This window comes from Dasypus novemcinctus, chromosome 30 (assembly GCF_030445035.2).
Source record: "Dasypus novemcinctus isolate mDasNov1 chromosome 30, mDasNov1.1.hap2, whole genome shotgun sequence".
In the NCBI taxonomy this organism is placed as follows: Eukaryota; Metazoa; Chordata; class Mammalia; order Cingulata; family Dasypodidae; genus Dasypus; species Dasypus novemcinctus.
The window spans coordinates 33,556,686-33,628,774 of NC_080702.1; the positions used below are offsets into that span (position 1 = coordinate 33,556,686).

The 72,089-nt window shown below is 37.1% G+C and overlaps 1 protein-coding gene and 1 pseudogene across 1 annotated transcript; both read right to left on the reverse strand.

The window, feature by feature from the left end:
- Positions 1-4,854: 4,854 nt before the first annotated feature.
- Positions 4,855-17,639, reverse strand: LOC131276764 (olfactory receptor 7A10-like). The gene is made up of 4 exons (XM_058290339.2): positions 16,730-17,639; positions 14,663-14,685; positions 10,518-10,683; positions 4,855-5,231 (listed from the first exon to the last, which is right to left on the reverse strand). The coding sequence occupies exons 1-4, from the start codon at positions 17,637-17,639 to the stop codon at positions 4,855-4,857; spliced, it is 1,476 nt and encodes a 491-aa protein (XP_058146322.2).
- Positions 17,640-47,370: 29,731 nt separating this feature from the next.
- Positions 47,371-52,726, reverse strand: LOC131276765 (olfactory receptor 7A17-like; annotated as a pseudogene).
- Positions 52,727-72,089: the final 19,363 nt, after the last annotated feature.

Sequence of the window (72,089 nt, forward strand, 5' to 3'; positions counted from 1 at the left end):
TTATGGCACATTCCTAGCATTTGGTGAATACATTTTGGAGCACTGCTGCACCACATGGATTATAGTTTACATTGTAGTTTATATTGCTATCACCTTGTAATAATGACATACATTTGTATTGGTTCATAGAAGAACATTCTTGTATTTGTTCTATTAACCACAATAATCATCTACCACCAGATTCACTACATTATTCAATCCCTGGATTATTCTCTAGCTTTCTATCACTTGATATTTACAATCCCTAGATTAAACTCTTCAGCCATAATCACTCTTGGAAACCATCTGTGTTTGTTATACTCCCTATAATGTATTACCATCAACTCTATACATTTCTTTATTTTAGATTCAAACTAATAAAAATTTCCATATCTTAAACATCAGTACCCTTTCTCAGTCCTCCTTCTATTTCCTAGTAACCTACATTTTAAGTTTTAATTTGATATGTTTATACTTTGTACTTAATTCATATTAGTGAGACCATGCAATATTTGTCCTTTTGTGTCTTGCTTATTTTGCTCAGCATAATGTCCTCAAGGTTCATCAAATTTTTCATATCTGTCTCAACTTTCTTTCTTCTTCCTGCAGTATAGATTTTCATCATGTGTATATACCACATTCACATTCCGTATAACTACTCAGCAGTTGATGGACACTTGTTTTTTGTTTTTCCAGCTTTTGGCAACAGTGAATAATGCTGCTATGAATAAGGGGGTATCAATGCCTGTTTGGGACCTGTATTTATTTCTTCTGGACATATTATTGTAGAAGAATTGCTGAATCATGCAGCAATTCGATATTCAGCTTCATGAGGAACAACCAAACTGTCTTCCACGGAAACAGCCCTATTCTATATTCCCTCCAACAGTGACAAATTCTTCCTTTTTCTCCACATTCTCTCCAGCACATATAGAATTCTGTTATTTTTCTTTAATGATCATTTTATGAGGTGTGATATGATATCTCATTGCAGTTTTGATTTACATTTCCCTAATGATAATGATATTATACTTTTTACACATGCTTTTTCACCATTTGTATTTCCTTTTTGGAAAAATTTCTACTTAGGTCTTATGAGCATTTTTAAATTGCACTATTTCTCCTTTTACAATTTATTTGTATGATCTCTTTGCATAGAGAGGGAATACAAAACTTTTTGGATATGTGGTTTTCAAATATCTTCTCCCATTGAGTTGGCTGCCTTTTCGCAATCTTTCTTTGAGATTATACAATGTTTATTTAAAAATATAGGGTAGCCCTATTTATGCAATCTAAGTATCCTTAAAAATAAATATATAAATGAATGAATAAATAAATAAATAAACCTATAGAGTTGTGTGGTATAAAGTGTAAACCATCATGTAATCTATAGTTTATGGGTAGTAGCAATGCTTCAGTGTATGTACATTAATCATAACAAATACACTACAGTAAAGAAAGATAAAGTAAAGTAAAGAAAGTAGGAGACTCACGTCCCATGCAGAGGGAATGTAATGCACTCAAATGCTGAGTTTAGCTTAGAGAGATGATACATTTGAGCAACAAAGAGGCTTTCAGGAGGTAACTCTTAGGCAATATATAATACTAGGATATTTCACTTTCACAAGTACAAGATTCATATGTACATCCACTAATATCAAGGGCCTAGCTTAATGGTGTGTCTTCCTTCACCAGACAATCCCTGGTACTCAGGATATGCTTGCTGTTCTATTAGAGAATGTAGGAGGACACCTCAGGATGCTAATTCAATATTCTTTCTGTTATTGTGTGAGTCTCAACCCCATAAAGACCATGAACACTTGAACTTATTTATATGCCTTAGAGGCATGTCCCACATGAACCACTCCCCACACATACCGCATCACTGACACCTCCCTCCAAAGATACTTTTCCTTCACAGTTGTGAACTTTCTGTGACTCAAAACCTCTCCAAAAATGTAGCCAACAGCTGCGGTTAGTGGATGCTCAGGAGACTTGAATGTCTGAACTATTCATGTGCAAGCTGGACCCTGAACCTCAGCAGAGTTGCAACACCTACTTCCTGGTTCATTGGACTTACCCAGGTCCATCAACCAGGAGGTGAGGATGGTCAACCATAAGATCAGGTAGCTGAGAGAATCTTCAACTGCAAGCAAAAGAATTCCATCCATCAGCCACGTGGTACCTAAGCCCCATCTCAATTTAGAGGTGGAGTGGATATCACCATCCCAGGGTCCCAGGATGAGGGAATAAAATATGGATTAGATTGTATTTGCTGGTGTTCTGCTGTAAAACTATTTCACCTCTAGCAAAAGAGGAAATTGTATTGGTGTGGAGACAGTGGCCATAGGAGTTGCTGGTGGTGGGGAGTAGGAAGAATAAGTGTCATATGCTACATTTTCAGGACTTAGAGTTGTCCTGGGTGATATTGCAGAGAGAGATGCAAGACAAGATGTTTCCGGCTGTGATTCGCTAGGTGAACTGGGCGAGAGTGTAAACTGCAATGTGGACCATGAGCCATGCAGTGTAGCAGTACTCCGGGGAGTATTCATCAAGTATACTGGATGTGCCATGCTGATGGAGAAGGTTGTTGATGTGGGAGGAGTGGGTGGTGAGGAGTGGCATGTATGGGAACCTCTTGAATTTTTTGACGTGATATTTTGCGTGATTCTATGTTTAACAAAAAAAGACAATTAAAAAATTGGCTAAAAAATGAAGCCAAGAGAAAACCAAATAAAATTAATAAGAAAATGAAATAGTAGTGATTTTTAAAGTAACAAATAAAATACAGAACAATTTAAAAATTAAATAATATAAAAGATTTTTAGACATTCTGTCATTCATTGCTCTAAGGTCTGTTGTCTTATATATATAGTAACAATTTCTTCCATATATTCTCACAATGTCTTCTTTTTCCATTTTTGCTTCAAAGAAGCTAAAATGGTTACCTTCAAAGGTTATAGGAAATATAAGGTGGGAAGCAGATGCGATTTAAAAAATTGGTTTCCTGTCTAGGAGAGGTCCATGGTTTGATTCCTGTTGAAGGCAAGCTGGCCCACATGGAAAGATGGTCTGAACAGAGTTCTGGCCCATGCAGAGTGCTGGCCTGTGTCGCAAGCTGGCCCAAATGTAGTTTTGGTCCATGAAACAGTGATGGCCTGCACAGGGGTCCTGGCATGCACAACAAGAGGGCCCAAGCAGAGAGGTGGCTCACTAAGGTGAGCCAACAAAAAGAGACACAAAAGAGAGACAATAAGAGAGGCAGCAGACCAGGGAACTGAGGTGGTACAAGAGATTGAACACCTCTTTACCAATATGTAAGGTCACAGGATTGGTTCCCAGTGCCACCTAAAGAAAAGATGAGCATACTTAAAAGAACACACAGCAAATGGACACAGAGATCAGACAACAAGGGGGGAGGGAGGAAATTAATAAATAAATATTTTAAAAAAGAAAATATAGGGGATTCCCAAATATCCCATATCCTTCCTCTTTTCCATTCTTCCTTATTAGTAGCATTTTACATGAGAATGGTATATTTGTTACAATTGGTGAACAAATACTGAAGCACTGCTGTTAACCATGGTCAAGTGTTTACATTGTGGTTTATGTTTTGGAACATATAATTTTAGATGTTTTGAAAAGATTTATAATGGTCTTTATCAATTATTGCAAGATCATGTAGAACAATTCTAATGCCCTAAGATTTCTCTATGTTACATCTATTCTATTCTTCCCTCTACTTGCCCTCAGAACTTATAGTACCCACTAGTAGCAACTTTTGAATAGTAAGGTTCATAGTTACTTGCAATAATGAGGGTTTGTCATATTAGTCTGTTTTATTTTATTGGGTACTGCCTATGTTCTTGAGGAGTTCTTGTCCCTCAAATAGAGAATACAGTAGGATTCCCCAAGATGGAAGTTTCATATTTTCTTGTTTATTGTATTGGTCTCCACCCATTGAGATACTGCAGTGTGACAAGATGAACACTTAGTTATTCCACTGAAGCATGCTCAAGGTGTGCCCTATCCCGCATACGTCCTCACACCCAGTGTCCTACACTGGTAAAGTTCCCTTGCTATATTTGCCAAAAGAACTTTCCTAACATTGTAATGTTAACCACACACATGCAAATCCCCAACAGTCACTCTCACCACAGTTCCATGGATCGGGTAAATCAACCTCCCTACTGCCTCCCTCTCAGAAATTGCACCATCAAGCCCATTAGCATTACTGCACCACTCTCATGCCCATCCACTGCACAACATCATTCGAATTTCTCACATTTCTCCAAATGCCTCAATACTGAGAGATAGCAGCACAGCCAAGGAGCTTCCACAATGTCCCCTTCATATTCCTGTTCCTCATGCTGTAGTTGAAGGGTTCAGCATGGGGTTGACTAATGCACATATGCTGAGGCCAACAGATTTTTCCTAGAGGATGGGTGTGGTTTCAAAGCTCAGGTAGACGCCAGTGCCTGTGCCATAGAACAGGGAGTCAGCTGACAGGTGAGACCCACAGGTAGAAAAGGCTCTGTATTTAACACAGCTGAGGAAATCCTTAGAATGGAGGAGACAATCTTGGAATAGGAGAAAAGGATCCCAATGACAAAAGGAATGCCACTAGCAATAGCTACAAAATACACAAGTAATTTATTGAGGAGGATGTCAGAAGAGGAGATCTTCATGACTTCAAGAAGGACATCTCTGTTAGTGCAGAAGGAGAGCCTCAAGAGGGTAAACATCTCAATCAGGGTCATCATGACAGTGAGACACCAGGACCCCAGAACCATCATGACACAGGACCAGGGTTTCATGATAACTGTTTAATGCAGGGTTGATAGATGTCCACAAAGTGGTCATAGGCCATAGCAGTCAGTTGGAAACTGTCCAGGTATCCAAATACAAAGAAAATAATATCTGGGTAAGGCAGGCTGCATGGCTGATAACTTTATTCTGTGTCTGAATGTCCAGCAGCACTGTTGGGATGGTGGTTTTGGTGAACCCAAAATCAGCCAAGGACAGGTAGGAGAGGAAGAAGTACATGGGCATGTGGAAGTAGGTGTCTGAGATGATAGCCAAGATGATGAGCAGGTTCCCAGGGAAGGTAACCAGACAAGACAAGCCCAACATAGACAAGAACAGCCCAAAGAGCAGAGGCTGCAATTCCTTCTCATCAGCAAATCTCAGGCAGAGAAAGTTTGGTAATCGTGTTTGGTTTCTTGTTTCCATGGGATGGCTAGGTTGCCCAACTTGAGGGGAAAAGAAACAAAATAATCAGTCCAAATTGACATTTCCAGCATGACAGTAATACCATAAACTCAGTAGCTCATGATGCCATGCATCTTGTCTAATAATTGGTTCTCCTTGATGACAAATGATGGTTATTTTTGCTGCCTTGCCTGGATTCCAGTGCTACAATGTATTCTTTTTTTTTTCTTTTCTTTTTTACATATTCATACTATATTTACTGGAACTAATGTACAGATACTGAGACAATAGCTTTCAAACAAGGTAACATTTGGGTTTACATTGTGGTTTATAATTTAGACTATACAATTTTCTAAAATTTTAGTTATCTTATGTTTTACATCATGACTTACATTTTAGCCTATCAGCCCCTGTACATTTTTGCTGTAATTATCATGTCTTATATCAATCCTTGTGTAATCTTTTTTTAATTTTATTTTATTTTATTTACTTTGTAATAATATTACATTAAAAATATATATATATGAGGTCCCATTGAACCCTACCTCCCCCACCCCACCTCTTCCCCCCCTCAGCAACACTCCCTCCCATCATCATGACACAGCCATTGCATTTGGCAAGTATATCTTTGGGCACCCCCGCACCCCATGGTCAACGGTTCACACCATGGCCCACACTCTCCCCCATTCCATCCAGTGGGCCCTGTGAGGATTTACAATGTCCGGTGATTGCCCCTGAAGCACCATCCAGGGCAGCTCCATGTCCCAAAGACGCCTCCACCTCTCATCACTTCCTGCCTTTCTCCATACCCATCAGCCATCATGTCGACTTTTCTCAATCCAATGCCACCTTTTCTATGTGGACATTGGATTGGTTGTGTCCATTGCACCTCTATGTCAATAGGAGGCTCAGATTCCACCTGGATGCTGGATGCAATCCTCCCACTTTCAGTTGTAATCACTCTACGCTCCATGGTGTGGTTAGCAACCTAACACCTTACAGGTCAGTGCTGTGGGATTGGAAATTCCCCAACTCAAGGACAGATATTTCAGTCATTTTCAATGTCCTTTGTTCTATCTTTCAGTCACTTGTACATGTTACATTCTCTAGTGCCTTTGCCTATCTTATGGCTAAAAAATTAACATCCACTCTAATAACTATTTATTGTTTGCATTTCATTTATGTGACAGTTTTTCTGATACAAATTCAACAGAAATGGAGACTAAATACTGTCCTCTTTTAACATAAGAGAATCTAATGAACATTTTCCAATATACTTCAATGCTCTTCAGATTAAAAATATTCTATTATGTCATATTCTGTTTATGTACCACCCATTTTCAGACCATTCTTCAATATTTTCTAAATGAAATATAATGGTTTGTTTAATTTTAATTAAACATTTTTTTACTGCAGCTGTTAGTTTAAGGAAAGATCATGCATAAAGTAAAGAGTTCCCATATACCCTCCCTTGTACAAGCAATTTCTCTATTTTGAATTAATATATTTTCTTTTATCTATCTATAAAACGCTTTTGCTAAACAAATTTCCATCGTCTCTTTAATCACTTTCTTAGAAATGATAATCTATTTCATGATCTTTATGTATCTATAGTGAGAAGCTTCAAATCTTTGGTCTTTATTTTTATTTTTATATCTTCATAATATGTTTAAATATTGAATAAATAAATTCACTTAGCATTCTATCGTAACTTCATTCCAGGAAGCACCTTATTCTACTAGATGAATTCAGAATCATTTAGCCACATGCAAAGAAAATATCAGTGGAATTTTAACGTGGATTCCATTAAAGAGATGAAATAATTTAGAAAGAGTTAACATTTTTCTTAAGTTCATGTTCTTATTGCAATAATAGAAAAAATATTTTAGATATTTAAATACCATTTCAGTAAATATTCTTGCAGTGTTTATGAATATCATGGTCATCTCTGGCTAAGAGTTGTTTAGGTTCAATATCAATAGGGTAGAGATTACTCCCTCCAATATGTCTGTGATATTTCAATTATGCTAGAAATTCTATTGATTATTTTTGGTATTGTCATTTATTTTAGCTTTCTGGGTTTTTTTAATCACTTTACCAATTTTTCTCAAATCCATTTTCTTTCACCAAATAATTTATAAATAAAACATATTCCATATAATTCCTAATAGCCATTTATTTTTAAATTATTTTACCTTAGTTTAAAATTCCCGAAAATTTCAAGAATAATGGCAAATGTGACACTAATCTTTCATTTTATGATTTTAAATGGAATAACCCTAGATTTTTAAATTTAATTTTCTGTGCACAATGATTTAGGAGATGTTAATTTATGACACATTAACTTTAATATATTTAGTTCTTATTTATATTAGACAAGTTGTTTTAACATTGTGAAAAAGTGTTTGATGACATTAACTATTTAGAAGAACATAAGGTTAGACTGTATCTCTCTACTCTCAAATAAATTTCAAACAAATTTTAAAAATGAATAAATAAAATAAAATAAAATAAAAACCAAATATAAATAAGAGAAAATACTAGCTGTTAGAAGAAAATACAGATGAACATATAGATACTTAAATTTCTGCATACTTTCAATCTTAAAAAAATAGTATTTTCTGAATTTAAAGTCTTTGGCAGAAATAGGAGAGGATAAGATGAAAAATTGGAAGAGCATGTTGAAAAACCCAAAACAAAATATCATGCAGAAAAAGTAAAATGAAAAACCCATTCACTCAAATCTCCTAATTATGAGGAGCAGAAAGATTACTAATTTTGTGAGCAAAAACAGTATTGGATATTAACAATTCATTTTGGAGATGTACATGAGGTTATAACTGGAGAAAATTTCATCATACTATTTTCCCATGAAAATGAAATTAAAAGAAGATGTCATCTTCACTGAAGGATTTAAAAATTCTTTTTTAAGAAAATATTAATGCAAAATTCTACTGGATGGTGAATACTAACAGTCATATACTGCTACATATAAATAATTGATCTTCTGATCTGGGATGGAGAATTTAAATTGGCCTACATTTCTTTTATCAGGATACCCACCCATATTTGCCAATACCCAAGGTAAAAAAAAAGTGCAACAGACTACTCTAAATTGTTAAAAGTGTTCACCTCTAAGCTGTAATGTTAACCTTGATTATTAGCGTCATTTTCTTTGAATATGTTTCTCAAAAGCAGAACACTTATGCATTCTAGTCTTAAGAAATGAAAACTTTAAATGTTTGACAATGTTATTGAAAAAAGTTCCAGAAAACAAACCTAGAATAGGGAGAGCTGAAGCCTAATAGTTAAATGACCTAATCAAACTATACTTCTTGGCCATATCTGAGGCACAATGACAGCAAAGCTGCACTCAGCTTCCAGGAACTGAACTTGATCCGGACTGACCCCTACGCCAGCTGCTCAGTAAATGGAAAATGATAGGTATGTCACTGTAAGAGCTAATTATATATTCTGATACTGGTAACATAAAGACAGCTCCCATGTAAACAGAGGAGTGGAGAACAAAGGAAGCTTAAAGGAAAATTAGAGAAAGAACAAGCAGGGAAAGGTGGAAAAGAGCATGGACTATCTCTAAATGCACAAACTCCCCATGGCTCCACATGCCTTCTTCTTTGCAAATGGCCCTGAATCCCCCACTATGACACAGGATCAAGGACCCATACATAGCCAGTAGGATATTCTTGGCAAGGTGAGTGGATCTTCAGCCCAGGTGAACCTGATTGTGCATGATGGGGGTGGCTTTTGACCCCTTCAAGACTTTGGTATTTGGTAGCAGTGATTCCCCTGTAATGAGCCGCTCAGAACACAGGGGAAATGCATGGTGCCCATAGGGTTCTGGTGTCAACTATGGAAAGGGGCAGAACCTTGCTCTTCTCTCACTGAGCAGCAGTTAGGGGTAGTGTAAGACACCTCTCAGGCCTGCGAATTGCTTACAGGATCACAATGAGTCCTAGTATGAACCTCCCTCCCTGTGGCAGGATGGTACTTTCATAGTTGAATGCCCCCAGAACTGGGGTGGCTCAGATGACCACAATGGCTACGTGGGGTTTATATCTGAAACCAGTCGATGTTGAGTACTAGCCCCCTGTCTGCAGAGTTGCAGGAAGTATTAGGACCTATAGAGTGTTGAGTTGACCCCTCAGCTAGAGGGCTTCCTTGTCCCCAGGCTTTAAAGTGTAGCCCACACAAGGATGGAATGGATGCTATACCTGCTTATGCCTGGTATACAAATGGGTCCACCAAAGGCATAGTGATATCTTGGGCCACTGTAGGTATCTGAGTGTATAAAGAAGATATCTGATTTGAAAGCAGATTTTGTCAAAGCAGCCAATGAGCTGAACTGAGAGCCGTATGGCTAGTTATAATGCATGAACCAAGACCCATTACTGTGTATATAGATATTTGGGCCATGTACAAAGGATTAACTTTATGGCTGCCCCAGTCAGATTGGCAAGAATGGATGGTTGGTAAAAGATCTTTCTGGTGACAAAATTTGTGGTAGGACTTGTGATACAAAGGACAAGAATGTAGCATAACGGTTAATCATGTTGCAGGGCATAAGCCTCTCATAAGTCCACAAAATGACTCTGCAGAATCTACAACAAGTAAGAACTTTTTTACCATCCAAAAGATGGATGAATCACCTGGTTTGCATAGACACATGGGTCATGTGGGTGCTCGAACCTTCCTGCAGATAGCCAGGTGATATAGCATCCCATTAAAAACTGCAGATGAAATGAACACATTAACAGCATGGGAGCTATATGCTAAATAATACCCATGCAGAAATTGGGTTCCCCTGAAAGAAGGAGTTGTAAAGCAAGGAGACAGACCTCCTACAGTTATGGAAGCTAGATTATAGTGGAGCTCTTCCCTCTGATAAAGTATATAATTTTCTCTTCACAACTGTGGATACTAATACAGGTTTAGTTTTTGAACTTCCATTCCATATAACCACCCAAAAAAAGTATCATTGTGGCATTGAATATTTTAAGTGCCCAGTATGGGCATTCTTTTGAAGTGCAGAGTGACAGAGGAACCAATTTCACAGGTTCCAAAGTGCAAACCTGGGCAAAAATGATGGCATTGTTTGGCATTTGCATGTCCCATATTGAGTGAAGGCTGCAGGCGTAATTGAACAGTATAATGGTTTATTAAAAGACAAATTTTCATGATGTCTCCAAAGGAGCTGACCTTGCAAGTGTGGGCTACCCACCAGTTGTGTGCAGTAGACCTTATAAATAAGCAGCTATGTTGAATGGGCCAGTAGCCTTTAGAATTGGTTGTACAGGGATGTGCTTTACCCTTGCATGTAATAATGAACACATCAGAATCTCTTGCATTTCCTAAAGTTTTAGATGGAAATTTGGTATTGCGCAGCTCTACTGCCTTGGGGTTTGGAGAATCAGTGGTGTGGTGTGGATATGGCCTTGGACTGTTGTAGATGAGGACCACACTTGGAAAGTCATCCTGTTAACATATGGAGATGATATGAAGAGGGGATTGATGATGACACCATGGGTTTCTAAATGACCATCTGAGGTATGAGTGGCACTGCCTGAAAACTCAGGGGGAACCCTTCTGAGGGGAACTTTTGACTTGAAAATGTGGCCCATACTATTGCTCCCAGTGGAGCTCTCCCCTTTGTGATCAGGTTTAGTTTGGGGAGACAAGGTATGGAAATCCAGACCAGAGCAGCCACCAGACCGTGCCACGATTCTGTTCCAGGTTGACAGCAGTCAATACCGTACTGTTGTAGACTCATATCTATGCCATGTTCACAACATAACCCAGCACTGAGCATTCACTGACCTGTCAAGAGAGGGAGCAGGCCTTGCATGGACAATTGCCATTGTGACTGAGGATACCTAGACATGTCTTCCGACAACTGGCCAATCCACAACAGAGTGGGATACAATATGAAGGCAAGCAGAGCACAACTCAGAGATATGGACAATACCCACTGCCCGGTGGGTCAAGTTATCTATACTGCGGGGGGGGGAGGGTTACAGCTGAATATGTAACCTTAAGGGAGATAGTAACCCAGTGCTTGGATCAACATGCCGATAATTCCCAGAGAATAGCGGGATGGACCGCTGGTTTCTTTGCCATCTTACTGTAATCAATAAACTGTGTATTTGTGGGAACATCTGGTATCCATTTGGAAATGGGCTGTGTTAATTGGCCTTGGTTTTGTAATTTCCTTAATTATGTTTTGTTGTGTATTATATTGTTGTAGTGGCCTTTGGGTCAGGGTGGCAGCCTTGTGGTTATGAGTTCCTAAGATGCCAGACACTTAAGGTATACCACTGTAATAGACAATCATATATTCTCCTAGTAGTGACATAAAAACAGTTTCCACGTAGACAGAAGAGTGGAAAGAACAAAGATAGCTTAAAGGAGCAGGAGCAGAAGAGAGAGCAGATGAAGTAAATGAGGATGGAATAAACTCAATGTGCATAAACTGCCCACAGCTCTGCCTGCCTTCTTTTTTGCAAATGGTACTCACTCTAACAGGTGGTCTCAGACCCAACAGTTGGTATACAAACAAGTACATCAATATGATTGCAGTGATGGCACAAATTTTCTACATTTTTGGGAGTGAATCATGTCCCCCACAAAGGATAAGTTAATCTCCTAAACTCCTGTACTCTGTACATGAAATCACTTTCAAATAGGCCCCTTGAAGTTGTTATAATTATTTTATGTAGGGTCTCATTTAAGAATATGGTCTAAACAGACTCTACATACATGAGGCCAAATTAAGTCATGGTGGACTTTAAATCATAATTTTGGTTTCTTCGTAAGCAAAGGAAAAAACACAGAGTCAATTGAATTCAGAAGTAAGAAGAAACCAGAGACGAGGCAGATGGTCATGTGAAAGAGGCAGCGATGCACACAAGGCAGTCCTATGGATTGTTGCTACAGGGTCTGGGAGGAAACCGTTCCTGCAGAGACCTTGATTTTGGACTTATAGATTTGAAGTTGAGGAGGAAAAATTCTTACTGTTTTTGACAACAAGCCTGAGGTTTCTATCATGGTCACTTGGCAAAATAAAATACCACATTTGTCAGACTCCTTCTCATTTCAGTGTGACTCTGTGGAGCTCTTCAACTAATTTTGTTTCTGGGAAGTACTTAAAGCATCTGCTTCCTTTGGTCAAGAGTATATGCTGAAAGGGAAGTGGCTCCAGAGGCCTTGGCATGATTCTGCTTCTTTATTTGGAACACTGACTCTGTCACATGAATAATTCTTCAGCTGCCTTGCTAGAGGAAGAAAGAGCATGTACATCAAAAGTGAGAGACTCAGTTGAGACCAATTGGACTTCCATAGGGCCAGGTAAGAACCCAGCATGAAAGAGAACCCAGACAAGGCCATCAGAGCCACCCCGGGTGGCATAAAACTGATGACATACTCAGGAGGTTCCTGCAACTATCACTTGGCAGCCATACACTGTAAAAGCATTATCTTAAACCATCAACTTATGAGATGGCTTGTTGTATATCAAGAGCTGATTGATACAATAATAAATGAAAACAAAACTGGGTCATTCAGAATGATCACTGATCCTCGTTTTCAGCATTCCTGCAGCTATTTAAATACAGCATTATCATATTTTGGGTCTCCCCCTAATGATATAACCCACTATGACCAAATGAGCACTCACACACTCCCTAGAAGCCTGCCATGTATCAGATGCCCCTACTTAAGCATATTAAACAGGTAACCTTCATTATTATATTTTCTAAAGAGATTTCTCAATATTATAGTTTAAACCACATACTTGACAATCTCTTATGTCCAAATGTTCCCCCCACCCTTCCCCAATTTCTTGGGCCATCTGAACTATCCTCCCGTCCCTAGCCCCGCTCAAGCTCAGAAAATTCCACAAAATGTATTCCTATGCCCCACTTTATCCCTTTCCTGTACAAATACTTAACTCTAGTTTATCATAGATTTCACCCATGTAGGTGTCAGCTTGCAACCTTCCTCCCGCCCAACTTCATTTAAGCTTATCATCCAGTCCCTAGCTCTCTGAGACAGCTTATTTTACTTACTTAATATCAGAGAGGTCATATAGTATTTAACCTTCAATGCTTGGCTTGCTTAACTCAACCTAAGGTCCTCAAGATTCATCCAAGTTATCACATATGTTCATACTGTATTTGTTCTTATAGCTGAATATTATTCCATTGTATGTCTATACCACATTTTATTTATCCACTCATCTGCTGATGGGCATTTTGGTTGATTCCAACTTTTGGCAATAGTGAATAGTGCTGCTATGAACATTGGTGGGCATATTTCAGTTTGTGTCCTTGTTTTCAGTTCTACTGGGTATATACCCAGCAGTCAAATTGCGGGGTCATATGGCAAATCTATAGTTTGTTTTTTGAGAAACTGCCAAATTGTCCTCCACTATGGCTGGATCCTTCTGCATTTCTACCTGCAGTGGATGAATGTTCCCATTCCTCCACATCCTCTCCAGCACTTGAATTCTCCTGATTTTTTGATAGCTGCCAGTCTCATGGGAATAAGATGGTATCTCATTGTAGTTTTGATTTGTATTTCCCTAATAGCTGGTGATTTTGAGCATTTTTTCATGTTCTTTTTAGTCATTTTTTTCTTCTTTGGAGAAGCATCTGTTCAAATCTTTCTCCCATTTTTTAAAATGGGTTGTTTGTCTTTTTATTTTTGAGATATAGGAATTCTTTTTTTATTATATTTTTTTGTCTTTATTTATTTTTTTAATATTAAATTCACAAAATATGAGGTCCCCATATGTCCCCCACTCCCCACGACAGCAATCCCCTCCATCATCAGGAGACACTAATCTCACCTGGTGAACACATCTCTGAGCATCACCACACCTCATGGTCAATGGTCCACATCATAGCCCACACTCTCCCACATTCCACCCAGTGGGCCATGGGAGGACACACAATGTCTGGCAACTGTCCCTGCAGCACCACCAAGGACAACTCCAAGTTCCAAAAATGCCCCCATATCTCATCTCCTCCTCCCACTCCATACCCCCAAAAAGAGCTGGGAGGTTATCAGAGGGGTTGCCCTTATGCACACCTGAACAGAGTCCCAGAGACAGATAAAGTGGTTATAACCCCATGTGTTGGTTCTCCTGAGGGCTGCAGAGACACACAAGTCCTATGGTCATGGCAGACAGAATTCAGTGCCATTTCAGTTGGCCCTACTTTGGTGTTTTTGTTTCTGTGTGATGGAGCTGGACTTAGATGTGATCTTTGTCCACAAGTCTCTTCTTTTACTTTTACAGGAGCTGTAGTTAGTGTTGGGATTTAATGTATACTGAGTCTCTGGACTGACCATTTGATAGCCAGGCCCTGAGCCTCAACCGATTGCAACTCCTATACTCTCGTTTATTGGACTTACCCCACTCAGCTAACATGGAGGTGAAGAAGGTCAACAACCACACCAGGGAGCCAAGAGTGCCTACAACTGAAAGCAGGAGAATTGCATCCAGCATCCATGTGGAACCTAAGCCCCCTCTTGATGTAGATGTGGAGTGGACACAACCATTCCAAAGTCCACAGGATGAAGGAATAGAGTATGGATTAGAGTGGACTTACTGATATTCTATTCATGAACTATTGTGATTAGTAATCGAAGAAAATGTGGCATTGGTGTGGGGAGAGAGGAATTCTTTATATATGCAGGATATAAATCTCCTATCAGGTATATGGTTACCAAATATATTCTCCCATTGTGTAGGTTCTCTTTTCACTTTCATGACACACTCCTTTGAGGTGTAAATAGCTTTAATTTTGAGGAAGGCCAATTTATCTATGTGTTCATTAGCTGCTCGTGCTTTTGGTGTGAATTTCTATAAGCCATTTCCTATTAACAGTTCCTGTAATAGGATCCTATTACAGATGCTTCCCTATATTGCTTCTCAAGGTCTTTATGGTCTTGGCTCTTATATTTAGGTCTTAGATCCATCTTGAGTTTATTTTTGTATAAGGTGTGAGTTGAATGGGGAGAGTATGGGCCATGATGTGGACCATTGACCATGAGGTGCAGAGGTGCCCAGAGATGTACTTACCAAATGCAATGGATGTGTCATGATGATGGGAATGAGGGTTGCTGGGGGGGGGGGGGGAGTGGTGGGGTGGGGGTGGTAGGGTTGAAGGGGTCCTCATATATATTTTTTTAATGTAATATTTTTACAAAATCAATTAAAAAAAACTTAAAAATAAGATAATCGTCTTTCATTCTTTTACACATGGATATCCATTTCTTCAGGCACCATTTGTTGAAGAGGCCATTCTCTCCCAGTTGAGTGAGTTTGGTGGCATTGTTGACTATCAGTTGACTGTGTATATGAGGGTCTATATCAGAACTCTCAGTTTGGTTCCATTGGACAGAAAGTCTATCCTTGTGCCAATACCATGGTGCTTTCACTACTGTAGCTTTGTAGTATGTTTTGAAGTCAGGTAGTGTGATTCCTTCAAATTCATTTTTCTTTATAAATATGTCTTTGGTTATTCAGGGCATCTCCCCTTTCCAATTAAATTTCCTGGTTAGTTTTTCTAGTTCCTTAAAGAATGCCGTGCTGATTTTTTTTTTGGAATTGCATACTACAGTGTAAACCATGATCCATGTGGAGCAGCAGTGCTCCAAAATGTATTCAATAAATGAAATGAATGTCCCACAATAATGAAGAGGTTATTGATGTGGGAAGAGTGGGGTGATGGGGATGGGGGGTATATGGGGGCCTCTTATAATTTTTAATGTAACATTTAAAAAATAAAGAGAAAAAATAAATAAATACAGCATTCATGATAACCTTGGAATTCAAGTTAATTGCAGATAACTATACTAAAAGGAAACTACATTAATGTTAGCCATCTGGTAACCAGCAGTATGTGCAAGGACATGGGTGTTTGTGGAGTAAAAAATTATGGCTTTGAATGAGAACCCTCCAATCCAAGAGGGATTATTAGGCAGATTTTTAAACTCTTCTTTATATTCATATACGAACAAATATATATAAGAAAGCACTGAACAAAAAAGAGGTAAAAATAACAATATTAAAGGAAATCACTAGATTGACAAATGCCTGCTCTTTAAAATTAATGATATAATTTTGAACAAGGGCAGATATTGTTTTCAGAGGGAGCAAAGAGTTATATTCATCAGTTGCCCTGGAAGTATTTAAGCAAAACAGAAAGGTGATATAATAAAATAATATAGAAATTGCAACACATTCCTCTACACCAGTAACTAACTTCAACATGGACATGAAGCTAGCAATGTCAAGGAGAAATTTCTCGTCATCAAAAATTTAAAGTTGATCTCATAATACACTGTTTGATTGAAATCTTTACTTCATCATATTTGAGGTCATCTGGACTCTTGGCAGGTTTACATCTATGATCTATCTAAAGAAAGCAGACATCTAGTTCTACAGGTTTGAAAGTTGCTAAAACAGCTTTTCAGCCACCACAGAACAAATGACACTTTGCAGACTTTCCTCCAAAGCATTTTTTCAGAGCTCCCTTTATGTCTTTATTCCTCAGACTGTAGATGAAAGGGTTCAGCATGGGAGTGATCACAGTGTACATCACTGAGGCTGATGCCCCTGAATGTGTGTTGTGTGAAGCAGCAGAACTTAGGTACACCCCTATGCTGGTACAATAAAATAGGAAGACCACTGAGAGGTGAGATGCACAGGTGGAAAATGCTTTATACTTCCCCTGAGCTGATGAGATGGCAAGTATGGAGGAAACAATCTTAGAGTAAGAGAAAAGGATCCAACCAAGGGGACCACCTCCCATCACTCCAGCTATTAAATACATTGCTAAGTAGTTGAAAAAAGTGTCAGAACAGGCAAGTTGGATCATCTGACGAAGTTCACAGAAAAAGTGGGGGATTTCTACATGTGTGCAAAAATACAGCCGTAACACCATTAACCCCTGTAAACAGGATTGAATAAAAGTCATGACCCAGGACCCAAAAACCATCAGGACACAGATGTGGGGGTTCATGATGACTGTGTAGTGAAGGGGGTGACAGATGGCCACAAAGCGGTCATAGGCCATCACGGCCAAAAGGAAGTCATCCAAGCCCACAAAGATCATGAAAAAATACATCTGGGTGATGCAGCCTGTGTAGGTTATGGCTCTGCTCTGTGCCTGGATGTTCAACAGCATCTTTGGGACAGTGGTGGAGGATAAACCGATGTCACAAATGGACAGGTTGGAGAGGAAGAAATACATGGGTGTGTGGAGGTGAGAATCAGTGATGATGACCAGGATTATGAGCAGGTTCCCAAAGATGGTGACCAAGTACATGGACAGGAACAGCCAAAAGAGGAGGGGCTGCACTTCTGGATCCTCTGAAAATCCCAGGAGAAGAAATTCTGAAATTTGTGTTTCATTTCCAGTTCCCATGTGGTTGATGAAACTAAGAAGAAATAGAAAAGAACTTGGGTAGTTTTTATAGAACAGATAGTACTATCCAAACAGAAATATTACATCATCTATTTCAATGAAAAATATAATATCTATATTATTTGTATGGATCTTATCCCTTTAGTGTATTTCTAGTGTCTCTTCTGATCAGGAATTCCTTCCCCCAAACTGGTCTCTTTACCAAGGATTCACACACACTACAGATTTCATGAGAAATTCATTCATTTGTGAAATATATATTGAGTTGTAACTAAGGGGCATGTAGAGTTGTGGCAATGAGTCCACAATGCTGTAATTGAAAAGTCCCAAACTTCTGTTCTTAGAGAATATATGCAATTCAAACATAATCATCTTACAAATAAGAAGATTACCCATGCTTTAAGGAAAAGAAAGCAGGCACACAAAAAAAGTGAAATGATGGTGTTATTTTTCACTTGGTGCTCAGAAAAGTCCCATGTATGATATGAAATTTAAAGCAGCACCTCAAGGGGGAGAAGGCAGAAGCCATGAGGACATTAGGGGAAGTTTGGGCCCAGTGAAGAGAACTTCCTGTGAAAAGACCTTAAAAGACACTTGTTTCAGATGTTCAGAGTGAAATAGGAGGTCTGTGTGGCAGGGACATGATTAAGAGGATAGAAAAGAGAGATGAATTCAGAGGATGTTTAAGAACAATTCAGCCTTTTTGCTGCTGAATCTTTAAATTCAGGGAGTCCTTTATCCATATAGTGAACTGCTCACACTTCATTAATTTGGTTGCAATGCTCTCCCACCAAATGCGATGGAACTAGTCCTATCGGGTTTTGTGGAATATCCCTCAGACTCTGTATTATATACGAGCTCAGATACCCCTGCTCTGAGGAATGGTCACACCCCATCAGATACACACATCACACAGACACGCATGATGCACACCTTAGCATCATTGGGCTGAGTTAACATCATGCTTTTCTTACACTCAGCCACATTGATCACCCAGGAGTAAATACAATCCATGCTTACAACACCAGTTTTTCTATCCCCCAAATTTTTAGAAATGATGCGCTGAAATTCCAGCTGACAAACCTCCTGTGCACATTAAATATGGTGCTAGCTTTTGTTATGATCACTTTGTTCACTTTATTTAAAGAAACAGAAAAATGTGCAGAGTAAAAAGAGAGGAAGGAATTAAATGACCGTCAGGTAAAGGGAAAGATATTATCTTCACATGAGAAATTGAAGCATCACATGAGAAATTGGTGTTGCTGTCATTCCAAGTCTCATTATATCTTCTTGAATCCCAGAAAAACTAAAAAATGAACAAAAAGAAATTCATCCAAAAGAAAAAGGCAGTGATATCGTTTTATAATGACAAGACAATTAATAGAATGATCACTTCAACAGGAAAACGATCTATGGGAATAAACAAATGTTTCACAATTGAAAACATATTAGTAGCAGAAAAATATTGGGAATTTTTACATGAAGCATTAGTTGTCTTTTTAAAATTATATTAAGTGCACAGTTTCGGAATCAGATATGCCTTATTTTGAATCTTAGATGCAATTTATATTATTTGGTAATAATTGAACTTTAAAACTTTCACCTGTATTGTGGGCATTATGGCATCTATCCTCTGAAAACGCTTATCAGACGTAATCAATGTGCATGAGAACCTCAGCATAACTCCATCTGTTAGTAAGGATTTGCCTATCACTGGTGATGACAGAGGTGCATTTTTCTTCTGATTCTCAAATGTCACAATTTTTCTGCATCTCTCAGACTCTATTCAACAGCCTTATTTCAGTTCCATTGGTTCCTTCCCAGCAAGAGTAGACTGAAAACTGCTCTAGGATGTGTAAAGTATAAAGGCAACCTGTGGTCCAATGGAAAGTAAAATGCCTTCCAAATGATGGCAGAAGGTGATGCGATTTCAGAAGTAGATCTAACCTCAAAAGGCCAAAAGGCACAATGAGGAAAATGGATGAGAAAGACAGGTGGTAATACACATAAAAATTGATCCTATTAACTTGATGGAAGCAGAACTTTCAAAGTTTGAAAAACAGTGGGGTGAATATTTTTTGTTATGATGATAGACATTCACACATTCCCCTAAATATGTCTATAAAGGCATAGAAGAACTAAATGTCAAAGAGGAAATTTTGAGGGGAAACAACCTGCAGATGTTTGTTTGAATGTTTACTTTAAAAATAAGAAGGACATACACCCTAATATACAGAGGTACAGAGTTGCACAACTAATTTGAAATGGGGGATGTAAAAGATCAAGGGACAACATATGTAACCTGCCCTATAAAAGTAATTGCTGAGATGCAGGGGGAGAAGGCTGTCATACAGCTTCTCCATCTCCATACTGGAAGGCTGGGACCAGAATACTAGAGCCTCTTAAACCAAAAAATGGGTCCTTCTCTCCAGCCCACAACAGCAGCATTCAAGCCAAGCCACAAACTCGGCTTGGACAGAGCCATAATTGCTCCAGGTCCCCGAGTGGGCAGGAGCCCACATTATTTTTCAATTGTGCTTTTATGAAATAATCTAGTCTAGTAAGTGGGCCTTTGGTCCTGAGGAGTGCTTTGTAATGCATTAAAGGGTGTGCACTGTGAGCTTTGTGAATAATTTTGCAGTAAAGAGCTGGTCTTAAAAAATATATATTACTGAGTAAAAGTGGTAATACATACATTCCACCTATTATATAAAAATACTATTTTACATGACAAACCAATGTGAGAATAATATCGCATGAAATGCTATTGAAAAGAAATATATACCTCCATTGGATTAGATATTTCCCATGAATAGACACTTGCTTGAAAATACCTCTTGACATAGATGTGCAATGGACACAACCAATCCAAGGTCCACAGAGAAAATGTGGCATGGGTGTGGGAAGGGTGGCCATGGTGGCTGCTGGGTGCGGGGAATGGGAGGAAGAGATGAGATGGGGAGGAGTTTTTGGGACTTGGAGTTGTGTTGGGTGGTGCTTCAAGGACAATTACGGGACATTGTAGATCCCCCCAGGGCCCACTGGATGGAACGTGGGAGAGTGTGGGCTATGATGTGGACCATTGACTATGGGGTGCAGCGATGCCCAGAGATGTACTTAACAGGTGCAATGGATTTTTCATGATGATGGGAGAGAGTGTTGCTGTGGGGGTAGTGGGGGGTGGGGGCGGTGGGGTTGAATGGGACTTCATATTTTTTGAATGTAATATTGTTTAAAAAAAGAATTTAAAAAAACCTCATCTTATATGTAAAAAAAAATCAAATAAACAAACAAACAAAAAAGCATAGCCTCAATTCTCTGCACATTCTGCCACTGCTACTAGCCCTTTCCCTTATTCCCACTTACCTGCAAAGCTCCTTGGACAGATATTTCCCTTTTACTGGAACTTCTTTATCCCTGCTCTTCCCTCTTCTAAATGGACTTCCACTCCCATTTCTTAGTCATCTGTAAAGTGCCCTGCATTACTGACTCAAGTAGTCAATCATTTTTAATGTAAAAAAAAAAAAAAATTAACTTACCAGGCATAAGAACTAGTACAATGATCATTTAACTCTAGGTCAGGCTGGAGTAGATCTGGAGTAGGTCCCAGATGAAAGCAAGTCAAAGCTCTCAACGTCCATCCACCCTGGCTCTTTGTTGCTTGACCTACTGGGCTTTCTGACTCACCTGGATGGAATCGGTAAGGTCTTACTGCAGAAGTCCACATGCGTGGTTGTTTAAGGAGACTGAGGCTGTATCCCTATAAAGACAGCAGAAGAGAGTCAGGCATTAGTCCCCAAACCAGAATTGGGACTGCAAAAGAAATATCCATATGCCATCCAGCCTGACTGTACATAAGATAACTGAATACAGCAGAGGAGATATTTACAGCTCCTCTATATTTGTTCATTAGGCATCTGTTCTTCTTGTTGATCCAAACTTGAATAATCATTTCCCTGTGGGACACTGAACTGGACAGAGAGAATGTTTTTCTTATTGATTCTCTGTTCTCCAAACACCAGATCAGGGGAATCAGGGGAATCCAGGTTTTATTCTCTTCCAAGAACTCTCCTCTCTTCTACACTTCTAAACTGGTAGCAATTTTCCTCAACCATTGAATTTAAAATGATCAAAATTAACACTGAGGGACTCATGCCCTAGGGCTCTTGACTTTCCAAAGCACTGACATGTGGTGTGTACACAGTTCGTCCTAAGAGTTACTATCAGAAAATTGCTATTCTCTTCAAGAAAGTAAAGATCTGTGTTCATTTGACATAAAATCATGGTTGCTAAAACCTTCTAATTGATAATGCTATTCAAAATCAATTAAGAATATTATGTTTGTAACACAAGTTAAGAACTGTAAAGTAGTCCTTCATCTGTAAAATAATTGCTGATTATGAGAACTGTATTGAGAGATTTTTAGATACCATATACCTTATATTGAATGTCTCAATTAGTTTCTCCCATATACTTTAAGTATGTTCAAATAATTTAATTAATAGATCAAGTACAATTTATTTCAGTAAAGACTGAAAAGAAAACTGATATATATATATTTAATTTTTTTATTATAGAAACATAGATACAACTCAAAAATTTGCATTTTATAGTTTACTGGTAAAAATGCAATTACAGTATTGCACTGTCAACAAGATAAATTACCTAGAGTTTACATCACCTCAAACACAATATCTGAAAGTTTTTTTGGAGTTATATTATATTTCATTGAAAAGAACTTCCAAAATTTTCCCACTGTTAATGTATGTTCTATCATTTCTCACTAAAATCTTTAGGAAATCCAAAGTTCTGGTATTAAAAGTAGGTTTTCTTTTTCTTGAATTATCTAAAACATGTCAGTTGGAATTAGGCTTCAGATTTTCAGGCCAAAAATATATTCAAATAATTGTATGCGGAATATATTTTAACACATTTATGAAAAGTTTGTTTGCAGTTTTGACAGAAATACCTTCAACTTTCAGACACCAAAAAATCAAACACAATTAAAGGTATGATGGGCCTAGGTACTACTGAGTGAAAGAAAGTTCTCATCAATCAATTTTCACACCAAATTCTAAAATGTATTCAAAAAGCTTTTGAATCTTCTAATTGCCAAACAGTATAGTTATATGGTTGAAGATACCACCACATTTCCTAAAATAATAAACTATTTTTATTGCTTGGAAAATATGTTTTACTTTTCATCTCATATTTATTTTAAATGCCCACACATAATTCTGTTACTTCCCTGAAATGACATGTTTCATGCAATAATTTTCAATTAATGTTGAAAAAAATACTTGATCATTTTTAATCACATTTAATGGTTTAATGATTGTTGGATTGACAATTTATTCAGTAATATAGATGGCATATGGTCCTATACGAGCAATGATCTGATAGTTGCTATGTAATTCTACCCATTAGTAATACTTAAACCAAAAATTTGACACATATTATAGGTTATAGTACAAGTTTCCCTGTGATTTGATCAACAAAAAATATTAACACAATGTAATGATTTTTTCCTTTTCCATCAATTCTTCCAACATTCCACCCTCCTTCCTTCTTTCTTTCCTTCCCTACTCTTTTTGTCTTTTTTTTACAGCAGCTTAATTATTTGGGAGTTGGTTATTATGATACAGTGAGCCTAAGGGGAAAAGTATAAAATGACAGTTATCACCAGTACACTCATCTCATATGGTTACAGCTATGAATATTACTAATTCTTGTGTTACTATTCACTTACCTATAGAATATAAATCAAAGCCATTAATTTGAATTTGATATATATATTCAATACATGCACAATCTTAGGTGAAATATTTTTCATAATATTTAAACTTTAAAAAATTGGAAACGAAATATCTGTGCTGATTTGTATTTTAACGTAGAACAAAACCAGAACATTCAACTAGGGAATGATAGATTTACCCTGCTGATAAGATGATAAGTCTCTCCATGTGAACAGTGTCGCCCCCTCATCATACTACCACAGGCTAAATCAACAATGTCTTGTGAGGGTTCAGTAGGAGAAAAATGTCAGTCACAGACTTAAGACCTTAATTTGAAAGGAACTAAGAAAACGCAAATCAGAAGTTGAGATTTCATCTCTTTTCAAATAAATGGTCTTAGTTTTTCCTCTTACTGAAAACTTTATATTACTTCATTATAAACCTATCTAAACCACTCATTTTTGCAGGTTTTTTGTAAAGTCCACACTTTTGTTTACACAATGTCTGTGAGAAGAGGTCAGTAGCCTTCATCTCATCATGACATCATCCATTCAAGTCCTTAACACAATGCCTCGCTGGTCAGAGCAGAGCATGCCTGGATATAACATTAGTGACGTTTAATAGAATTAAGTTTCAAAACCTGGGAGATTTTTGCTACAGTCATACATGCTTTAACATCTTATTTATTAACAAATGTCAGCAAACCAGCCTTTCCTTTGCCTTCATGTTCTAACATGTTATACAGTTCTTCTCTAGATACAGAAATCCTTTCTCTATGCTGTACACAAACCTATTACAAACTCTTAGCACAGTACAAATTCCAGGAAAAGTGAAGAGATTGTTGGCGACCAATATGCCACGTTAGGAAACATGTATTATTAACCACACTCTCTTCCACTTCCTATTGTAGGGGATGTATGCACAACGTCATTCCTAGAAAACTGAAAATTAGGGTAGTTTTCCCTGCACTGTCCAAGCCAACGATGTGAGCTTTGTGCTTGCAGTGACTGAACAGTCTCCAAAGCATGGTGAAGAGAATTCCATTCTTGGGTACTGACTCTCCTCCATCCAACAGGGTTGCCTGCTGTCCTGGGTTCAGGCTAAGGGACAGGACCAGCCTCTGCTTTTCTTGCTGCTGCTTCCACACTCTCCACTGGTGAGATTCCCTGGAACCCAGAAGGAGGCCGAAGTCCAGGCCGCCCTGCTTCCTTCGAGGACCTGCCTTGCTGTCGTGGCTCTCCCCTGGCTCAGACATCTCTGCACAGAGGCATGTGGCCGCCTCCTCCCCCAGTACCTCTCGGGCAGCTGCGGTGTCTGCAACCACCTGAGTTGGGAGCAAGTATAAAACTTTCCAGCAATAATTTTCCATTCCCCTTGCCTCAGTTTCTTAGTATACTCTATTATACTATTTTTTTTCTCTATGAATTTGCTTCCTCTAAGCATTTCACATCAACGGAATCATACAACATTTCTCTTTTGTGTCTGCATTATTTGAGCCAGTATGATGTCTTCGAGGTTTACCCATACAGGAGAATGTATCAGATCTTCATTCCCTTTTATTTCCAAGCAATGTTATTGTGGTAAAATACACATAACATAAAAGAACCCATTTTAAAATGAACAATTCAATGATTTTTTAGGAAATTCACAATGTTTTTCAACTACATCATTTATATAGTTCCAAAATATTATTTATCATCCTAAAAGGAAACCCTAGAGCTATTAAGCATTCAATCCCCATTCCCTCCTCCCCAGACCTGATAACTACCAGTCTGCCTTTTGACTCCATGGATTTGTTCATTTGGAATACTTTATATTTAAAGAATAATATAATATCTGGTCCTTTGTGCCTGGCTTCCTTCACTTAACATAGTGTGCCCAGGGTTCATCTACTTTCTAGCATGTATCAGTATTTCATCCTTAATGACTACTGATGTTGAGATCTTTTCATGTGCCTCTTGGCCATTTGTCTACCTTCTTTGGAGAAATACTTATTCGAGTCCTCCGCCCATTTTAAAATGATATCATTTGTCTTTTTTGAGTTCTAAGAGTTTTGTTTCTAATCTGGATATTAAACCCTTATCATTTATATGGTTTCCAAAAGAATTTTCCTTTTAAATTCATTCCAATGTATTTACATAAATTTCTGAGTATGCGTTTTATATTTATCCTCTGAATTGATAAGATGTATGCCTTTTTGATAACTCATTTACAAAGATGCATTCTGAAGTTATAAGAATGAAATCAATTCCAAGATTCCCCCTTCTTCATCTGGGTCATTTTGCTTCAGTCATATCTAATTCCCTGAATTTTACTACTCATCCCATTATATATTTCCTTTTTGAAGTCTATATATCATCAATCTTTGTAGCTGCAATGTCTACTAATTATCTTGGTATGGCATACATGTTGAGATAGTATTTGTTGAATGGAAGGATGGATGGACTGCAGGATAAGTATACAGTGGTGTCTGGACCTGAAAAATACAAATTTATTGAAATAGCGAAAGCCTATCACCTGGAAAATTACTTCAAAATCATTGGTGAAAAATGAGAACATAGCCTATTGTTAACATTGTATAAGCTTTTTATACTTATTTCTCATTTAATTTTTTGTAACTTTGATGTGGTTAGTATCATTTCTCCTTTGTTACAGTTGAGGAATTAAGGACATTCAGAAATCAGGTATCTAGCACAAATATCACCAAGATAATGAAGAGGCAGTGGAAGAATTCAAGCCAAGCCTGTCTAATGTGAGGACACTCCCTTAGGCATCATCTTGCCTTACACTAGTAGAACATAGAACATGATAGTAGTAATAGCTAAACCTCAAAGAGTCAAGGAGTTGTTTTAATTTAAACTTCTACTTCTGGACAGAAGCTCCCCAAAAAGGACAGCTTGGTCTCTGGTGGATGCAACCCAAAAACCAAACAAAAGAGTAAGGCTCATATTGGACAAGTCACTTTCTATTGGAAATTAGCAGTTTTCTTATTTTGACATATCTTCACCACCTCTGAGCATTTGTAATATATTTGTCAAAGTAATTATTGAGGAATTAGATTTCCAGGATATTTTAATTTCACTTCCATTGATTGTTAATGAAGCTGAGCATATTTTTATGCTAAGTTATTTATAGATTTGTTCTGAATCATTGGTTCACAACCTTTGATTCTTTAACTTTTCAGCACATTTTATTCTTTACAACCTTTTAATTTTTCAGTTCGCAAAGATATAGACTTACAGAAATATCATTTAAAAAATAAAGCATTTCCGTGTACCACCTGTGGTTGACACTTTAATTTACTGTGGAACCTTTGTTACAATTGATCAAAGAATGTTAAAATTGAGCTAATTATACTCCATACTTTATATTAGGCATATTTCTTACATTTTTCAACTGTACATTGTTACATTATGAATATAAAATATATTCTGAATATTTTCCTTGTCTTTCCATTTATGGAGTATTTTCTTTATAATGTTTTTACATTCAGGTCTTCATGGGCTTATCTCCATCATTTATGTGATCAAATGTATCCCTTTCTTTTACTTTCATCTCCATTTATGCTCAGAGATTTAAGCTACACTTTCCTCTATAAGTCTTAGCTATTTTAATTCTTACCTCAAATTTCAATGTATGGCAACTGAAGTTAAGATAGGAATCTAATTTTATTTCCTTCCAACAAATGATCAATTATAAAAGCACCATTTTTAAAATTTTATTAAAGTATATCATTCATACATGAACATACATAAACAATAAGTGTACATGTAAAGTTGTGGAACTTACAAAACAAACCTGCAAAACATCACACAGAGTTTGCGTACATCAACCCACCACCTACACCTCGTATAATTATGAAACATTTATCACAAGATATGAAAGAATATCGTCTCAATTTAAGTACTAATGATAGTGTGTTCCTTATATTTGGTGTCGTTTTCCCCCAACACACCATACCATCCACATGTAGATTGTTATTAATATGGGAGAGCAGAAAAGGGGTGGATCATGAGGTACATCAGAATGTACTGTATTATTTTTTAAATATATTTTTATTACAGAAGTTGTGACCTTACAAAATATAATTCACATATTACGTATTCCCAGACAAGACCCCTTGACCAACACACCATACCATGGTGGAATATTTGTTACAGATTATAGGATAAGATCATCAGACTATTAACACCAACCATAGACTTTAGAATACATTTGGCACACTTCATACATACTCTTCCATTAGCAACACAGCATGTCTTTTGCATAGATGCCTGAGTATTGCAATATTGCTGTTAACCACAGGACATAGTTCATTCCAATTGTATTTTCCCCTTGCTCCTCCACATTCCCACTGCACTGCAATAGTGATGTGTACATGCTCTTATTCACAGGACACACTTGAATTTGTACTATCAATCACCATCCTCATCTACCTCTGTGTTCACTGTTTTATTCAGTTCCTAGATTATTCTTTTTTTAAAAATTTTATTCATTTTGTAAAAATATTACATTCAAAAAATATGAGGTCCCATTCAACCCCACCGCCCCCACCCCACCACTTCCCCTCCAGCAACACTCACTCCCATCATCATGACACATCCATTGCATTTGGTAAGTACATCTCTGGACATCGCTGCACCTCATGGTCAATGGTCCACATCATAGCCCATACTCTCCCACGTTCCATCCAGTGGGCCCTGGGAGGATTTACAATGTCCAGTGATTGCCCCTGAAGCACAATCCAGGGCAACTCCAAGGCCCAAAAATGCCTCCACATCTCATCTCTTCCTGCCATTCCCCATACCCATCAGCCACCATGGCCACTTTTCCCACTCCAATGCCACCTTTTCTCTGTGGACCTTGGATTGGTTGTGTCCATTGCACATCTATGTCAACAGGGGGCTTAGATTCCACATGGATACTGGATGCAATCCTCCTGCTTTCAGTTGTCGGCACTCTAGGCTCCATGGTGTGGTGGTTGTCTTTCTTCAACTCCATCTTAGCTGAGTGGGGTGAGTCCAATAAATCAGAGTGTAGGAGCTGATGTCTGTTGAGGCTCAGGGCCTGGCTATCATATTGTCAGTCCAGAGATTCAAATCCCCTAAATATATCTTAAACCCCAGCACCAACTACAATTCCAATAAAGTAGTATGAAAGTCTTGTGAAAAGAGATCCCATCTGAGTCCAGTTTCATCATGAAGAAACACCAGCTCCAAAGAAGGGCCATCTGACATGGCAGTGAACCCCATCTGCCATGACCATAGAACCCGTGGGTCTCTTTAGTCTTCAAAGGAAACTTTAGCTTTCTTTAAATTGAAATTTATCTCCCTAGACTACCCTTTCCAGACACATTCCCACTTATAATCCAACCATTACTCACTATAATGTGTAACTGTCAAATTTATCCATTTTCATATTTTACAGTCAAATTAAACAAAACAGCTACATACATTAAGAATCAGTACACATTCTCAACCCTTCTGTTATCTCCTAATACCTTGTATTCTAGGTTTTGAATCCATGTGTTTATTCTTCTTATTTAGTTCATATAAATGACACCATATAATATTTGTATTTTGTGCCTGCCTTCCTTCACTTAGCCTAATGTCTTCAAGATTCATGCATATTATCATGTGTCCCAATATCATTTATTCTTTCTGCAGCATAATATTCCAAAATGTATAGACCTCATTTTGCTTATCCATTCACTGTTTGAATGAAATATGTTGTTTCCATCTTTTGCCAATTGTGAATAATGCGACTTAATAAATAAATAATCATGGAAGAAAAATACACTTCTCAAAAGAAGAGTATATTTAATGCCTACTTCAGGACCTTGTTTCTAAGACTCTAAATAGAGAGATTCAGCCTTGAAGTGACCTCACCGAGGCTATGTCATGTGCCCTAGAGTTTTGCATGTCAGAGGAACTAAGATATACTCCCACACCTGTACTAAGAAACAAGAAAATACTGAAGGGCAACACCCACAAGTAGAAAATGCTTTATACTTGCCCCCAGATGATGAAATTCTCAAAATGGATGAGGCAATCTTAGAGTTAGAGAAAAAAATACCATGAGTGTAATAACAGCCACCGGCACAGTTGCAGCAGGCATCACTATGTCACTGAGGAAGGTGTAAGAACAACCACGTTGCACCACCTGATTAAGTTCACAGAGAAAACGGTGCATTTCAAACTCTGTACAAAAAGACAACCTCAAAACCATTAAGCATTTTACAAAATAGAATAAAACATGAAATAACATGGATGCCATCAGCTGAAGGTCACAGATCCAGAGATTCATGAAAACCAAGTAATGCATGGGGCGAGAGATGGACATGAGGCAGACTTAGGTCATCACCATCAAAAGAGAATTATTTGTTGTCCAGATAGAATGTAAAAGAAAAACATCTGGTTGAGGCAATTTTCAAAAGTCATGATTTTTCATTCTGTGTGGATGTTTAGCAGATTGTTTAGGACAGTGGTAGAGATGAAAGTGATGTCTTTAAAAGATGGTTTGAAAAAGAGGTACAAGGCATTTGGAGGTGGGAATCTGAGAGCATGACCGAGAAGATAAGCAAGTTCCCCATGAAGATGACCAGGTTCATGGACAGGAACATCCCAAAGAACTGGGACTGCAGTTCTCGATCTTCTGAGAGGCCCGGGAGGATAAATTCTGAAATATATATTTGATTGTCTGTTTCCATGTAGATGAAGAAATTGCTGAAAAATTAACAGATCAATGCAAGTTTATCCATAAGCAAAGATAAGGAGATTCTATTAAATGCTATAGTTTGTATTGTGAACACAATAACTTAATTATTTTACTGATTTGGTTTACATCTAGTGACCTTTATCTGAACATGTCAGGAAAAACAAATGTTCCTGCTTCTACCTGAAGATTTTGCTGACTAGATACCTTATTACATAATGGAACACAATTTGCCAAGTTAATATGTCCCACTACAAATAAGACCTCTTATTACATAATGGAACACAATTTTCCAAGAAAATATTTCCCACTACAAATTATTTCAGACTTTATTTTAATCAACAAAACTTATGATCAGACATTTTATGCACTGTGATAAAAAGAAAAAAAAATTGAGATAGAATTTATAGGTGATGTATCACAGTATTTGATATCACCAAATTGTCCACTTGAAAATGATGGAAATAGGAGATTTTGAGTCATATAGGCTACTAAATAAAAGTTAAAAAAATGAATAAATAAATAAATAGATAAGTGTATAATAACTTCATGCATTGCATGACATGAATTTGCTAGGATGGCATTTCTTTCTTTTATGATTCATACATTCAACTCAACCACATATTAAATGCCAGGAAGTCATTTTCTGGACATAGTCAAATTAAATCTAAGGTGTCTATGGAAAAGTAAAGACATAGAAGAAGAACAAAGATGTAAGAACCATAATATCTGATTCAACACTTAATATGAAAGCACAAAAATTAAACAGTATCCTATTGATGAAATGGACCAGTATGTCAACATGAATGTGTTTAACTGATGTTTCACAGATGACACATGAAACTCAATGCAAAAAGTATGGTCTTCACAACAAATGGTGCTGATACAATAGGATGTATTCAAGCCAAAAAAAAAAAAAAGCAATCAGACACAGATTGTATACATTACACAAAAATTAAATCAAAATAAATCATACCACCTAAAAGCAAAGTGCACTGAAAATCTTCTAGAAAAATCACAAAGACAATCTAGAGACTCTTGGTATGGTAATGAATTTTTAGATATAGCACTCAAAACATGATCCATGAGAGAACAAAATGTTTAATTTAGTCTTTATTCAAATGTAAAACTTCTACTCTGTGAAAGACATTTATAAGGGATTGAAAAGAAAATCAAGAGATTCAGAAAAATTATTTACAAAACACATCTAGTAAATGATTTGTATCCAAATATAAAAATTACTCTTAAAATCCCAAACTAAGAAAGTAAATGCTTAATTTCAAAATGGGCAAAGATCTGAACAGAATCCCAAACTACACTTTGCAAATAAGCATACAAAAAGAAGCTCAACATCATTTGTGATTAGGGAATTGCAAATTAAAACATGAATGATATATCATCACATGTTTATTAGATTAGATACAAACTTAAAAACTGTCACTACAAATTGTGAGAATATGGAGAAATCTGACTCTCATTTATTGGCTAGTGAGAACTCAAAATGATAAACACAGAAGATAGTTATAGCAGTTGTTTATTTTTAACTAAACATATTCTTAACATAAAACTATTGTGCCCTTAGGTGTATATGTGCATGATATGAAAACTTATGTCTATGCAAAAATCCACACATGTAGATTTATAGCAACAGTATTTGTTGGATTCTGTTAAATTTGTTTCATGTTAAAGAAGTTACAATTCTTATTTTTCAGAGGGTTTTTATCATGAAAAGTTGATGGAATTTTTCACTCAAATTATCTGCCTCAATTGAGATTTTCATGGGATTTTCTCATGCATTGTGATAAGGTGTTGTATTATTAATAAATTGTTCTTATGTTCAACACACTTGCCTCCTGAGATAATTACCCTTGTTCATGGTGGGTACTTCTTTTAATATTTTGCTGGATTTGAGATGCTAGTGTTTGTTGAGGGATTTGCATCTATATTTTTTAAGGGAAATTGCTCTTTGATTTTCTTTCCTTGATATATCTTTATGTAGCTTTAATATCACAACAACTCTAGCCTCCTAGAATGAGTTTGCGTGAGATACTCTGGTTTCACTTTGGCAGAAATTTTAAAAATTGCTTTAATTTACTCTTCTTTGAATATTTCATAGGCTTCATTATGGAAGCTATATGACCTTGCGTTTCTATTTTTGGGAGGTTTTGTTACAAATTAAATTTCTTTGCTGATTACAGGTTTATTGGTTCGTTGAGATCTATTTCTTTTTAGTCATCTTAGGTAAATTTCATGTTTCTAAAGGTTGATATATTCTCTAGATTGTCTAGATTGTTAGCAGACAATTGCTCATAATATTCTTTTATAATCCCTTTAATATCAGGGATTAAACATCTACAACATCCTTTTATTTTTGTAATTTGAATCCTCTCATTTTAATTTTTCAATCAAAATAAACTTTTACAATTTTATTAATCTTTTCCAAAAACCAATTGCATTGGTACTCTCAATTTTTTCTATAATTTATTTCATTTCTCTTCACTGAGATTGTCATTCTACTAATTTTAGGTTCAGTTTGTCCTCCTTTTCCTATTTCCCAAAACACCACAGTTAGACTACTGATTTGTATTTTTTAAAATATAAGGGTTTTGCACCTAAAAATTTCCCTGAATCTATCCCTAATCTGGCTTAATTTAGTCCCAAATTAAATAATAAAATGATGCTTGATGGATCATGTGATTCAAAAGCCAGCTGCAGATTTCTGAGATTGTCATCCCTGAAGAACTTGAAATTTTCTATTAGTGAATAGGCTTCATCTGCAAAAGAAGTCCAAACTCAACCTAAGTGAAATCTCTGGTAAGAGATTCCTGTATAAAATCAGGATCCTTGGAAATACAGTTCACTGTAAAGATTAACAATGTATAAACACATGAATCAAATATGGGTATCAAGAGACACACTTGACATAATCTTGGTGCTACACGTTAGGAAAGCCCACTGAATGAGAAGCCAGTGTGCAGCCTGAAACCACAGCACTTATGTGGCCTTAAAAATTCCAAGTGCACAACTTAACATTAAATTGTTTTCACATGTTAATTGTAAGATAAATTCAAGTGTAAATCTCCTCTTTTCCATTGATGCCTGCATATATTCACGCAAATATGTCTACCACAAATGAAAAAGAACACAATTTAAAAATCAATGTAAAAAATAAGAAAACCAGTTACCATCTCTAAGAGTCAGAGGAAAAGCAGACAGTGGATCAAAGATGTTAAAAAAATATGAAACAACACTTTTTAATGAGTTTTAGAAAATTAAAAAAGAAACTTGTAATTTATAAAATGGCATAAGCATATTTCAATAATGAATGTAATAGAATCTTTAAGGATGAAAAGTGCTATGATTGAAATCTAGTTATCCATTCAGTGGAACTGGAAACTAAAGCCCACCAACTCTGAAACAGATATTAGAATATAAATTACATTTACATTTGTGGACTTTCCCTACATCTGATGCTTTCTCTGTGTCCCTGCAGTTTCTGCCTATAAACCATTTCCTCACGTGATATTTCCTACCTATAGCAAAACAGCGCTTCATTGGTAAATTTTAGTGATTATTTTGTTCCACTTGCTGTTTCTTCCTTGATTAGAAAAATAAAAAAAAAAATGTGTATTCATTCTGGAAACCCCAGAAGATGGAACATATATGTAACCACAGTTGGGATGATGTGTCCCTGGGCTATATGAGGGCTACCAATTCTTCTGAGAAGGGTGAAGTAGAAGTGAGGGTAAATGAATTGTGTATATATAGGAAAGACACTAGAAGATGAAATCCAGGACCTTCTTATCCAATACTCGTACTCTAGCATTGACCTCCCACATGGGAGGTCCTGGGTTTGATCCTGGTGCCTCCTGAAACAACAAACGGAAAACAAAACCAAAAAAATGAACCAATGTACCTGCTAGTTATATTATAAAGGAAACAAGGAAGGTTGTATGGGCATTTAAAAAAATACAATCATGCTCTCTCCTTAATTACACTCAAAGTATAAATAAGTTTGACATCTACAGTCAGGTCTACAAGATACCATGTGAAATTGTAGGGTGGGCTGGCTCTTCATAATCCACCCTATGCCTTTCTAGAAGGCTTATGTTGCCATCCTCCAGAGGATGTGGAACTAACAGTGGTAGAACCTTTTTAACCAATGCTTACTGCAAGGGTTTCCTATATATGGTTGAAGAATGTGGACACATTTATTGGGCCAATAAGTTCAGTGGAGTCTTCTAGAATATAGAATGTTATTGATGACAACAGAAGTATCAACATCTTAGCTGGCTTGTTTTTTCTATACTTCCCTTACCTGAAAGACATAAATCTAGTTTCTTCAATAAGATGAGTGGGCCTGCTTGCTGTTTTGTTTTCTCTTTTTCTCAAAATTAACAAAGAGTATTTTTATGGGAAGTGATTTGTACTTAAAGAATATAAGCCATGCAGGTAAGCTATTTGATACAGGAACTCATTATAAAAGCACAATCCTGCAAGATAGAAATCTAGGAATTGGTGGGATTCCCAAATTGTTGGAACTGAGGACACCAATGCCATCATTTCCAGTGGATAAAGGTACCTCACTAGTGTATGTACAGCTTGAAAAAAAAATGATTCACAATATATTGTTTGCAGTAACCTCTAAGGAATGCCTAGGAAAGATTTTGAGGAAATTGACTGGTTTATGTGATAAATGATTTTGCTAGGAATAATAATTCAAGGAATGCAGAAGAATGCGGGGCTTTTACTTGCAAGGGAGAAATTTCTAGAACAATATGACAGTGTTGAAGATTTTTAATTTTCAGATTATGGTGCCATCAAAACAAAGAAATTTTGTAACACTTCATGGATAAACGTCATTCCCTGAAATTACAGTTCTGATGTGTATTCCTCAAACAATGTCTTAATAGGTGGGTTACTAAAATACAAAATAAGAATGAATTCATAGCATCCACAAAGAATGTGAAGTAAAAAAAAAAATGAAACAATTTTTTCCCACAAATGGCCATTAGCTCAGAGCAATCCTAAATCCTAAAATGGCATTCTGATTTCTCAGTTGTATGGGTGTTTCTTGGATCAGGTAATGAATGAAGCATTCACCTTAGTCTTCCTCATATAAAACAAAGTAGGTCTGCACAAAAAGCTGAAATTGTGTCCTACCATCTGGGTTTTAATAGTTGAAAAAGTCCTAATTGGCAATGTGGAAAACACAGATTTTTCATAATCTGTAAATGAGGACTATTATTTAGGAAGTGCCAAGGGATTTCCATAAATGACCTTATCTAGGAAAATAATCTTAAAGGGGAACCTTATGTCACTGGAAGAATAATAGAAATTTTGAGTCCATCACTGTTTAAAGAATCAAGAATTGTGATGTCAATAACAACCTCACTTAACACATGATTTGGAATGTGCAGGATAAAGGAGCTCATTGGAGCATCTGCTAAAATTTATCTTTACAAAATTACCTGTATGAGATATTTTACTGCTCAAAAACACAGGCAGCAATTTCTGCCTTCTATGCTGATTCCAGGCACTACAATAAGTGAAATGATATGATGTAAAATAATACAGAAGAAACAGGTGCACTTGATATATGAAAGTTAAAGAAATACCATTCTGAAATTTTGTCAAATAACAGATTGTCTTTTTATACACATATAAAGTATCTAGATTTAGGCCTCCCAGTTTTTGCCCTCTGTTAATCATGAACATTTTTCTAAACTTGAGACAAAGAATCCTTTTATATAGAGAATGTTTCTCAGCTTTTTTAAGACCTTCTTTAAGTTCTTTTTTGAGAGTGTAGGTTAAGGGGTACAGTATGGGAGTGACCACCACATACATCACTGAAGCTGTCGCATTTGCCCTTGAATTTTGAGTAACAGCAGAAATAAGGTACACTCCAAGACCTGTACCATAAAACAAAGTCTCTACTGAGGGGTGAGACCCACAAGTAGAAAATGCTTTACACTTGCTCTAAAATGTTGAAATTCTCACAATGGAGGATAAATCTTAGAGAAAAGGATTTCAATAAAGGGAATAACACCCAGGAATCCAGATATTAAATACATTGCCAGTTTACTGGTGAATAATTCAAAGCAAGCAATCTGGACTACCTGATTAAGTTCACCAAATAATTCAGGCATTTCCAACTCTGTACAAAAAGTCAATCACAAAACCATTAAGTCATGTAGAAGAGAGACCAAAACACTTAATAACCAGGAGGCCAGCAGCAGAAGGCCACAGACCCGGAGATTCATGATGAGCATGTAGTAAAGGGAGTGAAAGATGACCTGATGTGTCCATAGGCCATCAGAGGAAGAGGTATTATCTAATCATCAAAAAAGCATGTGGAAGTGGACTTGGCCCAGTGGATAGAGTGTCCGTCTACAACATGGGAGTTCTGCAGTTCAAACCCCGGGCCTTCTTGACCCATGTGGAGCTGGCCCACACACAGTGCAGATGCGTGCAAGGAGTGCCATGCCATGCAGGGGTGACCCCCACGTAGGGCAGCCCCACGCACAAGCAGTGTACCCTGTTAGGAGAGCTGCCCAGCATGAAAGAAAGTGCAGCCTGCCCAGGAGTGGCACCGCACACACGGAGAGTTGACGCATCAAGATGACACAACACAAAGAAACAGATTCCCATGCCGCTGACAACAGAAGAGGACAAAAAGAAGAACATGCAGCAAATGGACACAGAGAACAAACAACTGGGTCGGGGCCGGGGGGGGGTGGGTGGAGGGAGATAAATAAATAAAATCTTTAATAAAAAACCATGATAAACTTATCTGACTGAGGCAGTTTTCATAAGTTCATGTTTTTCCCTGTGTCTGGATGTTCATTAGAATCTTTGGGACTGTGGTGTGTGTGAAACAGATATCTGGAAAAGACAGAATAGAGAGGAAAACATACAGGGTGATGTGGAGGTGGGAATCTGAGATGATGGCCAAGATAATGAGCAGATTCCAAATGAAGGTGAGCAGGCACATGGACAGGAACAGCCCTAAGAGAAGTGGCTACAATTCTGTATTTTCTGAGAGACCCAGGAGGACAAATAGTAAAATATGTTTGATTTTCTCTGTCCAGGTAGCTGATGAAAGTGCTAAGAATGAGATTAAAATAATGAGAATTTAGCCACAAGCAGTATCCAACATATTATCCTAAATTCTGTTGTTAGCAAACACATTAAATTTCCTTTTTTTTTTTAAAGATTTATTTATTTATTTAATGCCCCCCCTCCCCGTTGTCTGTTCTCTGTGTCTATTTGCTGCGTCTTGTTTCTTTGTCCGCTTCTGTTGTCGTCAGCGGCATGGGAAGTGTGGGCGGTGCCATTCCTGGGCAGGCTGCACTTTCTTTGGCGCCGGGCGGCTCTCCTTACGGGTGCACTCCTTGGGCATGGGGTTCCCCTACGCGGGGGACACCCCTGCATGGTGCGGCACTCCTTGCGCGTATCAACACTGCGCATGGGCCAGCTCCACATGGGTCAAGGAGGGCCGCGTTTGAACCGCGGACCTCCCATGTGGTAGACGGACGCCCTAACCACTGGGCCAACTCCGTTTCCCTACACATGAAATTTCTTAAATAGATGATATGGCTCTTTATCTGAAAATGTCACAGAAAACAAATGTTTCTGCTTCTCCTTGATACTTTCACCTACTTGCCATCTTTGTCCATAATTGTTAATACATTGTCATGCCAATATTTCCTACTCAAATTCTCATAGAATTTATTTTATTCAACAAAAACTTCAGCCTCTACTTTTGTAACTTGTGGTGAAAAAGTAGGGGTAATGGATATTGGTGATGATAGCACAATATCCTGAATGTACTTAGTATTAGCAAAATGCACACTTGAAAATAAATATAATGAGCAATATTATGTTGTATAAAGGTTACTAAAATTGTTTAAAATAATTAATTAATTAATTTGTGTTATTCTTTTTTATCGATACCAAAGTCTCAGTATTGTTAAGATGCCCTATCTTCCCAACATAATCTAATATTCATCTAAAACCATTTCTAAATGACAGCAGTTATTTTGAGGATATAGACAAACTAATTCTCATATTTATATGGAAAGGCAAAATATGCTGAAGAAGATAAAGTCATAGGATCCATAGAACCTTCTATTACCTAGATAGCCTAAAAAATACTGAAGAAGAAGAAATTTGTAGGACTGTACAAAATGATTTCAAGACTACTATAAAAGCACAATACTAAGACAGAGTTGTTTGTTTAAATAGAGGCATAAACTAAGGTTAGAGAACCAAGAAATAGACCCACACAAATTTGGTCAAGTAATCAAATACAAAGAAGTAAAGTCATTTGAGAAAGTGTGGTCTTTTCAAGAAATGGTTCTGGAGCAAAGGGATTCACACATGCCAAACAAAATGGAATTTATTTTATCCAACAAATATTTTGACCAGTCACTTTGTACCCTGTGGGAAAAAGTTGAAGCAATGGATGTTGGCAATGGTAGCATAACATTTGAAAGCAATTAATATTACCAAATATTATGCAAATTTTTTAAAGATATATTTATTTATTTAAACCCCCCCCCCCCCCCGTTGTTGTCTGTTCTCTGTGTCTTTTTGCTGCGTCTTGTTTCTTTGTCCGCTTCTGTTGTCATCAGCACAAGGGAAGTGTGGACGGTGCCATTCCTGGGCAGGCTGCAATTTCTTTGGCGCTGGGCGGCTCTCCTTACGGGGCGCACTCCTTGCGCTTGGGGCGCACTCCTTGCACTTGGGGCTCCCGTACGCGGGGAACACTCCTGCATGGCAGGGCACTCCTTGAGCGCATCAGCACTGCGCATGGGCCAGATCCACATGCATCAGGGAGGCCCGGGGTGTGAACCGGCAACCTCCCATGTGGTAGACAGATGCCCTAACCACTGGGCCACTTCCGTTTCCTTGTTATGCAAATATGAACTCAATTTGAATCATACACTTACAAATAAAATGCAAAGCATAAAACTTCTAGAGTAAAACATTCAAAAAAATCTAGGGAACAGTGGTTTAGTGATGAGTATTTAGATATAGTACCCAAGGAATGATTCAAGAAGAAAATATATAATTTGGGTTTCATGAAAATATGTGATGGATGTAATATGAAAGACTTGATAAGAGAATAAAAAGAAAATCAACAGGCTTTAGGAAAATATTTGAAAACCCATGTTCAATAAATTATTTGTATTAAAAAATATAAAGGCTTAACAGCCAACAATAAAGAAAATCCAATCCAATTTAAAAATGGGCAAAAGATCTGCACAGAATCCTAATCAACAAGATAGACCATTGGCATATAATTATAATCAAAAGATGCTCAATATCATTTGCCATTATGTAACTGCAAAATTAAAACTGCAAAGATATATACCCACACACTTATTAGAATAAATAAAAACCTAAACACTAACAATAACAATCACTGGTGCTGGTAATAATATGGAGAAATACAGTTTTCATTCACTGTTAGAATAAAAATTGTACATATAGAAGACAGTTTAGCATTTTCTTTTAAAACCGAACTTAGTCTTACCATGTAGCCCAGCAACTGTACTCTTAGGGATATATGTGGCTTATATGAAAATTCCACACAAAACCATTGGTGTATATTTTTGGCAGATATATAACCTCCAAAATCTGTAAACAACCAAGAAGTTCTTCAATAGACGAATAAACGGCGTGCTATATCTGCGCAAGGCAATAGAGCTTAGTGATTAAAGGAAATGTTCCATCTAGCCACACAATGATAAATCTCAAAACCTGCTGGTAATTGAAGGAAATTAATCTAAAAACACTATATATGCATGATATCATCTACATGACCTTCTGGATAGGGCAAAATAACAGACAGGTTTTAGGGAGAGGGGCAGTGGGTTGAACAGGTGAAGCACAGGGGAATTTTTAGATCGGTGAACCTATATTGCATAATATTGTAATTGCATAACATGGCATTATGCATTCATAAAACCCATTGAACCTGATAATTTAGAGTGAAATTTGATGTACACATAGAAAAAATTCATTTACAAGGTTAAGGGAATCCCAGAATGGAATGCAAACTACTCAAGAACCATCTAACTGTATTACAATGTATGACATTCCTCCTCTGAAAGGGATGGGGGATAGGATCTGAAAGAAATAATATTGAATGTAAATGGAGTCTGTAAAATGAAGTCAGGGCACACTGTTCATTAACTCTGTATTCTAGTTGATAATGTTGTATCTCTCCAGGGTATGGGTTAACAATATTGTTACTTTTGTATCTGTATGAGGCAATCAAAGTAGATGGATGGCAGTTGGGAGAACGTTTCCAACTATGGAGTGGGAGGTTGCAGATAATCAAGGCAAGCAGTCTAGACTGTTATATGTGATAATGTTTAGAGGTAGACACATCAGGATGAATTTGTGTGTAAGTTAAAGTAGATACAGAGGATAACATGAGGACAAAGAAACAAGACGCAGCAAAAAGACACAGAGAACAGACAAGGGGGGGGGGGTTAAATAAATAAATAAATCTTAAAAAAAATTTGCTCCACGTTCATCTCCTATCCCAGTGCACTCCTTCCTCCCAGGAGGATGTCACCTCATTTTAGGTGTGAGCTCTAGTATTGCAAGGTTCCCCTGAATGATTTCTCTATTGCTGAATGAGGAGAGAGATTCTGGATACACTAATATATCTTCTGTATCTGATCTGTCTCTTCTGGCATTGGATCTCATTCATGAAACTATCCTCTCTAAGCAGGATTTCCTATTTTCATTTCTTTTGTTTTCTCCCCCATATTTAGCAATTTCTGTTCAACTCACTCAACAAATATTTATTCAGAATACTGTAAGGTAAACACTCAACTATGTTCCCAGAGTGAAGAAAGGTGAAGATTTGTTCTTGTTCTCCAATATCTCCCAGTCTAAACAAGCCAAAAAAAGAAATAAATAGATCACCATAAAATCAGTCCTGGTGAAATATAATTCTATCTGAATGAAGATTGTCCTTTCTGCTTAAAAAGTCTCCTGGGAAATTGAAAGGAATAATGATGAAGCTATGGATTTCTGGGTAGTACTGGCATCTTAGTAATAGGAATTTTTCCTATCCATGGACACAGGATATTTTACCATTTCCTTATATCTTCTCTAATTTCTTGCAAAAGTATTTCCTAGTTTTCATTGTGCAAGCCCGTCACCTATTTAGTTAAAATCATTCCTAGGTGTTTTGTTCTTTTAGATGCTATGGTATATGAATTTTTTTAAATACACAGTTAACATTCTTTGAAGGTTTATAAAACACAACAAATTTTGCATATTAATTTCATACCTTAGAATGGACATGGCTCAAAAGATTGAACACCTGCCTTCCATATGGGAGATCCTAGGTTCAGTTCCCAGTGCCTTCTGAAAACAATCAAGCGAAAGACATTTAAAAAACAACACAGGAAAGCTGACATGGCTCAGTGGTTGAGCACTGGCTCCCCATGTCTGAAGTCCTGGGTTCAATCCCTGGCCCTCCATACCTCAAAAAATAATATCTCATGTGATGCTTTTTGCTGTATTAATTTATGAGCTGTAGAATTTTCTTGGGGATGCTTTGTCATGTTCTCTATAAAGGAACATGACATCACTGAAAACTGTTTTACTTATTCCTTTCTAATTTGGATGTATTTTCTTTAGTTTTCTGGACTAATTTCCTAACTTTCAGTACACTTCTGAATAGCAATAGTGAAAGCAGCCCTCCTTTTCTTATTCTAGAACTTAAAGGGATGGCTTTCATTCTTTTAGCATTGAGGATAAGATTACTTGTGTTTTTACATCTCTGCTGTTTATCATGTTGAGGAAGTTACTCTCTTTCTTATTTTTCTGAGTGTTTTTATCATGAAAGTTGGAATTTGTCATTCATATTTACTTCATGAATTGAAATTTACAAGTGATTTTTTCTCTTAGTTGTGTTAATGTGGTGCATTACACTGATTTTCTTATGTTGAACATAAGTGCATACTGAGATAAATCTCACTAGGTCAGGAATACTTTTCATATTCAGTCATATTTGATAAGACAGTTTTTGTTGAGTGATTTTGGATCTATATTATTTAAGGAACTGGTCCTTAGTTTTCTTTACTTATATCTTTATGTAGCTTTCATATCAAATTAGTTTTAGTATCATAGAAGGAGTTTGGAAGAGATAACCTGAATATAAGTTGGAATATTTTGAGTATTGTAATTATTTCTTCTTTGAATATTTCAGATTTCATTACAGAAATTCTCTTATCCTACACTTGTATTTTTTGGGAGGTTTTTGATGACTAATTAAGTCTCTTTCCTTGTTACCCTTTTGTTGAGATCTATTTCTTTTCAATTGAATTAGATAAATTGGGTGTTTCTAAGAATTGGCCCATTTTCTTCCAGTTTTTTCTAGATATTGGCAGACAAGTGTCCACAGTATTCATTCATAATCCCTTTAATATCAGCCATATCTAGCAAGGTCCCAGATTTCATTTTGGATTGTAGTGATTTCATTCCTGTCTTTTTTTTTTTTTCTTTCTCAATCTAAATAAGTCATTGACTATTTTATTGAACTTTTCCAAGAATCAATTTCATTGGTTCCTCAATTGTTATTTCATTTCTCTCCATGTAAATATTTATTATTTCCATACTTCCACTATATTTAGGTTCAGTTTGCCCTTCATTTTTATTTCCTTCAAATCTGTAGGTAGGCTACTAATTTGTGATGTTTTAAAATATGAGAATTCATACTTACACATTTCCCTGAATCTTTTAAATTCATCCCTAAACTGACCAAAGGGAATTAATTTAGCCATGAAATAAATAATAAAATGGACAATAATGGGTAGTAGAGTTCAAATGACTGCTGTCATTTTGAGAGATGGTCCTCATTGAAGAATATTATATTCTGTATTAGTGAATAGGTTTCATGTGAAAATGAAATCCAAAATTCTCATAAGTCAAAACTCTTGTAATAATTTCCTGTATAAATATGATACCTTTGGAATAACAGCAGCATTTAAAAGGTTAACAATTTCTTTCTTTTTTTTTATTATTCATTTTTTAAAAATATTACATTAAAAAAATATGAGGTCTCATTCAACCCCACCGCCTCCACCCCACCACTCCTCCCACAGCAACACTCTCTCCCATCATCATGACACATCCATTGCATTTGGTAAGTACATCTCTGGGCATCGCTGCACCTCATGGTCAATAGTCCACATCATAGCCCATACTCTCCCACGTTCCATCCAGTGGGCCCTGGGGGGATCTACAATGTCCCGTAATTGTCTGTGAAGCACCACCCAGGACAACTCCAAGTCCCGAAAACGCCTCCACAGCTCATCTCTTCCTCCCATTCCCCGCACCCAGCAGCCACCATGGCCATTTTTCCCACACCAATGCCACATTTTCTCTGTGGACCTTGGATTGGTTGTGTCCATTGCACATCTATGTCAAGAGGGGGCTTAGATTCCACATGGATACTGGATGCAATCCTCCTGCTTTCAGTTGTCGGCGCTCTAGGCTCCATGGTGTGGTGGTTGGCATTCTTCAACTCCATGTTAGCTGAGTGGGGTAAGTACAATAAATCAGAGTGTAGGAGTTGAAGTCTTTTGAGGTTCAGGGCCTGGCTATCATATTGTCAGTCCAGAGATTCAAATCCCCTAGATATATCTTAAACCCCAGCACCAACTACAATTCCAGTAAAGTAGCATAAAAGGCTTGTGAAAAGAGATCCCATCTGAGTCCAGTTCCATCACACAGAAACACCAGCTCCAAAGAAGGGCCAACTGACATAACAGTGAACCCCATCTGCCATGACCATAGAACCCGTGGATCTCTTTAGCCCTCAAAAGAACCAATACCTGGGGTTGTATCTACTTTATCTGTCTCTGAGACTGCTCAGGTGTGCATAAGGGCAATCCTTCTGACAACCTCCAGACTCTTTTTTAGAGACTCATAGCCATATAAACTCATTTCTCCTTTCTATTTCCCCCTTATATTGGGTCAAACAGCATTTTAAAGTCCTGTTATTATATGTAGACAGGGATATTCTGCTGGTCTGCGTTGAACCTTTAATTCAAGGTCATTTTCTAGTTGCATCATCAGCTGGTATTTGGTAGTGATCCCTCAGTGCCAGGGAGGCTCATCCCCGGGTGTCATGTCCCATGCTGGGGGGAATGTATTGCATTTACATGCTGAGTTTGGCTTCGAGACTGGCCACATTTTTGTAACATGAAGGCTGTCAGGAGGAAACTCCTAGGCACAGTGCTGCTCTAGGCCTTGTTCTTATTTCAGGTGTACAGGCTCACAAGCATAGTCATTAGTGTCAGGGGCTCACTGTTGGAAACTCATTCCTTCCTGGTCCTTACCGTTGCACCTGGGGGACTGCTGCTGCTCCCCTAGGAACCACGACAGAGCACCCCCAGCCAAGAATCCAGTACCCCCTAGCTGTTGTTTTTAATTTGTTTCCACTATGAGTTATCCAAACATTACCATGCACCCTGGACATATGCCCTGTATAACTCCCTGTCAACCATATATCGCCTGTCAATAAGGGTTAACAATTTCTATACACACTAAGACATTATGGATATCAAGATAGCCACTTGTGATGACACTGGTGCTAGATAATGGGAAAGCCCTCTAGATGGTGAGTCAGTGTGCAGTTTGAAATCACGCCTTTGTGCTTTAAAAGCTGTAGGTGGAAAAATTAACATTATGTGATTCTAACTTCCTAAGAGTAAAATAATTTCAAATGTAAATCCTCTCTTTTCCACCAAAACTCCAAGAATTCATACAAATATTGACTCAACAAATTAACATAACACAATCTTATAAGTAGATATACACTTAGAAAAACAAGTTACCATGACTAAGAGCCAGAAGAAAAACAGAGAGTGGAAATAAGTCTTTAACTGTTTCTGAGCTTGAAATTATGCAGACACAGTATATGAAAAAAACCTTTTTAATGAGATTGAGAAAACTAAAGAGTATTGCAAATATATAAAATGGCATAAACCTATTTCGATAATGACATAAATAGAACCTCTAAACCTGAAATATACAATGACGAAATTTATAATTTCTATGTAGATGAACTGGGAGAAATTTAGTGACAATGGAAACCAAAGTCCCTTGCAGCCTGAAACAGAAATTGGAAAATAAACCAAATTTATATCTGTGGTCCTTCCTACATCTGCACTTTTTCTGTATCCCTGCAGTTACTGACAGTAAAAAGTTCCCTCACATGATAGTTTCTTCCCACAGCAAAACAGAACTTCGGTGGTTCATTACAGTGATTTTTTTTCCACTGTGATTTCCTCCTTGGATAATGAATAAATACACAATATCATCCTTCTGGAAATTCCAGTAGATGAAACACATATGAAAAATACTTAGGATGATGTATCTCAGAGTTATTAATATGTAGGTGCTTCCAATACTTCTGAGAAGGGTGATCTTTAATTGTGGAGAAATGGGAAGAGAGGCATTGGGGAATGACACTAGGAGTTGAAGTCCAAGACGTCATTATGAAATACTGTTACTCTAGAATTTGTTTCTATTGGAAACTCAGCTTTTGGCAGTGGAGGAAGAAATCATTGCTCCTATGTTTGAAATATACTCACTTGGAGACTCGCTACATTATTATGGTGCATTATACGAGGCAAAGCCACTGTTACTGTTTTCCACTGTGTCTTAGTTTAAAAGATATTCCCTGAAACTGAGGGTTTTTATTCTCAATTCCCCGACTCTGGACAGTTGATCTTCAATTGACAGTGTTCATCTTCTCTAAATTTCTCATGGTACAGACCTAGTAAATAATTACTCTATTCACACAACATAATAAAAATTGAACAGAACAGATCTCACTCAGAATGTGTCTTCTCCTCCTTCTATAACAAATACATTTCATGCTTCCCTGGCATCAATCAAGTCTCCCATTTCTCCAGGGAATATATTAGTGTTTAACTCTTTAACCTGGCTTTTATCTCTAATTCAATTTAAGGAAGTTTTTTTTTAGTTGAATGACATATTTTAAGGCTTCTCTTCAAGGTTTCACATTAAAAGAAAACATAAAATGCACTTTAATTTCATCAATAGCATACAACATGATGGGTTTTTTATTTTTGTACCCATTTCTAGATTCTTAAGGAATAAATTAAATTTTCCATGAAAGCAAATTTATATACTAGTTTAGAGTGAATGATTATTGTTTCCACATATTTTCTGGTCTTGGAGAAGATAAAAAATATGACAAAACAAGGAATACAATTATTTGAGAGAAAAATAAAAGATGTAGGAATGGGAAAGTAAGTAAAGATCTAGGTAAGTACATAACTTTAAGGGAAATATATCAGAGTTGAAATGCTCTCTATGATTACTGATTAATGGCATGTGCTCAAAAAAATCTTATTTTTTGATTTTTTTTATGTAAACACAGTAAGTCTACATAAAAACCTGAAATTATCTCCTAATATCTGGGTATAATAGTTGAAGAAGTTATTGTAGGAAATGGGGAAAACATATACCTTGCTTTTATTGTCTGTAAATATGAACTACTATTATAGGAATTGCATAGCAAAATTTCCAGAAAATGTTCTTTACTATAAAAATAAGTTTTAAGGTGTAACTGTAGATCATGGGGAGAATCACAGAAGTCACTGAGATCATCATTGTTTGAAGGATCAAAGATAGTGTTGTTGATTACAATCTCACTTAACTTATGATTTGGAATGTGCAGAAAGTGGTATATCAGAGATATGATTTGGATTATTGTAAAGCAATCAGATGATGTCTCCAGTTCGGGATATGACCTGTTTCTGGAGCTAATGAATAAAAAACCTGATAAGTGGTACACAGCCTTTCATTAGAGGATTATTTTTCACTGAAACCATAAAATATTAGAAGTTTCTTTCATCTAGCACTGACTATAGTACACCCTCATCCCTCCAGCATCTGCTATGATTTTATATATATAAATTACATGTATGAAATATTTCATTATTGAAAATCCAGGCAGCAGTTTCTGCCTTCAATACTGATTTCAGGGAATACAATAAGAAAGATCACATGATGTAAAATAATAAAAAAGAAACAGGTGACAATTACATATAAAAAATAAAAAAAGAGCTCTGATATTAGGCAAATGACAGTTATCTTTCTATACACTTTTTAAAGAATTTTTATTTAGATCTCTCCCTTTGTGGCCTCTATTAGTCATGAGCAATTTTCTAAACTTGAGACAAGAATCCTTTTTTAGAGAGAATGCTTCTCAGCTATTTAAAACACTGCTTCATGTCCTTATTTCTAAGACTGTAGATAAAGGGTCATAGGAATGACAACCGTGTACATCCCTGAGGCTATTGCATTTGTCCTTGAGTTTTAGGAAGCAGTAGAGCTGAGCTACACTTCAACACCTATACTATAAAACAAGGACACTATTGAGAGGTGAGACCAACAAGTAGAAAATGCTTTGTACTTGCCTTCAGCTGTCTAAATTCTCAAAATGGAGGATATAATGTTTGAGTAGGAGAAAAGGATCCCAGTGAGTGGAGTAAAACCCACAAGTGCAGAAGGAAAATATAGCACTTCATCATTTTAGGAAGGCGTCAGAACAGGCAAGTTGGACTACCTGATTAAGTTCACAGAAAAAGTGGGGAATTTCCAAACCTGTAAAAAAGACAATTGCAAAACCATTAAGCACTGTAAAAGGGAATACAAAACACTCAATAACCAGCATGCCAGTAGCAGGAGGCCACAGAGCTGGGAGTTCATGATGACTGTGTAGTGCAGAGGGTGACAGATGGCCACAAAGCGGTCGTAAGCCATTGCAGTCAAAATGGCATCATCTAATTGTCCAAAAAGTATGAAAAGAAAACATCTGGATGAGGCATTCTTCAAAAGTTATGATTTTTCTTTCTGTCTGGATGTTCACCAGCATCTTTGGGACAGTGGTGGAGGTGAAACAGATATCTGTAAAAGACAAGTTAGAGAGGAAGAAGTACAGGGGTGTGTGGAGGGGGGAGTCTGAGATTTTGGCTAGGATGATGAGCAGATTGCCTGTAAAGGTGACCAGGTACATCAACAGGAACAGTCGAAAGAGGAGGGGCTGCACTCCTGTATCTTCTGACAGCCACAGGAGGACAAATTCTGAGACACATATTTGGTTTTCTCTTTCCATGTAGATGATGAAGATCCTAGAAGAGATATGAGAATAATGTAAATTTCGTCACATACAGTTACTATAAAAATATAATATATGGTATGATTTCTTTTGTAAGCAAACTAGGATTATATTTTTATAGATTTTATAAAGATTTAATTTCTTTATTTAACAATGTCAGAGAAATCAAATGCTCCTGCTTTTCCTTGATAATTTTGCTGACTAACTATACTCGTCCACAATGGAAATCACTATGCCCAGGCAATATTTTCCACTACAGATTCTCTCAGACTTTATTTTAATCAACTTAACTAATGACCATTCTTTTTCTACCTTGAGAAAAAATAGTAAAGAATATCAAAGTAGTAGGAGCCGTATTACCTAATTGCAATACTTGATATGAAAACACAATATTTAAACAGTACCCACTTGAAGAAATAGACAAGAATAATGCACCCATGCAAATGTGTTCAATGAATGTTTCACAGAGGACAAAGACAAATTCATGTAGACAGTATGGTCTTCTCAACAAACGGTACTGAAACAACAAGATGCACTCATGCCAAACAAAAAAGAACTTAAGCACAGATTGCAAATATTTCATAAAAATTAAATCGAAGTGAATCATACCTCTTAAAAGTAAAATGAATGGTAAAAGTTCTAGAATAAAGTTATAGAAAGTTTAGGGGCCCATGGTGTGGTAATAAGTTTTTAGATAAAGCATCCAAAGCATGATCTATGAGAAAAGTTTATTTATAAGCTGCTGTTATTCAAATGTAAAATTCCTCCTCTGTGCAATACATTGATAATGGATTGAAAAGAAAATCTACAGATTTGGAAAAAATATTGACAAATTACCTCTGTTAAATGACTTACACCCAAATATACAAAGAAGCCTTAACACCCCCAAAATAAGAAAGCAAATGCTGAAATAAAAAATAGTCAAAAGCTCTGAACAGAATCCTAAGCTAAGTATATATATACTCCCCAAGTAAGCATACAAAAAGAAGCTCTCATCTGCTATAGAGAATATAACTGGGAAGGAAGGTAGTTCTCCAACACCTGATGGCTGTGTTTTTATCAAAGCCTGATGAAGGAAAACACAAAGCATGAATTATTTCAATCTGTTTTTTTATTATTATTTAAATTTTTAGACATAGGGACATTTATTCTTGAAATAAAGTGAAAAACCAATGTTTGCAAGGTAAGTCTTTCAGATGACGCGTATAAATCTAAATGGTAGCATTATTGTATAGTATTTGATTATGCTTTGAAAAGGTATGGTTTGTACTTCTGAATAGAATTCTGAATGAAATATTTTTGATGTGGAAATTTTATTTAACCCAAATATATGGATGGATATATATTAAACACACAAACTGAAAAGCAAATACTTGAATGATAGTAAATAACTTAGTCAGTGTTATGAAAATGATGGCTCACTGATTTTCATTTTATCATAAAAGAAATAATTGATTGATTTCTATGCTAAAAATATACTGCTGTTACTATTCACTCTGTTTTCCTTGCTTCTGTAGAGTAAATTTGTGACAAGGCTTAAATATTTTTAATATTCATTTTGATTCAGAGACAGGGTTTTGTTATATATGGAATCTTTTAAAGTCCAGTCAAAATTGAATGCAAATGTGAAAATTCTGAAGTTTCTTTTAATATTGATTTGTGCTTAAGATTTTGGCTTTAAAAAATCTTTTATTTTTAAAAAGCATAGATTAATTTTATTTTTTAATTAATTTTTAATTCATTTTTTAAAATATTACATTAAAAAAATATGAGGTCCCCAGGTACCCCCCACCCTCCTCACCCCACTATTCCCCCCACAGCAACATTGTGCTCCATCATCATAATATATTCATTGCATTTGGTGAATCACTGCACCACATGGTGAATGGTCCACATCATAGCACACTCTCTCACGTTATATCCAGTGGGCCATGTGAGGATCTACAATGTCTGGTAATTGTCCCTGCAGCACCACCTAGGACAACTCCAAGTCCCGAAAATGCCTCCACATCTCATCTCTTCCTCCCATTCCCCACACCCAGCAGCCACCGTGGCCACTTTCTCCACACCAATGCCATATTTTCTTCAATTACTAACCACAATAGTTCATGAATAAAATATCAGTAAGTCCACTCTAATCCATATTGTATTCCTCCATTCTGTGGACCTTGGATTGGTTGTGTCCATTCCACATCTATGTCAAGATGCGTCTTTGATTCCACATGGATGCTGGATGCAATCCTCCTGCTTTCAGTTGTAGGCACTCTTGGATCCTTTGTGTGGTGGTTGATATTCTTCAACTCTATGTTAGCTGAGTGGAGTAAGTCCAATAAACCAGAGTGTACGAGAAGAAATCTGTTGGAGCTCAGGGCATGTCCATCATATGGTCAGTCCAGAGATTCAGATCCCCTAGATATATCTTAAACCCCAGCCCCAAATACAATTCCAGTAAAGTAACAGGAAAGGCTTGTGAAAAGAGATCACACCTGAGTCCAGCTCCATCAGACAGAAACACAAACTCCAAAGAAGGGCCAACTGACATGGTAGTGAACTCCATCTGCCATGACCATAAAACCAGTGGGTCTTTTTAATCCCTCAAAAGAACCAATACCTGTGGTTGTATCTACTTTATCTGTCTCTGAGACTCTGTTCAGGCGTGCATAAGTCAACCCCTCTGAAAACTTCCAGGGTCTTTTTTAGAGACTCATAGCCATATAAACTCATTTGTCCTTTCCACTTCCCCCTTGATTTAGGTCAAAAAGCATTTTTAACTCCTGTTATTATATGTAGACAGGGATATTCTGCTGGTTCGAGTTGAACCTTTTATTCAAGGTCATTTTCTAGTTACGTAATCAGCTGGTACTTGGTAGTGATCCCTCAGCACCAGGGAGGCTCATCCCTGGGAGTCATGTCCCACACTGTGGGGAAGGCAATGCATTTACATGCTGAGATTGGCTTTGAGATTGGCCACATTTGAGCGACACGGAGGCTCTCAGGAGGTAACTCTTAGGCACACTGCTGCTCTAGGCCTTGTTCTTATTTCAGGTGCACAGGCTCACAAACATAATCATTAGTATCAGGGGCTCACTATTGGACCTTCATTCCTTTTTGGTCTTTGCTGTTGCACTTGGGGGATTGTTGCTGTTCCTTTAGGGACTGTGATAGATCTCCCCTGGCTAAGAACTCAGCACTCCCTCAGTTGTTGTTTTTAATTGTTTCCACTATGTAAATATCCAAACATTTTTATGTACCCTGGATATACATGCTGTAGATCTCCCTGTCAACCATATGTCCCCTCTCAATAACATTCCACACCAGTATTCCTCCGCTGCCATTGTTGAACCACTCTGTGATCCAAAACTTCCTGAAAAGTGAAGCCCAATATTCTGCCAGGTTCCCTTACTAGTAAAATGGAATATAGCGAAGAGTTTAAAGGTTAGATATAGAATACATATTAAATTGGAAAAATTCTACATCCTATCTTTTTCTTTTCTTTTTTCTAATTAAGTTTATCATCACAAGAGTTTCAGATCACAGCAATTCATATACACAATACACAGTACTCCCACATGTCCAACATAAAAACTTTTCCCTTCCAAAGCAATAAACTTTTAACATATTCATAACATATTTACTGAAACTGATGTACAGATATTGAGACAATAGCTTTCAAACAATGTAACATTTGTGTTTACATGGTGGCTTATACTTTAGGCTATACAATTTTCTAAATTTTCAGTTATGCTGTGTTTTACATTATGATTTACATTTTAGCCTATAGTCCCTATATATTTTTGGTGTAATTTAACATGTTTTATATCATTCATTGCATATTCTTGTGAAACACTTCTATTTCCCTCACAGTTACATTGGTGCCATCTATTCAATACCTATTTCCCCCTCCCCTTAGGGCTCACAGTGACAGTCAATCTTCATTTTTGAAGAGCCATGTTCAGAGATACTTGCGACAGTGTTGAGGGCTTGATAAGCTCAAGTGCCCTAATACCCTGGAAGCCACCTTTTCTCTTGAGAGATACAGTTCCCTCTATTTGATGGCATCAGTCCTCCCCAGGATGTGGGTATACCTTAATTCTCATTATGTGGGTCTCTACCCAATGATATAACCCACTCTGGCAAAATGAGCATTCACATATTCCCTAGGAGTCTGTCCTACATCAGATTATCCCCTTTAAGTATCTTAAACAGGTAACTTTCCTTATTATATTTTTTAAAAGGTTTTCTCAGCATTTTACTCTCAATGAACACCTGCCAATCTCCTATGTTCGTATGTTGCCCCATCCCCCCAATTTCTTGGACAATATTACCCATCCTCCCATCCCTAGCCTCCCTCAAGCCCAGAAAGCCCCACCCAAAGGTAACCCTATGCCCCCATTTTATCCTTTCCTTGTATACATACTTACCTCCAGCTTATCATAGATTTCACCCATGTAGATGTCAGCTTACATCCTTCCTCTACCCCCGAATTCCTGTAAGCTCTCATCCAGTCTCTAGCTCTCTGAGGCAGCTTGGTTTACTTATTTCATATCATTTAGTTCATATAGTACTTGTCTTTAAAGCCTGGGTTGCTTCACTCAACATATTGTTCTCAAGATTTATCCATGTTATCACATGTGTTTGAAGTGTATTTGTTCTTATAGCCGAGTAGTATTCCATTGTGTATATATACCACATTTTAATGATTCACTCATCTGTTGATGGGCATTTGGGTCGATTGCAAATTTTGGCAATAGCGAACAATGCTGCTATGAAGATGGTGTGCCTATATCGATTTGTGTCCTTGTTTTCAGTTCTGCTGGGTATATACCCAGCAGTGGAATTGCTGGGTCATATGGCAAATCTATGGTTAGTTTTTTGAGAAACCGCCAAACTGTCCTCCAGAATGGTTGGATGCTTCTGCATTCCCACCAGCAGTGGATGAGTGTTCCCATTCCTCCACATCCTCTCCAGGATTTGTAGTCTTCCGTTTTTTTCATAGCTGCCAATCTTATGGGAGTAAGGTGGTATCTCATTGTAGTTTTGATTTGCATTTCCCTGATAGCTAGAGATTTGGAGCATTTTTTTCATGTGCTTTTTAGCCATTTGTATTTCTTCTTTGGAGAAGTGTCTGTTTAAATCTATTTCCCATTTTTTAAATGGGTTGGTTATCTTTTTATTTTCAAGAAATAGAAGTTCTTTATATATGGTAGTTATAAGTCTCCTATCTTATATATGGTTACCAAATATTTTTTCCCATTGTGTAGGCTCCCTTTATACTTTCTTGACAAACTCCTTTGAGGTGCAGAAGACTTTAATTTTGAGGAGGAAGTCCCATTTATCTATTTGTTCTTGTGCTGCTCGTACTTTTGGTGTGAATTTCATGGAGCCATTTCGTATTACAAGGTCTTGTATATGCTTCCCTACACTGCTTTCCAAAGTATCTATGGTCTTGGCTCTTATATTTCGGTCTTTGATTCATCTTGAGTTGATCTTTGTATAAGGTGTGAGATGGTAATCCTCTTTCATTCGTTTACATATAGATATACAGTTCTCCAGGCACCATTTGTTGAATAGGCCTTTCTCTCTATATTGAGAGGGTTTGGTGGCTTTATCGAATATTATATGGCTATATATATAAGGATGCATATCAGAATTTTCAAATCTGTTCCATTGGTCTGTGTGTCTCTCCTTATGTGAATGCCATGCTGTTTTCATTAATGTAGCTTTGTAGTATGTTTTGAAATCAGGTAGTGTGATTCCTCCAATTTCACTTTTCTTTTTCAATATATCTTTGGCTATTTGGGGCCTCTTTACTTTCCCAATAAAATTCATAGTTAGTTTTTCTACTTCCTTAAAGAATGCTTTGTTGATTTTTATTGGGATTGCATTAAATGTGTAGATCAGTTTTGGTAGAATAGACATCTTAATAATATTTAGTCTTCCTATCCATGAACAGGGAATATTCTTCCATTTATTTAGGTCTTCTTTGATTTCATTTAACAGTCTTTTGTAGTTCTCTGTGTATAAGTTTTTTACCTCTTTATTTAAATTTATTCCTATGTATTTGATTTTTTTATTGACTATTGTAAATGGTATTTGTTTCTTCATTTCCTCCTGAGCTTGCTTATTATTGGTGTACAGAAATGCTACTGACTTTTGCGCATTGATCTTATAACCTGCGACTTTACTAAACTCATTTATGAGTTCTAGAAGCTTTGCTGTAGACCTCTCAGGGTTTTCTATGTATATAATCAGGTTATCTGCAAATAATGAAATTTTGATTTCTTCCTTTCCAATCTAAATGTCTTTTATATATGGTTCTTGTCTCAGTGCTCGAGCAAGTACTTCTAAGGCAATGTTAAATAGAAGGGGAAAGAGTGGACATCCTTGTCTTGTTCCTGATCTTAGAGGGAAGGATTTTAGGATTTCACCATTGTAAATGATGTTGGCTGTGGATTTTTCATAGATACTCTTTACCATGTTCAAAACATTTACTTATATTCCAATCTTTTGGAGTTTATTGTATCAAGAAAGTGTGCTGTATTTTGTCAAATGCTTTTTCTGCATCTATAGATATAATCATGTGATTTTTTTCCTTCAATTTGTTTATATGGTGTATTAAATTGATTGATTTTATTATGTTGAACCATCCTTGCGTACTTGGCATGAATTCCACTTGGTCTTGGTGTATAATTCGTTTAATGTGTTGTTGAATATGGTTAGCAAGTATTTTGTTGAGGATTTTTGTGTCTAGGTTCATTAGAGAAATTGGTCTGTAATTTTCCTTTCTTGTTGTGTCTTTGTTTGGCGTTATGACTAGGGTAATGTTGGCATCATAGAATGAGTTCGGTAATGTTACTTTTGTTTCAATTTTTTGGAAGAGTTTTAGCAGGATTGGTGTTAGTTCTCTCCGGAATGTTTTGTAGAATTCACCTGTGAAGTCATCTGGCCCTGGGCTCTTCTTAGTTGGGAGGTGTTTAATGACTGATTCCATCTCTTTACTTGTAATTGCTTTGTTGAGATCATCAATTTCTTCTTTCATCAATATAGCCTGCTTATGTGTTTCTAGGATTTTGTCCATTTCCTCTTAATTGTCACTTTTGTTGGAATATATTTTTTCAAAGTATCCTCTTATGGTAGTCTTTATTTTTGTGGAGTCAGTGGTGATACCTCCTTCCTCTTTTCTTATTTTGTGTATTTGTGTCTTCTCTCTTTTTTTTCTTTTTTAGTCTTGCTAAGGGTTTGTCAATTTTACTGATCTTCTCAAAGAACCAGCTCTTGGTCGGGTTTATTTTTTCAAGTTCTTTCTTATTTTCTATTTCATTTAGTTCTGCTCTTATCATTGTTATTTCTTTCTTTCTTCTTCCTGTGGGATTACTTTGTTGTTTTTTTATGAATTCCACCAAATGTGCAGTTTGTTCTTCAATTTTTGCTCTTTCTTCTTTTTTGATGTATGAATTTATGGTTATAAATTTCCCTCTCAGTATTGCTTTTGCTGCATCCCACAAGTTTTGTTATGTTGTATTATCATTATCATTAGTTGCAAGGTAGTTATTGATTTCTTTTGAGATTTCCTCTTTGGCCCACTGTTTTTCTAAGAGTGTGCAGTTTAATTTCCATATCTTGGTGTGAAATCTGGCCATCTGGCCCTTGCAGATTTCGAGCTTCACTCTAATGTGGTCAGAGATATTATTTTGTATGATTTCAATCTTTCTGAATTCATTGAGAATTTCTTTGTGGCCTACTATATGGTCTATCTTGGAGAATGTTCCATGTGAACTTGAGAAAAATGTGTATCCTGCTGTATTCAGTTGTAATGATCTGTATATGTCTGTTAGATCCACCTCCTCTAATATACTGTTCAAAGGTTTTGTTTCTTTAGTGATTCTCTTGAGATGTTCTGTCCAAAGTTGATAGTGGTGTTTTAAAGTATCCCACTATAATTGTAGAGGCATCTCTTCTTTCACTTAGTTTTTCCAGTGTTTGCCTCAAGTATGTGGCAGTGCCCTTGTTAGGAGCATAAATATTTATGAGAGTTCATTCTTCTTGAGAGATTGTCCCTTTCACTAATATGTAGTATCCTTCTTTGTCTCTCACAGTTGTTCCACATTTAAAGTCCATTTTTTCTAATATTAATATAGCTACTCCTGCCTTTTTTTGGTTATTGTTTGCTTGTAAGACTGTTTTCCAACCATTCACTTTCGGCCTCCATGAATCCCTGGGTCTAAGATGTATTTCTTGTAGACAGCATATAGATGGTTCATATTTCCTTATCCAATTTCCCAGTCTGAATCTTTTGATAGGTAGTTTAATCCATAGACATTCAGTGTTATTACTTTCAAGGAATTATTTATGTTAGCCACATTTTGATTAGACTTGTGTTTGTCATATTTTGTTTGTTTGTTTCCTTCTTTTTTTGTCTTTTTTGTTGCTCTTACACTCTCCTCCAACTCTGCCTCTCCTGTTTTTTCCTTTCTTTCTGCAGAACTCCTTTTAGTATTTCTTGAATTGGAGGTTTCTTGTTGGCATACTCTTTCAATTTCTGTTTATCTGCGAATATTTTAACTCTCCATCATTTCTGAATGCTAGTTTAGCTGGTTAGAGTATTCTTGTTTGGAATTTTTTTCTTTTAGTACCTTGATTATATCATACCACTGCCTTCTTGCCTCCATGGTTTCAGATGAGAAATCAGCACTTAATCTTATGGAGCCTCCCTTGTATGTGATGTTTTTTTCTCTTGCTGTTTTTAGAATTTTCTCTTTGTCTTGAGCATTGGATTATATGACAAGTATATGTCTTGGGGTGGGCCTGTTGGGGTTTATGATGTTTGGGCTACATTGTGCTTCCTGGATATGCACATCTGTCTCTCTCAGTAGATTTGGGAAGTTTTCAGCCATGATTTCCTGCAAAACCCTTTATGTCCCCTTTCCCTTTTCTTCTCCTTCTGGGATGCCTAAATTACGTATGGTTGTCCATTTTGCACTGTCATTCAGGTTCTTAAGTCCTAGCTGGATTTTTTCTGTCTTTTTATCAATCAATTCTACTATGTGCTTGATTTTCGGTGTACTCTCTTCCACGTTGCTAATTCTCTCATCTGCCTCTTCTAATCTGCTGCTATTTGCTGAGACTGTATTTTTTATTTCTTTAATTGTGGAGTTCATTCCCATCATATCTGTTATCTTTTTGTGTATGTGTGAAATTTCCTCTCTAAGTGTTTTATTCATATCATTAAACTCTTCCTTTACTTTTTTAAGTTTGTGTCTAAAATATGTTCTGAGATCTTTAATTACTTGTCTGATGTTCTGCTCCCCTTCCTGGTTTTTAGTTTGATTTTTTGGATTCAGCCATGTTTTCCTGATTATTGGTTTGGTTTGTAGTTTTTTGTTGCTGTCTGTTTATCATTTTATCTTGACGGGTTTAATCAGTTCCTTAGCTTCTTTGTCTTGTCTTGGTGATTAATTAGTGGTTGTTCTTGTGTAAGTGTTATGTCTTCTCTTTTCACTTTGTTCTTCTTCTTCTGATTTCTTGTTGCTGCCTGAGTTCATTTTGAAGGAAAATATTAGGGCCAGGGATAGGCAATTTTGTAAGCAAAGAAAATGTGTAAAGTAGTATTGGTAATAAATGTTAACAGAGCAACAATGTGCGATCTGGGAGAATGGATACTAGATTCATGTAAGTTGTGTAGTGTTATAGCAGTAAGTAGAGTACCTATAATGAGATATTCAACTGAATATGGGGAGGAGTATAGTATGAATTAAAAAGCCAGTATTTTCATGAGAGAGAGAGAGAAAAGAAAGACAATAATATCAAGAGTGGATAAAATACAGAAAATAGAACAAAGGTATTAGAAATTAAAAGTTAGAAAATTTGGGACCAAAGAAAGGGAGGTAGAATGTAAGAGAGACAGTATATGATGCAGGATAGCAAGATGTAGGGAAAGGGGATAGTGTAGTTGGCCAAAATCAATTCACACAGAAATGAGGAAATGGAGGTTGAGGAAGCACAGCAAATGTGAGGTGCTCCCTGTAGCACCTATTTTATAAATAAGATAATGTAAAATAAGAAGAAAAAGAGAAAAAGAAAAAAAAAGAGAAGAGAATAAAAGGGGGTAGGCAAAAAATGGGAGGGAAACAAGCAAGAAAAAGAAAAGAAGAAAGAAAAAAAACCTAAATAAATGAAATAGGACCTTGGGGCATACAAGAGGAGAAAAGACCAGGAGATAATGCAATGTTAGCAACCCAGACAATAAAATTAAAAAAATTAGAAAGAGAAAAGGGAAAAAAGGAAAAAAATAAACAATACAAACGCCGAGGCCTAGAACAATCAAGTACCTCAGATGGCCCTCATGGTGTGGTGGATTCAGGGATGGGAAGTCTGTGATATTGCAGACTCAAGAGGTGTGAGTCTCCGGGGTGTGGGCCACCAGGGTTTAGGGGACACAGGCCTGGGAGCCATGAATCCATTTAACAGGGAACCTGGGAGCACCACAGTGCAACACAGCCTTCAGGGATCCCTGCAGCTGGGCACCAGCCCTATGGGGAGGGGTCAGTCCCGCAAACTCTGACCTCTGTGTCAGTAACCCAAAATTCCCCCTCTCACAAGAGTCTCTTCTGTCATTGTCTCACCAAGTCTATTTCAGGACACTTCCCGCCCTGCAATCCCCCAGAACAGCCTGCTGGGGGCGCCTCTGTACTACAGGTAGTTCAAGGACTACCTAGGGGGATGGGTTCTAGCCAGAAGCTCTGATCTCCATGTCAGAAACCCAAAATTCCACATCTCGCAAGAATGCCTCAGTCTCTTTCTCACCAAATAGACTTCCAGACACCTCCCACCCTGTAAGACCCCAAAACAGCCTGCCAGTGTCATCCCAGTACTACAAGCAGTACAGGATGCCACAGATGGGCCGTCTGCCCTAGGGGAGGGGCTCTAGGCAGAAGCTCTAATCTCCATGTCAGAAACCCAAAATTCCACGTCTCACAAGAATGCCTCTGTCTCTGTCTCACCAAATCAGCTTCCAGACACCTCCTACCCTGGAAGCCCCCAAATAGCCCACTCATGCCTTACGAATTCCCCAGTGCAGCAGAGCCTCCAGGAGTTGCCGCCACCATGCCACCCACTCCAAGGGAAAGCATCCCGTGTGCAGCCTAATCTCCATGAAAGAGACCCCAAATTCTACCTTTTATACAAATCTTCTCTGTCACTGTCCCACTAAATTGATGTCCAGATACCTCCTGCCCTGCAAACACCCATGACAGCCTGGTCCAGAAAAATTCCAACCCTGCTCAGCCACTTCTTTACAGGAGAGATTATAAGGTGCACTCACTCAGACACCATCTTGCCCTGCCTCCTAAAAATTCTTAACAGTGGTAGTTGACATTTGTTTGTTGTGTGAAGTACTGAAAAATTGTTACAATAATGTATTTATTTTTTAGACTATTAATGTAAGTAGGTTAGTCCTTACCACAAGACATTTTTTAAGAATCCATTTTTTAATGAGTAGCTTTTACAGATACATCATATAAAATTTACAGGTATATTTTTAAAAAGGTGAGTGGTTTGGGAGAGGGAAATGCACATGTGCCCTTCCCTTCTGATATAATTTTTCTGTAATCTAAAACCTCTTTAAAAATAAGTTCATTATATTAACAACTTTAAAAACTAATAATAATAGTCACCTTTTTGACTGCTTTTTCAAGAAGTTAGTTTTACCTGGTTTTGAATATTATTTGCATGGGGTTATAAAGTAACCATTATTTTGTGCCTGGCTTCTTTTGTCTACATTATGCCTGTGAGGAGATTTATTCATTTTCTTCCAACGTTATTTCTTAGATGTGTGATGCACTGATAAATATCACATTTGATGCTTTATTTTTAGATTATTACTGAAAGTAGGTTATTTCTTAACACAAGTGAATCATTTTTTAAAGCGTGCTTTTTTTAATGAATTTCTTTTATGGATAGATCATAATAAATTTTACAGCTACATTTTTAAAAAGGTGGGTGATGTGAGAGAGGAAGGGGCTACCTGGGAATCCTAATACTTTTTACTTTTCTGTAATCTAAATCTCCTTTAAATATATTGTTCATTATATTTTAAAAATTCAGAAAAAAATATAATAAATAGTCACCTTTTGTCTGCTGCTTTAAGAAGATAGTTTTGCCTTTTTTGAATATTATTTGCATGGGAATATACAATAACCATTCATTTGTGCCTGTCTTCTTTGTTCCACAATATGCCTGTGAGGAGATTCATTCATTTTGTTCCAAATATTAGTAGTTCAAGCTTTTTCATGCCTGTGTTGTATTCCATTGTATATTATATCATAATTTATACATCTCTTCTACTGTTGGTAGACATTTGGTTTATTTTCAGTTTTGGGCATTAGGAACAACAATGCTTTTAACATTCTCAAATGTATCTCTTTGCACACAGACAAACAGACTCACACACATAAACACATACACATATATAAAAATGCATACACATTTTCTTGGGTACATACCCAGAGCAGAAATTTTGAATAAGACATCATTATTGTGTTAAACTTTAGTAGATTCTACCAAAAAACTTTCCACAGGAGTTGCATGAATTTATCCTCTCATCAGCAATTTATGAGTGTGCCATTCCTCCTGTTCCTCACTAGTACTTGGTGTTGTCAATTCTTTCAATTCTAGCCATTCAGGTACAAATGATACTGGTGCAAACTTAACAGGAATAACATTTAAGTTTATTAAATTTTAAACAGAATGGATACCTTTCTAAGTGGAAGCACGCTAAAAAGTGTTTTCTTCTGTGTTTGAAAAGATATTTGAGCGAGGCAGGGCAAGATGGCATCTGAGTGAGTGCACCTCATAATCTCTCCTGCAAAGAAGTGGCTGAGTAGGGTTGGAGTCCTGCTGGACTGGGCTGTTTTGGGTGTTTACAGGGCAGGAGGTGTCTGGACATTGATTTGGTGGGACGATGACAGAGGAGATTCTTGCAAGAGGTAGAAATTTGTTTCTCTTTCTCAAGGGTAGGAGGTTGTGGGTTGGACCATTCCCCCTGGGGATGGGGGCCCAGCTATGGCGATTCCTGAAGGCTTTGTTGTGCTTGGGTGTTCCCAAGTCCTGAGGAGACTTTTTTGGGGGGCTTTCAGGGCAGGAGATGTCTGGATGTCAATTTGGTGAGACTGACAGAAGAGATTCTTGTGAGAGGTAGAATTTTGGGTTTCTGACATGGAAGTCAGAGGTTGTGGGTGGGACCCCTCCCCCTAGGGCTGGTGGCCCAGTCACAGGGATGCCTGAAGGCTTTGTTTTGCTGCAATGTTCCCAGGCCTCATGTTCACCAGATGTGTGGTTCCCAAGCCTGTGTCCCCTAAACCCTGGTGGCCCAAGCACCAGAGACTCACACACCTGGAGTGTGCAATATCCTGGACTTCCCATCCCTGAATCCACTGCACCCTGAGGTCTGTCTGAGGTCATGGATTACCGTAGCCCTCTATGTTTTTTGTTTGTTTTTTTATTTTTCTCCTTGAGCTTGGAGCAGTGTATCAGTTGTCATGGGGAGAGTCTGGGATGAAAGGAGAGGTGAATCTACTGAGAATACCCAATTTACCTAAACATCCTGGGATAGGAAAAATGGTCTGGAAGAAGGTGGAGTCAGAAATTCAATTAGACCACCCTTAGCAACACCTAAGGGGGAGGGACTGTAGGACGTTCTGTCCAAGCTTCCAATAGCGAATTTGGGGTATCTGATGAGGTTTGGTGCTCTCACACTGGAAATAAAGAGTCACAGTCCTCCAGGTTGAGTTGGTTCAACAAGGACCTACTTGACTCTCCTCTCAGGAAGCTTTCCTGCTGCCCTGGGAGAGAAAGAATTGAAGAAGGGAGAAAAGGGGAAGGTCAGATCCCTAAGCATATTATTTAACTGCAAAGAGTATTCCTAGCTTGAAGCATTGGTTCATTTTTTGTTTTGTATTGTTTTGTTTTGTCGTTGTTGCTAATATTTCATTGTCTCCTTGTCTTTTCTCCCGTATTATTCCCCAAGGTCCTTTTTCAAATATTTAGTTACTTTTCTCTTTTTCTTTTTCTTGCTTGTATCCCCCCCCCATTTTTCTTTGCCCCCATTTTTCTCTTTTTTTTTTCTTTTCTCTCTTTTTCTTCCTTTTTATTTTATTATCTTTAGATGATAAGTGCTGCAGGGAGCACTTCCCATTGGCTGTGTTTCCTCACCCTCCATTTCTGCTTTTCTGTGTGTACTGATTTTCGCCACCTACACTATCCCATTTCCCCTACATCTTTCTATCTTCCATCATCTACTGTTTCGCTTACATTCCACCTCCCTTTCTCTAGCCCACGAATTGTCTGACTTTTTCTTTCTAATAACTTTGTCTTGTTTTCTGTCTTTGATTCACTCTGGATATACTTTTTAAAATGTTTATTTATTTCCCTACCCTTCTCCCCCTGTCCCAGTTGTCTGTTCTCTGTGTCTATTTGCTGCATTTTCTTTCTCCACTTCTGTTGTTATCAGGGGCATGGGAAACTGTGTTTCTTTTTGGTTGCATCATCTTGTTGTGTCAGCTCTCTGTGTGCGTGGAGCCACTCCTGGGCAGGCTGTACTTTCTTTCACACTGGGTGGCTTTCCTTATGGGCTGCAGTCCTCAGACGTGGGGTTCCCCAGCATGGGGACACCATGCGTGTCATGGCACTTCTTATGTGCATCAGCACTGCACATGGGCCAGCTCCACATGGGTCAAGGATGCCCGGGTTTTGAACCAGAGACCTCCAATGTGGTAGGTGGATGCCCTAACCACATGGCCAAGTCTGTTTCCCACACTCTTGATATTATTTTCCTTCTTTTCTCTATCCCTTTCTCATGAAAACACTGGCCTTTTAATTCATACTCTATTCCTTCCCATATTCAGTTGACTGTCTCATTATAGGTACTCTACTTACTGCTATAACTCTACACAACTTACATGAGTCTAATATCCATTCTTCTAGATCTCACATTGTTGCTCTGTTAACATTTATTACCAATACTACTTTATACATTTTCTTTTCTTACTCATTTTGCTTTTCCTGGCCCTAATATATTCCTTCAAAGTGAATTTAGCCAACAAAAAGAAAATAGAGTAAGAAAAACAAAGTGACAAAGAGAAGACATAACACTTACACAAGAACAGCAAATAATTAATACCCAAGACTAGACAAAGAAGCTAAGGAACTGATTATACCCTTCAACATAAAAGGATGACCAGACAGCAACAAAAAACTACAAACCAAACCAATAATCAGGAAAACATGGACGAATCCAAAAACAAACTAAAAACCAGGAAGAGAGCACAACATTGGACAAGTAATTTAGAATCTCAAAACATATATTCGAGACCACTTTAATGAAGTAATGGAAGAGATTAACAATATGAAGAAAACACATGGATGGGATATTGCAGACATACACAAAATGTTAACAGATATGATGGTGATGAACACCACAGTTCAAGAAATCAAAAATAAACTCTCTGAAAATAGGAGCAGATTAGAAGAGGCAAAAGAGAGAATTAGCAATGTGGAAGACAGTACATCTGAAATCAAACAGATAGTAGAACTCATAGATGAAAAGATAGAAAAAATCCAGCTGGCACTTAGGGAAATGAATGACAATGCAAAATGCAAAAACATACGTATTATAGGCATCCCACAAAGAGAAGAGAAGGGAAAGGGGACAGAAAGGGTGTTAGAGGAAATATTGGCTGAAAACTTCCCAAATCTATTGAAGGAGATGGATGTTCTTGTCCATGAAGCACAACGCACCCCAAACAGCATAAATCCCAACAGGGCTACAGCAAGAAATATACTTGTCAAATTAGCCAATGTTCAAAACAAAGAGAAAATTCTGAAAGCAGCAAGAGAAAAGAGAACCATCACATACAAAGAAGGATGATCCATAAGATTAAGTGCTGATTTCTCATGGAGGCAAGAAGGCAAGGTATGATATAGTCAAGGTACAAAAAGAAAAAAAATTTCCAACCAAGAAAACTCTCCCCAGCTAAGCTAGCATTCAAAAATGATGGAGAGTTCAAAATATTCACAGATAAAAAGAAATTAAAAGAGTATGCCAAGAAGAACCCCGCCCTTCATGAAATACTAAAGGGAGTACTGTAGGAAGAAAGAAAAAAACGGGAGAGACAGAGTTGGAGGAGAGTATAAGAGCAACAAAAAAGACAAAAAGAGAAGGAAATAAAGAAACAAAATATGACAAACAGAAGTCCAAACAAAATATGGCTAACATAAATAATTCCTTGAAACTAATAACACTGAATGTCAATGGATTAAACTCACCTGTCAAAAGATTCAGCCTGGAAGATTGGATAAGGAAATATGACAAATATATATGCTGTCTACAAGAAACACATTTTAGTCCCAGGGATTCAAGGAGGTTGAAAGTGAATGGCTGGAAAACAATCTTACAAGCCAACAATAACCAAGAAAAGGCAAGAGTAGCTATATTAATATCAGACAAAATAGACTTTAAATGCAAAACTATTGTGAGACATAAAGATGGATACTATATGTTTGTGAAAGGGATAATCTTTCTAGAAGAACGAACAATAATAAATATTTATGCCCCTAAAATGGGCAGCTTCAAATGCGTGATGAAAACACTGGAAAAACTAAGTGAAAGAATAGATGCCTCTAAAATTATAGTGGGAGATTTTAATACACCACTATCAACTTTGGACAGAACATTTCAAAAGAGAATCACTAAAGAAACAAAATCTTTGAACAGTATATTAGAGGAGGTGGATATAATAGACATATACAAATTATTATACTTGGATACAGCAGGTATACATTTTTCTCAAGTGCACATGGATCATTCTTCAAGATAGACCATATGCTAGCCCACAAAGAAAGGCACAATGAATTCAGAAAGATCAAAAACACAAAAAATAATTTTTATGACCACAGTGGAGTGAAGCTGGAAATCTGCAAGGGCCAGAGTCCCAGATTTCACACCAAGATATGGAAATTAAACAGCACACTCTTAGAAAAACTGTGGGTCAAAGAAGAAATCTCAAAAGAAATCAATAACTATCTTGAAACTAATGATAATGATAACAAAACATACCAAAACTTATGGGATACAGCAAAGCAGTACTGAGAGGGAAATGTATAGCCATAAACTCATACATCAAAAAAGAAGAAAGAGCAAAAATTGAAGAACTAACTGCACATTTAGAGGAATTAGTTAAAAAAAAAAAAACAAAGTAATCCCACAGGAAGAAGAAAGAAAGAAATAACAAAGATAAGAGCAAAACTAAATGAAATAGAAAATAAGAATGTACTTACAAAGATAAACAAGACCAAGACCTGTTTTTTTGAGATCAATAAAATTGACAAACCCTTAGTGAGTCTAACAAAGAAAAAAAGAGAGAAGATACAAGTATAAAATAAGAAATGAGAAAGGAGATATCACCACTGACCCCACAGAAATAAAGACTATCATAAGAGGATACTTTGAAAAATTATATTCTAACAAAAAAGACAATTCAGAGGAAATGGACAAATTCCTAGAAACACATAAGGAGCCTATATTGACAAAAGAAAAATTGATGATCTCAACAAACCAATCACACGTAAGTAGATAGAATCAGTCATTAAAAACAACCGAACTAAGAAAAGCCCAGAGCCAGATGGCATCACAGGTGAATTCTACAAAACATTCCAGAAAAAACTAACACCAATCCTGCTGAAAATCTTCCAAAAAATCGAAACAGAAGGAATATTGCCTAACTCCTTCTATGATGCCAACATTGCCCTAGTACGAAAGCCAAACAAAGACACCACAAGAAAGGAAAATTACAGACCAATTTCTCTAATGACCCTAGATGCAAAAATACTTAACAAAATACTTGCTAATTGCATTCAACATGTTAAAAGATTTATACAGCACGACAAAGTGAGATTCATTCCAGGTATGCAAGGACAGTTCAATATAAGAAAATCAATCATTGTAATACACCATATAAACAGATTGAAGGAAAAAAACACACATAATTATAACTCTAGATGCAGAAAAACATTTGACAAAATACAGCACCCTTTTTTGATAAAAAACACTCCAAAAGATCAGAATACAAAGACATTTTTTGAACATGATAAAGTGTATATATGAAAAACGCACAGCCAACATCATTTACAATGGAGAAATCCTAAAATCCTTCCCTCCAAAGTCAGAAACAAGACAAGGATGCCCACTGTCTGTCTCCCCTTCTATGTAACATTGTCTTAGAAGTACTTGCTCGAGCACTGAGACAAGAAACAGATATAAAAGGCATTCAAATTGGAAAGGAAGAAGTCAAAATTTCATTATCTGCAGATGACATGATCCTATACATAGAAAACCCTGAGAGGTCTACAACAAAGCTTCTAGAACTCATAAATGAGTTTAGTAAAGTCGCAGGTTATAAGATCAATGCGCAAAAATCAGTAGCATTTCTGTACACGAATAAGGAGCAAGATCAGGAGGAAACCAAAAACAAATACCATTCATAATAGTAAATAAAATAATCAAATATTAAGGAATAAACTTAATGAAAGATGTAAAAAACTTATACACCAAGAACTATATAAGACTGCTCAAGGAAATAAAAGAAGACCTAAATAAATGGAAGAATATTCCTTGTAAATGGATAGGAAGATTAAATAGTATTAAGATGTCCATCCTACCAAAACTGATCTACACATTCAATGCAATCCCAATAAAAATCAACACAGCATTCTTCAAGGAACTAGAAAAACTATCCATGAAATTTATTTGGAAAGGAAAGAGGCCCCGAATAGCCAAAGACATATTGAAAAAGAAAAACGAAATTGGAGGAATCACACTACCTGACTTCAAAACATACTACAAAGCTACAGTAGTGAAAACAGCATGGTATTGGCATAAGGAGAGACACACAGACCAATGGAATCGAATTGAAATGTCTGATGTAGAACCTCATATATATAGGCATATAATATTTCAGAAAGCCACCCAAACCGCTCAACAGGGAGAGAATGGCCTATTCAACAAATGGCGCCTGGAGAACTGGATATCCATATGTAGAAGAATGAAAAAGGATTACCATCTCACACCTTATACAAAGAATAACTCAAGATGGATCAAAGACCTAAATATAAGCCAAGACCATAAAGACTTAGAAAGCAGTGTAGGGAAACATCTACAAGACCTTGTAATACGAAATGGCTCCATGAAATTCACACCAAAAGCACGAGCAGCAAAAGAACAAATAGATAAATGGGACTTCCTCAAAATTAAAGGCTTCTGCACTTCAAAGGAGTTTGTCAAGAAAGTAAATAGGGAGCCTACACAATGGGAGAAAATATTTGGCAACCATATATCCAATAAGAGACTTATAACTTACATATATAAAGAACTCCTATATCTTCAAAATAAAAAGATAAACAACCCATTTAAAAAATGGGTAAAAGATTTAAACAGACACTTCTCCAAAGAATTGACGGGATTGAGGGGGGCTAGGGATGGGCAGATGGGTAATATTGCCCAAGAAATTAGGGGGAGGGTGGAGCAAAATATGAAAATAGGAGATTGTCAGGTGTTGGTTGAGCGTATAATGCTGAGAAAACATTTTCAAAATATAATTAGGAAAGTTACCTGTTTAAGATACCTAAAGGGGATAATCTGATGTAGGACAGACTCCTAGGGAACATCTGAATGCCCATTTTGCCAGAATGGGTTATACCATTGTGTAGAGACCCATATAATGAGAGTGAAGGTATACCCACATCCTGAGGAGGACTAATGCCATCAAATAGAGGGAACTGTATCTCTCAAGAGAAATGGTGGCTCCCAGGGCATTAGGGCAGTTGAGCTAGTCAAGCCCTCAACACTGTTGCAAGTATCTCTAAACATGACTCCTCAAGAAATGAAGATTGACTGTCACTGTGGGCCCCATGGGGAAGCGGAAATAGATATTGAATAGATGGAACCAACATAACTGTGAGGGCCATAGAAGTGTTTCACAAGAGTAAACAAGGATGGATATAACACATGTAATATTAAACCAAAAACATATCGGGGACAACAGACTAATACTGTAAACCATAATGTAAAACATAGAATAACTAAAACTTTAGAAAATTGTATAGCCTAAAGTATAAATCACAATGCAAACACAAATGTTACCTTGTTTGAAAGCTATTGTCTCAATATCTGTATATCAGTTTCAGTAAATATGGTATGAATAAATAAAAAGATTATTGCTGTGGAAGGGAAAAGGTTTTATATTGGATATGTGGGAGTACTGTATATTGTATATATGAATTACTGTGATCAATAGCTCTTGTGAAGAGAAGCTCAATAATTAGGAGAAAAGAAAAGAAAAAAAAAGGATGTAGAATTTTTCCAAATCAATATGTAACCTATATCTAACCTTTAAACTCATCATTATATTCCAATTTACTTGTAAGGGAATCTGGCATTATATTGGGCTTTACTTTTCTGGAAGTTTTGGATCACAGAGTGGTTCAACAATGGCAGTGGAGGAATACTGGTATGGGATGTTATTGCCAGGGGACATATGGTTGACAGGGAGTTATACAGGGCGTGTGTCCAGGGTGCATAGAAATGTATGGATATACTCATAATAGAAACAATTTAAAACAACAGCTGGGGGGGGATGCTGGGTTCCTGGCTGGGTGGGGTGTCGTGGTCCCTAGGGGAGCAACAGCAGTCCCTGGGGTGCAACGGCAAGGACCAGGAAGGAATGAGGGTCCAAAATTGAGCCCCTGATACTAATGACTATGCTTGTGAGTCTATACACCTGAAATAAGAACAAAGCCTAGAGCAGCACTGTGCCTAAGAGTTCCCTCCTGACAACCTCCATGTTACTCAAATGTGGCCAGTCTCGAAGCCAAACTCAGCATGTAAATGCAATGCCTTCCCCCCAGCGTGGGACCTGACACCCAGGGATGAGCCTCCCTGGCACCAAGGGTTCACTACCAAGTATCAGCTGATGAAGTAACTAGAAAATGACCTTGAATTAAAGGTTCAATGCAGACCAGCAGAATATCCCTGTGTACATATAATAATTTAGGAGTTAAAAATGATGTGTGACTTAAAGTCATGGGGAAATGGAAAGGACAAATGAGTTTTTATGGCTATGAGTCTCTAAAAAAGAGTCTGGAGGTTGTCAGAAGGATTGCCCTCATGCACACCTGAGCAGAGTCTCAGAGACACATAAAGTAGATATAACCCCTGGTATTGGTTCTTTTCAGGGCTAAAGAGACCCACAGGATTTATGGTCATGGCAGATGGAGTTCACTGCCATGTCAGTTGGCCCTTCTTTGGAATTTGTGTTTCTCTGTGATGGAGCTGGACTCAGATGTGGTCTCTTTTCACAAGCCTTTCCTGTTATTTTACTAGAATTGTAATTGGTGCTGGGGTTTAAGATATATCTAGGGGATCTGAGTCTCTGGACTGACAATATGATAGCCAGGCCCTGAGCCTCAAAAGAGTTCAGCTCCTACACTCTGGTTTATTGGACTTATCCCACTCAGCTAACTTGGAGATGAAGAATGTCAACCACCACACCATGGAGCCTAGACTGCCTACAACTGGAAGCAGGAGGATTGCATCTGGTAACCATATGGAATCTAAACCCCTCTTGTCATAGATGTGGAATGGACACAACCAATCCAAGGTCCACAGGAAGGAGGAATACAGTAAGTATTAGAATGTACTTACTGACATTATATTCAAGAAGTATTGTGGTTATTCATTGAGAAAATGTGACATTGGTGTGGAAAAAGTGGCCATGGTGGCTGCTGGTTGCGGGGAATGGGAGGAGGAGATGAGATGTGGAGGCATTTTCTGGACTTGGTGTTGTCCTGGGTAGTGCTGCAGGGACAATTACTGGACTTTTTAGATCCTCCCATGGCCCACTGGATGGAATGTGGGAGAGGATGGGCTATGATGTGGACCATTGACCATGAGGTGCAGCGATGCCCAGAGATGTACTGACCAAATGCAATGGATGTGTCATGATGATGGGGGAGAGTGTTGCTGTGGGGGTGTGGTGATGTGGGGGCAGTGGGGGTGAATGGGGACCTCATATTTTTTTAATGTAATAATTTTTAAAAATGAATATATATTTATATATAAAAGAAACCCCTGAGGTCTACAACAAAGCTTGTAGTAGTCATAAATGAGTTTAGTAAAGTTGCAGGTTATAAGATCAATGTGCAAAAATCAGTAACATTTCTGTAGACCAATAATGAGCAAGCTCAGGAGGAAATCAAGAAAAAATACCATTTACAATAGTAAGTAAAAAAAGGAAATACATAGGGATAAATTTAACTAAAGATGAAAAAACTTATACACAGAGAAATACACAACACTGTCCAAGGAAATCAAAGAAGACCTGAATAAATGGAAAATTATTCCCTGTTCATGGATAGGAAGACTAAATATTATTAAGTTGTCTATCCAACCAAAACTGATCTACACATTCAATGCAATCCCAATAAAAAGCAACAGAGCATTCATTAAGGAACAAGAAAAACTAGCTATGAAATTTATTTGGAAAGGAAAGAGGCCTCAAATAGCCAAAGACATATTGAAAAAGAAAAACAAAATTGGAGGAATCACACTACCTGACTTCAAAACATACTACAAAGCTACAGTAGTGAAAACAGCATTGTATTGGCACAAGGAGAGACACACAGACCAATGGAACCGAAATGAGAGTTGTGATATAGATCCTCATGTATATATAGTTATATAATATTCCATAAAGCCACCAAACCATCTCAACTAGGAGAGACTGGCCTATTCAACAAATCGTGCCTGGAGAATTGGATATCCATATGTAAAAGAATGAAAGAAGATTACCAACTAACACCTTATACAAATATCAACTCAAGTTGGATCAAAGACTTAAATATAAGAGTCAAGACCATAAAGGTTTTGTAAAGTAGTGTAAGGATGCATCTACATGACCTTGTAATAGGAAATGGCTTCATGAACATCATACCCAAAGCACAAACAGCAAAAGAGCAAATAGATAAATGGGACTTCCTCAAATTTAAAGTGTTCTGCACCTCAATGGATTTTGTCAAGAAAGTGTAAAAAGAGCCTACACAATGGGATAAAATACGTGGTAACCGTATATCTGATAGGAGACTTATAACCTTTATGTATAAAGAACTCCTATACCTCAAAAATAAAAAGAGAAACAACCCATTTTAAAAAAAGGAAAAAGATTAAAACAGACACTTGTCCAAAGAAAAAATACAAAAGGCTATAAAGCATATGAAAAAATGCTCCAAATCTCTAGCTATTAGGGAAATGCAAATCAAAACTTCAATAAGATACTATTTTGCTCCCAAAAAATTAGCAGCTATGAAAAAAAGAGAAGACTACAAATGGTGAAGTGCATGTGGAGGAATGGGAATGCTCATCCACGGCTGGTGGGAATGCAGAATGATCCAACCATTCTGGAGGACAGTTTGGCATTTTCTCAAAAAACTAGCTATAGATTTGCCATATGACTCAGCAATTCCACTACTGGGTATATAAGCAGTAGAACTGAAAACAAGGACACAAACCGATATATGCACACCAATGTTCATAGCAGCATTGTTCACTATTGCCAAAAGTTGGAATCAACCCAAATGCCCATCAACAGATGAATGGATAAATAAAGTGTTGTATATACATAAAATTGAATTCTACGCAGCTTTAAGAATGAATACACTACAAACACATGTGATTACATGGAGGAATCTTGAGAACCTTAAGTTGAG

Bases quoted from the DNA above. Each gene is read 5' to 3' on its own strand.
- LOC131276764 (XM_058290339.2), bottom strand. From the start codon at position 17,639: ATGGGAACTGGAAATGAAACACAAATTTCAGAATTTCTTCTCCTGGGA. The intron at 14,686-16,729 runs GCTTTGGAGGAA...TCCTGCTTTCAG, and splicing joins AAAGGGAGCTCTGAAAAAAT to TTGTAGGCACTCTTGGCTCC. The intron at 5,232-10,517 runs GTAAAGCACATC...TTTCCCCTCAAG, and splicing joins GTTCATTATTACATGCAAGG to TTGGGCAACCTAGCCATCCC.